This window comes from Mytilus trossulus, chromosome 1 (genome assembly GCF_036588685.1).
Source record: "Mytilus trossulus isolate FHL-02 chromosome 1, PNRI_Mtr1.1.1.hap1, whole genome shotgun sequence".
In the NCBI taxonomy this organism is placed as follows: domain Eukaryota; kingdom Metazoa; phylum Mollusca; class Bivalvia; order Mytilida; family Mytilidae; genus Mytilus; species Mytilus trossulus.
In genome coordinates, this window is record NC_086373.1 from 53,157,496 (window position 1) to 53,223,730 (window position 66,235).

General features: G+C 30.4%; 1 protein-coding gene across 2 annotated transcripts; it reads right to left on the bottom strand.

Annotated features, from left to right (window-relative positions):
- Positions 1-5,545: 5,545 nt before the first annotated feature.
- Positions 5,546-48,075, bottom strand: LOC134727219 (serine/threonine-protein kinase TBK1-like). 2 transcript variants are annotated; one of them, XM_063591607.1, is made up of 20 exons: positions 47,854-48,075; positions 37,795-37,862; positions 33,156-33,288; positions 32,740-32,880; positions 31,626-31,755; positions 30,114-30,204; positions 29,501-29,594; positions 28,555-28,718; positions 26,706-26,816; positions 25,251-25,430; positions 24,450-24,661; positions 21,700-21,850; positions 19,385-19,589; positions 18,311-18,435; positions 17,427-17,543; positions 12,100-12,198; positions 11,027-11,126; positions 9,616-9,773; positions 9,221-9,292; positions 5,546-8,177 (listed from the first exon to the last, which is right to left on the bottom strand). In XM_063591607.1, the coding sequence occupies exons 3-20, from the start codon at positions 33,246-33,248 to the stop codon at positions 8,090-8,092; spliced, it is 2,331 nt and encodes a 776-aa protein (XP_063447677.1). In that variant the 5' UTR covers positions 33,249-33,288; positions 37,795-37,862; positions 47,854-48,075; the 3' UTR covers positions 5,546-8,089. The 2 variants fall into 2 exon arrangements, with proteins under 2 accessions (XP_063447677.1, XP_063447672.1); XM_063591602.1 differs by having other exon boundaries at positions 37,787-37,862; positions 47,854-48,074.
- Between the last annotated feature and the right edge of the window lie 18,160 nt (positions 48,076-66,235).

A 66,235-nucleotide genomic window follows, 5' to 3' on the forward strand; every position in this document is an offset into this window, starting at 1 on the left:
AGAGATTGAGTGTATATATGTATATAATTTAAATATTGATTTTTGTCAAGAGAACTATTTAAGCTGCATGAATAATATTCAGAATCTTTCAGGCATATACATATTTTTAACATAAATGCAATTATCTTGGTATGTCAGAAAAATTATGAACTTCAACATTTAGTTTCAATATACTTCATAGTTTGATACAGGCAATGTGTTGAGAACCTCCATTTCATATTGGTATATATATATCCAGCTAACAGAAGATTCAGAAATATTATTTTTTTTGTCATGTTATTATTGTTATTGTCCAAATACTTGGAAAAATAGATCTGAAATCATTGGTTAGTGAGGTATTTTCTCTGCTATCAGTCTTTTTTCACATTGTGAACATGTACAATGTATTCCATTACCATAGCATATCATGTATATTTAATTGTCATTTTCATGAACCTGTGATTGTGAAGATAGGTTACACAACAATTGTGCCTAATGTCACTTCGTTAATTTCTCCAGAAAAGATTTTGATTATGAAAAAGGGGTTAAGTTGGCACCTAACACCTAAATTAATTTCAAAAAATTTCTAAAAATTTGAACCAAATATAGCTACAAAAACTCATTTTGATCATTGAGAAGCATAATATTCCCTTAACAAAACAATGTAATTAAGATGTTCTGATGATTTATATAAGAGTTCTCTCCCTGTAGTGTTAGGTACCACCTCAAATACCATAAAATCAGCTTTTTACAAATTGTCATTGTAACAACAGAAAACTTAACTTACTAGCTGCAGTTTACAAGATTCATAGGATATATTAAAAATTTTTGTTAATAAAATTGTTATAAATATAGGTTGGTTAATAAAATTGTTTTATATTTACTTATCTTGTCCGTTGTTTATATGAATATGTTTGCAGTTTTATTGAAAATTGTTTGTGGGAGTAAATCCTGTGTTGAAAGGGTTATGCTTGCAGCAGGCCTGAAATAAATAATTTAAATAAATTTGTATACACACTTATAAGGAAAATCATGTGTTTGCATCTGACTTGCCACAAACCTAATTTGCATGGTCAAATGTTCGCAGCAGGTTTGCAGCAATGTTCGCGGCAGGTTTGCAGCAATGTTCGCGGCAGGTTTGCAGCAATGTTCGCAGCAGGTCTGCAGCAATGTTTGCCGCAGGTTTGCAGGAAACATTCCAAATATGGCATATTTGGTGTTTGCGGCAGGTCTGCAGCAAACCTAATTTGCATGGTAAAATGTTCGCGGCAGGTCTGCTGCATATATGCCGCAGACCTGCCGCAAACTCAATATTTTTTTAAAGAATGTTCGCGGCAGGTTTGCAGCAATGTTCGCGGCAGGTTTGCAGCAATGTTCGCGGCAGGTCTGCAGCAATGTTCGCCGCAAGTTTGCAGGAAACATTCCTAATATGGCATATTTGGTGTTTGCGGCAGGTCTGCAGCGAACCTAATTTGCATGGTAAAATGTTTGCGGCAGGTCTGCTGCATATATGCCGCAGACCTGCCGCAAACTTATTATTTTTATAAAGAGTGTTTGCGGCAAGCTAGCTGCAAGTACGCTGCAAGCTTGCGGCAAATGTTTGCAGGAAGGTCTTTATTTCAGTAAGGGTACATACCAAAAGAAATGAACTTTTGAAAGCTCTACCGTCAAACAAACGAAAGGGCCATTGAATGTAGCCAGCATTCACCCCACGGGCGTAGATTTTTACTTTTCTGTTTACCAAAGACCCCTGTAAATATAGTCCTGTAAATATATATATTGTGAACTTTTAAACCGATTCTGAAAAGAAGTGCTCCTTTGAAAGAGGGAATTCCTTACACAGATACAGATACAGATATGGCGGACTAATATCTTGATGAGATCAACAAACGACAACCAGTGAACATCAGATTCCTGACTTAGGACAGGTGCAAACAAATGGGTCAATATCCCTTATGGATCATAATTGAGAAGAGGAACACAGATTTATGAATCATATTAAAATATTAGTACGCCATATAATTGTAGAAGCTGTGGTTTTACAAGTGTTTCTCTAAAATTTTGGAGGCTCTTTATGTATACATGTAGCTTGCTGTTCAGTATGAACCAAGACTACGTATTGAAGGTCGTACTTTGACCTATAATGGTTCACTTTTCAAATTCTGATTTGAATGGAGATTTGTCTCATTGGCACTCATACCACACCTTCGTATATATGTTATAAATCTAGTACAAACAACAGATATTGAATAATGAGAAAATTCACAAGAATCTACAACTTTGCAGGTTCAGTAAAACGTATCCCACTGTTTGAGGTACACAGTCCTTGCTTTAATTACATGTCACAAAGGTATTGTTTTTAAAGTTGAATCATTTTTTCTTAGAAACATCTTTTCCGTTCAAAAAATAATCCGCAGAGCCAGTTGGATTTACTTCGAGGTTATAGCTTAGGAACAATGTGAAGACCAAAAAAGCACTGGCGTCTGATGGCAATGTATTTGACAGCAAAACCTTGTGGTCTTTAAGTTGTGCTGTGTGGTGAAGTAGCTAGGAAGTTATTTGAAGGATTCGCTTGACAAAGGTGGTAATGCATCCTGTGTGAACAAGAAGAGTTCTACATGTTCCCTGGAACTTAACTCCACATGTACCTGGGACTAAACTCTACATGTACCTGGGACTCAACTATACATGTATCTGGGACTCAACTATACATGTACATGGGACTAGACTCTACATGTACCTGGAACTAAATTATACATGTACCTGGGATCAAACTATACATGTACCTGGGACTAAAGTCTACATGTACCTGGGATTAAACTCTACATGTACCTGGAACTAAATTATACATGTTCCTGGGATTAAACTCTACATGTACCTGGGACTAAACTCTACATGTTCCTGGAACTAAATTATACATGTACCTGGGATCAAACTATACATGTACCTGGGACTAAAGTCTACATGTACCTGGGACTAAACTCAACATGTATCTGGAACTAAATTCTACATGTACCTGGGACTAAACTCTACATGTACCTGTAACTAGATTCTACAAGTACCTGGGACTAAACTCTACATGTACCTGGGACTAAACTTTACATGTGGTGTAAAGTGCAGCTTCTCAATATACGTATATATGCCTTATTAATGTCAATATCACCCGAAAACACAACAAATCTAATTTAAATTAGCTCAGTTGCAACTAATCATATATAGTATAATTTCTCAAATTTTCATTTGAAGTTTGTCAAGGGTGCCTTTTTCAAAAAGCCCATAATTCTAGAGAGTTTGAAAGACAAATTAAAGTTGGAATTTGAAAGTAGGAGTTGAATACTAAGTACACAAATATGTGTCCTTCATTGAGAATGATTTTGTACACCATCAGACTGCAAAATATGTACTATACGGTTGAAGGTTGTTAGCAAGTGCAAACTTTAAGGTTATATATATAAACATTCAAGAAAGGTTGATACATTTTAAGGTCTTAACATCCAGTGGCAAATATTTCATGAATATTTAGAATATCAAATTTACAACAAACCCAATATACTGTACATACAGACAGCCCATGATTGTGGGTAACTTTGCTTAGTAATTTCGGAAGAGAAGTTTTTTGTAACAGTTAAGATCAGTTAAGGGGGAAACGGAAGCCAAATGACCAGAAAAGCTGAAATTCAACATTTCAGAAGCAATAACTTCAAAATTGGTAGTAAAAAAATATCAGAGTTGATAGATTTTGTCATGCTGATATTTTTTTCAGTTTAATCTGTAACCTTCCCTCCTGTAGTTACTTTTCAACAGGTAAACATGCATAAAATGTATATTTAAGAGGCAGTAACTCCAAATCAGGTCAACATATTTTACTTCAACTTTCAGGGTAGACAATAGACACATCTAGTGATGCTGAATCTTTTTGCAATTACACTTTAAACCTAGCTCCTATTGTTTTCACAACTGCTAAATATAGGGAATAAATAATATTTAAGAGACAATCCTAATCAAGGAGTAAGATTTTCTTTAATTTTCAGGGTGGATGCATCTTGTCAAGCTGATTATTGTTGGAATTTGCACTTTTCCCTTAGCTCCAATATAGTTTTTGAAACAACAGTAAGGAAAAGCAATGAAAAATGTTGATGATCAATACTTTAGGGGAAATATTAACTTCAGAAAATGAGGACAGAATTATCAGGGTATATACAACTTGATGTGCTGACTCTTATGTTCAATTTTTAGACACTGTACCCATGTTGGTTGATCAACCTAGTAGAAAATCACAACTTTTAAGTGTTGACATTTTATAGATGAGGCAGTTTCTGAGGAGAATATTTTTTAAGTTAAAGTATACGGACCACAATAAACAGGATAACTGTTTCTTTACTTGGAAGGAAGTACAGTATGAATTGGGAAATTAATTCAGGTTATCTGCATAACAATTTGGATAAACAAGCTACCTATAAAAGGGAAAATAAAGAAGTAATGCAAGAAATTTATCTAAGAATAATAACAATAAATTGTATTGCCAAGCACAGATGGATAGGACCGCAGAGGTCAAACTCTGAACAGTTGGGGCAAAAATGGACACAAGATTCAAGCTCGACACAGGTCTGAACTTGGATTGTAATTAAATATTTTGAATATATTGCATAATCATGGCTAAATTTAATATAACATAATCAGCATTTTTAACAGTAACTTCCCCAAATAAATTAACAGATAATCATCTCAAGATAACACAACATTTCTTAATACAATTTAAAAGCAGTGTAAAGGAGGTAATTCAAGCATAAAATTGTACTTAGGTAATTGTCCATTAACCAGGAAATGCTAGTTTTCAACCTTATTCCTAAACATTTTGAGCCATAACCCTCAAAGGCAATCCTAACCATCCCTTTGTGGTATAATTTCAGAGAGATCCATACACAGTTCTACAAGTTATTGTCTGGAAACTTAAAAAAAATGCTTATTTGGGCCACTTATTCATAAACTGTTGAGACCTATGATAACCCCCAAAATCAATCCCAACCTACCTTTTGTGGTTATACACCTTGTATTTATAGATTTCTATTTACTCATACTAAAGTTATTGTCTGAAAACCAAATGTCTTTGGATGACGCTGACTTGATACCAATATATGACCGCAAAATTGGTTGTATAAAAAAAGTATCTTCCATTTTCCCTTTTTCTTTGCAATTTACCACTTTCTGGAAACCCAGTAGTTATATGCCTGCCAGTTTACACTATTTTTGCAAGTTTTAGGCCTCTGAACTTCCTGTGTAAGACACAGATGGGAAGCCCACCCCTCAAGAAAACAGAGTTTCATCCAATTTCAATTTTCCAAGTCTGTATTTGAGCTTAAAATGCAATTTATGCATGAAACATGACAGTAGATATCCTCAAGTTGATGGAACATGCATAACTTTTGAAATAAGTATCATAAACTTAACTTCTAAATGTATGGAATGCCATTGGAGCCAAATAACGATGGTTTGGGTAAGCCCGTCATAAGAAGGTCACAGCATGGTAAGGGTTAAATGTATGTAAGGCTTTATGATAAAAAAAATTAAATCATTCATAATTTTATTAGAAAAATAATAACAATCTGATGAGAAATATATAACAAACACAATTTATCATTAACACTAACTTAACTAATGTCTAGTTTGTTTGACAACACATAATAAAATGCCACTGCATGATCTATGAGAAAGCTCTATGTAATTCTGTAATACAACATACTACATACAGGTATTGATAAATCATGTTAAATAAATCATGAAAATTTTGAGGTCACTCTGTTTTAAATTATGTCAAATTTTTTTTTATAAAAATATTTTGCAATATAACATATATACAATAAAACATTTAAAATTTAATAAAAGATACAATATACTGGTACACAAATACTTATTTTAAAATAACACTTATACAAGGAGCTGCATTCAATAGTGTGTAAAATATACTCTCTTTAATAGACATTGACAAAAAAATATGCTAAGTGAGTATAAAAAGTATCTCAAATTAGAAGTGACTGCTTGATGATCTTAAAATCACTTACACAGTACAAATCCTCATAACAAAATTTAGGATGTAATGTCCAATTATTCCTTAATACAGGATCTGAGAAATATGTGAAGAAATATCCCTTGCAAAACCCTAGCTCAGAAGATGTAATGAAAAATTGAAAGTCTTGCCAAACAGAAATAAACTACCTGGCAGATCCAAAAATCAATTACAGAATACAGATCATCATTATAAAGTTCCAAATCAAAATATAAAATCATTCCATATTACACTCTGGAAAATCGTGATAAAAATTCAATACTTATTAGGCATTATCAAAAATGTTATGCATTGTCAAACATTTGAGCTTGTAGTAAAATATAAACAGCATGGAACCATGATAAATGAAAATCGTCAAAAACATGGCAGTCATCCAATCACCTTTCCTAATCATCTCAAAAAAGTTTTATGAAAATCCTTCAACTGAAGAATATGTTTGAGTTAGAACATGAAATGTTTACAATTGTTTTAAAGTTGACAAAAAAACTAGATCCATGCAAAAAGAAAATATCTTATTATAGAGAAAATCATAAAAAGTACAGTTAATCTCTTATTCTTATCCACAAATTAAAGCAAATAAGCTATATACAAGATTTTTTAACAAAGTAAACAGTCTGAAGTATATAAATATATCTAACACATTGATATCATAATGGGTATAACAATATCAGCAAGAGTATGTGTTCATAGATAACACTCTAAAATGGCCATTTTTAGTGAAGCATGAAATCTGGATCAAAATCCGAATTTGTTACGTGATAGCAAACATGGTGCATTACGTTTGCACGCATTACCATTACATTTGCCCGCAAAAATTACTACGTTTGCGCACAGCTTTTGATTACATTTGCGTGCATTTTTTGACAGGTAAACTCAGGTAAAATACAGGTAATAATACTTATTTATTTATATATATTTGTTCAATTATTTACAAGAACCAGTACCCCTTCCTTTAGTATAAGTCTCAAAAGGCAGGGAAAAAAGAGATAAAGCTGTATATTTTTTTGTTGATTTTCAGATACAAATCAACAAGTCAAAGGTGTACATGTATGCAAAATTTTAAGAAAATCTTAGAAATAACAAATTTATTGTAACTTGACCTTAAGCTATAACTGAGTTTATACTTGGTTTAAGAATTCAATATGAACAATAAATAATTTGAATTAACAAAATATTTTTAAAATTGAAATTTTAAGTCATATCTGTTATGAAAATACAAAAAAAAATATACTCATTTATAATTTAATTTGATTTTTATTTATATTTTTACCTAAGATTACCTGTAAAATGAATGCGTGCAAATGTAATCAAAAGCTGCGCTCAAACGTAAAACATTTTAATCATCAAATGCGCACAAATGCAGTACGCCCAACAAACAAGTTGTAAGTCAATATGACCATTACATTATGGTAAACTGCATTAAAACATCAAATTAAGATTCAAATGGTTGATTAGCGTTGTTTCTTAGATAATGTAAAATGATATTAAAAATTTAAGAGTACTAAAAAAATACACAGAATCAGCAGTGTTATTCATTTAGCATAACATAAACTTTTTATTTTATTATATCTGTGACAAGTGGTTGCTTCATAATAACAATCAACTCTTTGACAATTTTTGATAGGAAAATAATTTATTTCATTGGTACATATATGAATGTAAAAGCTTATCACAGAATAAGGTCAAAAGTAAATTATTTTTCATATAAATAAAATTCCTACACCATGATATTCTATTCAAGTTAATGGTTTCAATCTTCGATGAATCCCGTACTTTCTATTTACCCATTAGAATACAACCATATTAAATAAAATGTAAGTGAACTCATAAATTATATCATATCTATATTTAAATTACTTTTTATATCCATCCTTACAACACAGTGATTCAACAATATCTCAATCATCCCCATTAATGAGTACCAACAGATTTTTTAAATGATCATGGAAATTTAAGCTGATGCAAAAATCAATGTCCCAAAAACATTATATAGGAAACTACTGGTGTAATGAACGATCTATAGGATTTTGATTACTGTCATCCACTTTATATTAACATATCCCTGCTGGTTGCTATGGTTCCTGATCCTAACCCTTTATCCATGTAGTTCAATTCTGACATCAGGTGTGTCTGCCTGAAATGGGAATACATGTTTTTTTTATTTCAAAGGAATCAATTGGACAGACTAGACATTTCTATTAATTATCATATAAATGGTTAAAGAATTTAGACAAAAAAATAACCTCTTTATAAAATTAACAAAGATATGTCTCAACTGTCGTCAGATGAATAAAATCTGATGGGACACCAACATTTTTAACCAATTCACAGTGACATAGAGGGGAGCACCCTTATTAAAATTATCATCAACCTAAGATATCCTGATAGTGATTTATCATTATTATAGATAATAGTTGATCATCTCAATGAGATTGATTTCCTCACTTGAGCCGGTACAGCACTTATTAAGTTGAAGAAATCACCTCGTGGGTACCAATTTTTGAGGAAAACATATATGTTTGTGAATATTTAATTTCTTGGTTTTGCCGAAGTTTGCAAACAAGCCTATATGAAATTTGTCATTCATTGAACATTTAATTTCATGGTTCACCTTTATCTCAAATTCATGAATAATAATGAATCTAGGTGTCATACCACCAATTACTCTCTCAAATTTAGAACGTATGTGAAAGTAGGCCTACTCGGACAAAAAATAGTGCATTTGATGTCATTGTTCACCTAAACTAACCAATAAATTTGCAGAAATGAAACTTTTGTTGAAAGAGAAATATATCAAGACCATTTTGAGCCAAATTTTATCTGTCTAGGAGTTTGCATTTTAAATTGAGGATTAATACACTCCATGGTATACTAATTTAAGATTTTCAGAAAACCAGGGGTTATTTTTAGTGGTACCTCCTTTCGGAAGCTCTCTTCTTTCTTATATGATTTAGAATGTATATTGAAAATTGGCATGCAGAAAGGTGACACCTGTACAATTCAGGATATACCTAGTTTCTATGAAGTTAAACTTAAGGTAAAATATTTAGAAAGTTGTGAAAATTGCAAAATTTGGTTGAACAGATAGGGACTTTTAATTGGTGGTATGACACCTCTACAGTATATGAAATGACCCCAGTAATTGTTGGTAATAGATGTGATACATAACCAACTCACTCAGTCAACAGTTTGTTGTTCTCAGAGAATGCTTTCTGTGTCTCTTCCATTAGCTTCTGAGATTCTTCAAATCTACAAAAATAGACAAAACAAATTATAAAATATAAGTTTCTAAATTAAAGCATGCTTTACATCTTTAATTTACTCTGACAATGGTTTGTAATGTTTCTCAGACATGCTGTTTTAATGTGCTTGCTACAAATTCTCAAACTATGGTCTTTAGTCTTCATTTATTAAAAAAATGATGCATCACATATATGACATACTAATTTTTTTTTAAAATATTTAAAAAAAATATCAGTTGTCTTAATAAAAGTAAAATTGAAAATGTTGAGTGCATGTGTTTTAAAATACGAATTTTATATTTTTTTAAATGTATGCATGGTAGATCATACCCATTATTAATCTGTAAAACAAATTCTTTTGGAGAAGACAGTGAGCACACTTTAGGTGACAGACTGTCATTTTTATCAATTACTCCATTAGATAATACTCCATGGTTTTTCAAGGCACATTTGATATCTGTAAGACTCTGTACAACTTCACTAGATGTCTGAAAAAAATACAATAAGTTAATGCTTGAATGTCAGATAATCCAAGTGCAACAAGTCTTAAATGGATTTTGACAATTTGAGTATTCTCTGTTGAATATGCATATAGACAAAAGTGAGCGACACAGGTACTTCAAAGCCTCTTGTTAACTCTTGATATCTTTACTTTACTTTTTAAAGTTGAGGTTTTATTCTCTCCAACTTCAACTCTTCTAACATGGTTTCATGCTAAGTTTTTTCTTAAATCAATTCACAATTCTTTTTGTAATTTTCTTCTAGGAACATTCAAATTAAAACATTGCTTTGGCTGTTTGGTAAGAAGACTAATCACCTCAGAAATTCACTGGTTTTCTTAAAAATTTTCTTAAAATTCTTCTTTTTTAAAAAAGTCCAATCAGATATACTTTACTTCCTCCATTTAAATGGTCAGCACTTTAGTCTTGGTCTTAAAAATCCTCTGATTTATCAAAGAAAAGAGAGCCTTTAGTTGGCCAATTCTATAGATATTTTATAGTTACCAGAACCAGTTTCCAATACTTACAAATCTATTCACTAATAATGGTTATGTACAATTAATATAATCTTTAATTTCACATTTTCCTATTTTTTAGCAAGATAAGAAGATTAATTTCAGACTAATAGAATACATCATTATTCTGGCTGTAGATTCAGAAGATCTGCCTTTTTTGATACCCAATACATAATTAACAATTTCTCAATAAATAAAAATACTGTCCTGTTATAAAGGGAGTTTAAAATAAAATTTTGGAATATGAATACCTATTAACATTCTCTAAAAAAAAATATGAATTCTTAAACTTGCTGCTAAGACATGGTTTTATCAGAATTCAGCTCAATCATTTTAACTTATACTGTAAATTTAAAACTGCAAGTAAATATAGCTAAAACAAAATTTTTGTCCTCTCAAAGGGAAGACAACCTGAACCAGGTTCTTTGCAATTATTTTTTTATAACCAAAAAGTCGAAAACAGTGAAAGACTTTAACCTCACTAACTTATATAAGACCTTTTTCTTAGTTCTAGGCCTTTAAAAATTATCTTTAGCCTGTCTTGTTTGTATTTAAGTGTTAAAAAAATTATTTCCTCAATTAAATATGTATGGTACAATAAAAAATGTCAAAATCAAGCATTGACAATCAGAGCTACACATATAAAACATTTCTTCCTGTTTTTATAAATAAACAAAACTTTTCTTCCTGTTCTCACAACTTTTTAATTTATTATTTTCTACAAACCTTCCTTAACTTTTCAACAAAAGGTTTCTGGTGTAATTGCTCTATCTGAAGTAGATCTTTCTCTATCTTGTTGGTAGAACATCTCATTTCAACTGCTGAGCTATAAAATAAAATAATTGACTCTAAGGTAGAATACATAACATCTTTATTGTTATTTTACAACAAAATATAATGATGTGATACATTGGTAAAAATAATAACTTCATATAAAAGTCTGATTTTTTTTTAAATAAACTTTTATATCAAATAAAACATCAAAGTTGCAATGTTGCACATGTTTTATCTATTCTAAGGTGCAAAGGCAATAATTACAAAAAACACTTTTTTGTGTCCATAAAACTTTTAATTAATATTTTAGAGAAACAAGGCTTCAGAGCAAATGTAATATGTTTTCCATTATAGTTAATACTTCCAAGGGGCATAACTTGTTTAAACTATTTGATTAGCACTTATTTTCAAAAGTGACTAAAACAATCCTAATTTAAATTTAGATATAAGTTTCATAAAATTCTGGCAACATTGTATAGACGAGAACACTGACAATGCAATTTTCCAGATAATCAATATTTCCAAAGGGCATAACTCTTTTACAAATAATTGATCTACACTGATTTTTGAACTAGTTAAAGACATTTGTGATATTAACTTATGGTATAAATTTCAAAAAAAATCTGACAAGAATCGTACACATAAGAGGATTCATGAGGCAATTTCCATACAAATATGATATTAAATTATGATATAAATTTCAAAAAAAATATAACAAGAATCGTACACATAAGAGGATTCATGAGGCAATTTCCATACAAATAATATTTCCAAGGGACATAACTCTTTTAGAATTTATTGATGGTCACTTATTTTCGCACTTGTTAAAGACATTGCTAATAGCTATAGACACCTACAATTTAAGTTTCATAAAATTCTGGCAAGAATTGTCTACACGAGAGTGCTATAAAATATTGACTTGGGTCCTCTTGAAAATATTTGGTTTCTGTTTTTGAAAATATTTGGCTTCTGTTTTCAAAATAATCAATTTTCCAAATGATTTCTTTGCAAGGTAAAGTACTTACTGATACCATTCATTGAATTTATCAAACTGTCGCTCAGCATTCTTGTGACATTTCTCTATAATAGATTGGGTTGTCACACATATCTCTTGGAGATTATTCCTATATAAAAAAATATATGTCATTTAAAATGTATTTTTTATAAACTATTATATTATTCAAGCCTTGGAACTAAAATAAAATTTCATTTTTCATCTGTAATAAATAAACAACTATTATTTTTTTTTATCTAAAGGATGCAAATACTCCACCATTTTCATCCTGATCAACATCAAATAACCTAAACAAAAATTAATTAATTGATCATGAGGGATTAACATGTGAGGGACCAAAGTTTCTAATGCATCAATGTTACAAATATCACATTCTACCAATTTTCAAACATTTTAGAAATCATACCTGCTTCATGTTCCTTAGATGCATTGAAGAATTACAATCATTCAATAAAAAATGCTATTAACTTTTTAAATATTGTTCTGATATGTTTCTGCAAATTATTATTTTTAGCTCACCTGACCTGAAAGGTCAAGTGAGCTTTTCTCATCACTTGGCGTCCGTAGTCCGTCGTCCGTCGTCCGTAAACTTTTACAAAAATCTTCTCCTCTGAAACTACTGGGCCAAATTTAACCAAACTTGGTCACAATCATCCTTGGGGTATCTAGTTTAAAAAATGTGTCCGGTGACCTGGTCATCCAACCAAGATGGCCGCCATGGCTAAAAATAGAACAAAGGGGTAAAATACAGTTTTTGGCTTAGAACTCAAAAACCAAAGCATTTAAAGCAATTTGACAAGGGGTAAAATTGTTGTTTAGGTCAAGATCTATCTGCAATGAAATTTTCAGATGAATCTGACAACTCGTTGTTGGGTTGCTGCCCCTGAATTGGTTATTTTAAGGAAATTTTGAAGTTTTAATTTATTATCTTGAATACTATTATAGATAGAGATAAACTGTAAACAGCAATAATGTTCAGTAAAGAAAGACCTACAAATAAGTCAACATGACCAAAATTATCAGTCAACCCCTTAAGGAGTTATTGCCCTTTATAGTCAATTTTTAACCACTTTTCGTAATTTTTTGTAACTTGTACTAAAATCTTCTCCTCTGAAACTACTGGGCCAAATTTAACCAAACTTGGTCACAATCATCCTTGGGGTATCTAGTTTAAAAAATGTGTCCGATAACCCCGCCTACCAAACAAAATGGCCGACATGGCTAAAATTAGAACATAGTGGTAAAATGCAGTTTTTGATTTATATCTTTGAAACTAAGACATTTAGGGTGAATCTTTCAAGATGTAAATGTCCAACAGAATAAGATCTATTCCCTCACAAATTTTCAGATGAATATGACAACTTGTTGTTGGGTTGCTGCCCTAAAATTGGTAATTTTAAGGAAATTTTGCAGTTTTTGGTTATTATCTTGAATACTATTATAGATAGAGATAAACTGTAAACAGCAATACTGTTCAGCAAAATAAGATCTACAAATAAGTCAGTGTGATCAAAATTGTTAGAGGACCCCTTAAGGAGTTATTGCCCTTTATAGTCAATATTGAACAACTTTTTGTCATTTTTGTAACTTGTACAAAAATTTCTTTTCTAAAACTATGGGCCATTTTTAACCAAACTTGGCCACAATCATAACTAGGGTATCTATAAAAAAAAGTGTCTAATGAACCAACCTACCAACCAAGATGACAGACATCAGTAAATAAAGTAACAGGTGAGCGACACAGGCTCTTGAGAGCCTCTAGTTTATTTTGTGACATATAAAAAAGAAGATGTGGTATGATACAGGGCTCACACTACTTCAGAATTATAGGGAGAAGTGACTTCTCTTTTTGAAACTGATAGGGACAAGTGGTGAGATTTGAAAGAGAAGTGCTCATTCGCGCGGTGCGCTACAATGTTTGGATTTTACTGTAGTATAAAAGGTTATTTGTAATAATGTTCTTTTTGTATTGTTCAATTCATATCTGAGTATTCATTTAAATTAACATTTCAAATTAAAAAATGTTTAAATTTTACTATGGTCCTTGTGAGAAACTACCAACTAAATGTGTAGCACTAAAAAAAATTTTTTTTTTTTAAAAAGGTAAAGAATTTATAATATATCAATTACAATTAAATTAAAAACTATCTTGTGTATGAAATCATCAGCGCTTCTCATCAAAAGATATATAAAGGTAAGCTGGGCCATAATATATTGATATTAGCAGAGACATATAATACATTATTGTATTATATGTCTCTGATATTAGTGTAATAGTCTAAGAGTTAAGCAACTTTACAACAATCCATATAAATTATAGGGAATTATATACACCAATCAATGATGAGTTTATTTAGATGTAGCCAAGTCTTTTAATGCGTGTGGAATGCGTGATTTTTCCTTTTGGGATCAATATTCTTCTGTCAGCTGTTCAGTTGTTCCATCCGTGCGTCCGTAGTAATTTTTGTAAAAATACGGATTTCGGTCATAGTTGGTCCGTTTCCGACCCGTATTTTAGAAATCGGACAATGACGGACAATTGCAAGAAAATTCACCAAAATAAACGATGTTTGTCAAGTTATTTGGAAAGGATCATGACGTTTTTAATGCAATAAATGGATTGAACATTATCTGGGGGCAACTTTTATCAAGTTTAAATGAAGTAATACACTTATTTTGCAGCCGAAAGTTAGGTTGATGTACGTTTTCGAGTAACAAGCACCGGAACTTTCGGAAGTGTACCAAGTGATAAAATGTTGTAATTTTATCAAATAGCTTGCTACACACTGCAAAATCGATGCTTCAACCTCATTTCATAAGATTATTAATCGTTTATGTCTAAATTTCTTTAATTATCAATAAAGAGTTGATGTTTCGTCAACTTGGTAAAAATTAAAAATGTCCGATGACAGAAGCGACTGAAAGCAAGTATCGTTAACAACAGGGCGACTTGTCTTCGCTTTTGGGAGTCGAGGAAAGCGAAGTGACGGTCGGGAAAGCGACTTCTTCGCCCAAGTTGCCTGGTAGCGTGAGCCCTGATAATTGCCAATGAGACAACTATCCACAAAAGACCAAAATGACACAAACATTAACAACTATAGGTCACCGTACAGCCTTCAACAATGAGCAAAGCCCATACCACATAGTCAGCTATAAAAGGCCCTGATAAGACAATGTAAAACAATTCAAACGAGAAAACTAACGACCTAATTTAGGTAATAAAGGGCTGCGCTTTAGCGCATGATACGCCTGTTGCTCTTTTATGCTTTAAATGAATTTATATGATCAACTAGAAATAGTGTGAGCCCTGTCAAATACCCCCCCTTCCCCCAAATAATAAATAAAAATGCACAAAACAATTGGCACTACAAAGTTTCATGGACATTTGTGAAAGCCTTTTTGAGTTATTGTCCGAAGTGTGGACGACGGACCCCCTTTTTTATGAATAAAGCCCCATAAATCCAAAACTTAAAATCTGAAATTGAAAAAAAAAACGAAAGGGAGCTTACGTCAATAGATATATACAATTCACTTAAGTTTCATGGAAATTGGTGAAAGTGTTTTTGAGTTATTGTCCGAAGTGTGGATGACGGACATTCAACGATATACCATAATACTTCCCATCTAAAAGACGACAGGCGTATAAAAAAATGAACGAAAAACAAATATGTAACACATAAACAAACAACAACCACTGAATTACAGGCTCCTGATTCATTAATAGGTAAAAACAGTACAACAAAAAAACAACACAATAAAGTGATGTTGTACAGATGCATCAAATATTATATCATCAGTGTATTCTATATACGATTTATTCTCCATGTTATAACAGGTAGAGACAAAGTAACAACAACTTTTTAACAATGATGATAATCAATTTAAGACTGATAATTAGGTTGAATTAACTCCCTTGCAATACTTATCTGAAAGAAATAATGAGAAGTTTATAAAATGTTGCATACCTTAAACAGTGAAGAAGTTTTTTCCTTTAATTTTGTCTATATTACTAAAGCATTTATAGACTGTTTTTTTGATAGTGACTTTGTTAGCAAAAATATCAAGCAATGGTAAGCTGATTGAGATGATGAATTATAAAGGGCCGTAGCTGAAGAACAATTAAAGTGATGATACCAAGATTTGAACATGATCTGAGTTTTGTGGTATTATATAAAGAAGTACTGTGTATAAATTTCATAACATTTTGTTGAGGCAAATCTCTAGAACAGTTTGAAAAAAGTGACACCACCAAAATTCAAACTTGATCTTTAATTTGTGGTAATAAGCATTGTGATTAAGTTTCGTAACATTTGATTGAGGCTAACTCAAGTAAGAGAACAGAAAAATTCAGCAATTTTTGTGTTATTGAAAAGGGACATAACTCTATAACTGTTAAAGGAACACCACCAAAATTCAAACCTAATTCGTGTCATGTTGTAATTAGCAAAATGTATGTGTTTCATAACATTTGGTTGAGGCAAACTAAAGTTAGAGAACAGTAACCAACTTTGGGAACTACATATGGACAGACAGACATACAGACGGGAAAGGGTGAAACTGAATACCCCTCCACTACATTGGGGGCATACAAATTAAGGTTTGTTGGTCAGGGCCAAAAAAGTATGCTATAAAACAGGTCATATACTAGAGAATTGATCCCAAAAGAGCTATTGGAATTTGTCCTTACTATATAGAGAGCCAGTCACTTTCATATGTGAAGAATCAGGATTAATATTATCATTCACAACTAGTTGTGGTTACAAATATACATTAACCACAGCTAAACAGAGACTCTCTTTATGCATAGTTGATAAGTGTTTGAGATTAAAAAAGATAAACCAACAAAAAACAGTAGCTCTATGTTTTAAGTTTTTAACATTAAAAAATAATTAAGCTTAAGTTCATTTTATTTTATTTTACATATGTGTTTAGCAATGAAGATTTAACAAGAACTGGTCCTATTATATAGCATTTCTGCAACTACCCATTTTTAAATAAGGTTTTAATTGAAACTAAAAAAACTCAATGAGAAAGATTTAATTAAGTTCCTACAGAGTGTTAACACTTGTTCTATAAAATTGACAAGAACTATATTAATTTTCTACGTTACAACCATTTATAAAAGTCCTACTATGAGAATTATGACGCTATTTGATGATCTGAACCACATAACACTTGTACAATCAGCCAGGGTTTTTGGCAAATTTGATTTCATTTGCTTTTACAGATTAGAAAAGGTTGAAAGGTGGGAGAGACACACATACTGGAAACATAATCCCTCTATATACTATTGTATGTGGGGTACACAAAAATCTTTCAATTTCATTGCACTCTTACTTTCTGAACATATGAAGCTGTTCTGTAATATGGTCCAATGAACGATTCTGTCGATTTTCTTTAAAGTTATGGACAATCTTCTTCAGTGTTTCAATCATCATTTCAACTTTCTGTGCACTAGAAAAATGTAAAATATTCCAGATAAATTTAAAGTACAAAGAAGAACAGAAAGATTATTTTTTAAATACATTTTCTGATGAGAGCTGTTCACAAGTACAATGTATAATGCATTCATTTAAAGACAATCACAAGTTAAATAAAAATTATATAATATTTATGGCTTAGCAATATGTAATAAGACAGTAGTATAATATAGGTTCAATATGAATGTTACTTTATATAATTTTTTGTTAAAAAACTGACAAGTTGATAAAGGTTATTAGATATGGTTTTACAAGGCTTGTTATTTTTACATAAATCAAACTGTGAGCTTTCTTGTTTGAATTGTTTTACAGTTGAGTGAGTTGAAAATTTGAAATTAAAGGCATTTTATAACTTGCTATGCTGTATGAATTTTGGTTATTTTTGAATTCCATACAGTGACCTATAGTTAAAACATCTGTGTCATGGTCTCTGATTGTGCATTGTCTCATTAGCAATCATACCATGTCTAATTGTTTCAAATAAGTAAAGTACATACCGTATAGCGGGTTATTTTCGCGAGGTGAAAATTTTCGCTTATTTTCGCGGACAGAACTTAATCGCCAAAATAAATTCTGCCAAATTAAATTCCGCCAAATTAAAAGTGTACATTCAAAGGTATTAATCGAAGTTTTTAATCCACCAAAATAATAACCGCCAAAATATTTCGTATACCTTGTTCAATGAAAATCGCGAAATTTTACACCCGCGAAAAAAACCCGCTATACGGTATTTGCATGTACCATCTATCCTTGTCATCAAAGCAGCCCAGCCTGTCCTCCCAAACATTCTCCAACATCCTGTTCTGTAATTCTTTCTTTTCTATATTACACAAATACAGTACTGTTCTATCTAAATAGTTCTTCAGCTGTTGGAAAGAAAACCATTGCATAAAACAATACTGTGGATTCATTCATTTTCATGGGTAACAATTTTTGTGAATTGAGGAGAATTTAATTTTGCATATTCGTGGTTATTCAATTTCTTGGATTTGGCAAAGTCTGCATACATTCCTTCCTTAGAAAATTTGTAATTCATTGAACATTTGGATTCGTGGTTTTCTTGTACCAACAAAATCCCAAAAAATTAGTATCCAATGAATATTAATGAATTCACAGTACTAAAATGATAATGGTTGACAATAACTAATAGCAATGTTGAGCAAAATTTTCACACAAAATTTGCTGTAGAGTATCCTTGTTAAATACATTAATGACAAATAACAAAAGTTTAACAGTGTTCACAACTGCCCTATTCAATTGCCATTAGTATTCAGTACAGATCTCTGCATTTCAGAGTACCTCATCTGGCCAGATAAGATTGTGCATTATTTCTTGATCAACAAATTAAAGCCTCTTAACATGAGTTTTTTATGAGCTTTTCTTAATTGACTTGTCTCATATTTTTCATGTTGGGGCCTTTTATAGCCAAATATATACAGTAAGAGATTTCCTCATTGTTGAATGCTCTATGGTCTATATTTGCATACATTCACTAAATTTGAACTTTGGTGGATAGTTGTCTCAGTGGCAATCATACCACTTCTCCTTATTTTAATATAAAAAACAAATTCTTTACCTGCAAAAGTTATATTTATAAAAGCCCTCACACTGGACAGGACATGACTGCATATCTAAGTTTTCAAGATTAAAATATAATCTAAAAATGTCGCTATAAAAGCTCTTTTATGTACCTTTGTCGTTCATTCACACAGTTAATTAATTCAATGTCCCCTATCAACTTTTGCAAATCAATGTATTCAATTACTACACTCACACAGATTATTATGTATAATATAACCCTGTACATATACCTACACTTTGCCAAGAGGTCTCTAGATCCCCATGCTGACTACCATAGATGACTTTAGTTTTGTTATCTATACCAAACATAGCACTCAGTGTCCTCACTTGCTCTAATTGTCCCTTTATTTGTCTATACCATAGCTCTGAGGTCTGATAATGTTGTGTCTGATGTTTATTATAGTCCAATAAATGTGTGCACTCATGGTGAAGTTCATGTCTAAAATATAGAGCAGATTGATGATGGAGCATAGCAATTAAAAACATGAAGCAAGCTGTACATATTTATCAGGTAAACATTTCATCAGTATGAATAAAATGATATTTTGGCTGTATTCTTTAAATGAGCTTGCCAACCAAAAACACAAAAGCCAACAAAAGAACCAAACCTAAAGAACTACACATACATAATACATTTTTGTTTGTTTTATTCAGTAAGAGTAAAACTAAAATGATTTTGCACCAGATACTACCAATTTAGTGGTGAAGTCAAGAATTGAGCCTCAAAGGTTAGAAACATCCAGCAGAGTTTAGTTGTTTTGCTATCAATATGATACATTATACAATAATATCAGATTATTACATGGCATTTTTCATATCGCATGTATTATCAGCCCTAGGTTCAATATCAGCCCAAGAGCCGCATGGCTCGAGGGCTGATATTGACCGAGGGCTGATAATACATGCGATATGAAAAATGACATGTTATGATCTTTTTATCATATGCTTCAACAATGGAGAAAAATCACAGATTCATATATTGATCATTTTACGTGGTTCCCAAATAGAAGTTCAAAGAGTGAAAAGTTCACGGACGTCGGACTCCAAATTTAGTACATTCGATATGAAATCTTTCTATCAGATGCCTCAACAGAAAAAAAAACATTTTAATATGGACGAAACGACAAAAGAAATTATTCAAAAATATACATAATGAACACTGTTTGAAAAAGTGAACTTTTTAACGTAACTTTCTAAATTATGTTTGAAACTTTTAAAAAACGCATTTATTTAATAATTTGATTTTTTTTTTTTTTTTTTTTTTTTTTATTATTTTACAAATATACTTTCTAGTATTCAAATAATTGTTTCGTTAATAAAATTGAGATTGTACACTACTTAGTAAGTTTTTTAGTGAAAATATAGCATTGAGGTATATTTTCTGGAATTTGCCGAGCATCACCGGAATTCCATGCGATAACGTTACGGAAAGGCATGTGATAACACTCGAAGCATGTGATAAACTTTTCATATCAGCCCGCTAAGCACCAATTCGAAAAATATGGAATTTACGTTGATTTAATGATATTATCATACAGTAAAAATCATATGTTATTTAGTCTAAGTATATGATAATAATTTGTACTGCATAACCCGACAGTATATATAACAAAATAATAGGAATAAAAACAGTATCTGAATAACAGATTACAAAACATGTTATATTAGACATTTCACACTTATAAAATTTGCTTATTTTGATGTAATAAACAGAAACATATATAAATGATTGTGTAGGAGTTTAATTAAAATAAAGTTTCAAGTTAGGTGCAAAATAATACCAATTTATAATGTCAACAAAACAATAAAAAATATGTGCCATGAGAACATGAAGTATTCTTAGATAACTACATTGTGTAATTAATTACTGTAAATTCAGAAATTATTGCGTGCATTTATTATTGCGATTTTGTCATTTTAAACCGAAATGCGATTTCAATTTTTACGATTTTGAGAAAAATCCTGTTTATTTCAAATAAAATATTTCAAAATGCGAGTTTAAATTATTGCGATGACAACTTTGTCGCATTTTTCGCAAAAATAAAAACCTCGCAATAATTTCTGAATTACAGTAATATTTGGATTGTATGAACAGTCTATATGTAATTTAGTAGAGGCTCATTGCAAAGTGTTCAAATGCTCAAATGGAAATTATCTTGATAAAGGGACATCCCCTTAGGTGATCAGATGTTTACTATTCTAAAAAGATTTTAATAGTTCTCTGTTTTAAAATCAAATAACTATTAAGAGTTAATCAAATTCATAAACTGTTGAGTATCCCTCATTTGACAGTTGGGATAAATTGTTTTGGTTTATAAGCTGTCTTTTAATGTTTTAATTTCCTTTCCAATCTTTTTTATGTACTGTGGATTCATTTATTTTGGTGGGTATAAATTTACGGGATATTTGATTTCATGGTTTTTTCCAATTGTTGCATTCAAAGTCTGCAGAAAATTTTTAATTTATGTAAATTCAAGATTCACTGAACCAGTCTGCACAATAACTGGTATCCAACAAATAATAATGAATTCACAGTACATAAAACTTACATATAACTGAGAACACAGTGCCTGAGTAGCTTCTCTTTTAAATGAAATCGTTTGACACACCAATAAATGTAGTGGACAACAGCATTACACACTTTGGATAGTTGGTAGTCGTTAGCAACATGGACTGTATTACCAAACCTTGGAAACTCAGCTGTAACAGACAGTAAGACATAAGGTACAATCTAACAAACATAAGCCACTCAGCAATAACCATATATTCTGCTAAAGGAGTAGGTCCAGTAAGACCCCTTTTTGGCCCCAAAATAAAGCAGTTTTACAAAATTGTTAAAATGTAAACTTTTAGTTATTTATTGGGAAGTAGAATGCTTCTGCTACATAAATATGGGCTGTGTTTGACAATACAATGCACATATATATATTGGATAGTAGCATCATTAAGTCATGCTAAATTACTGAAATCCCCACAATTCTAGCTTTTAAGTTAAATTTTAGATGGTTTCTGTGTAAAACGAAAGTTGAAATGAAATTACCCATGATGCATTAGATTCTGAAACGGCCAATTGCAATTTACATATAATTATTGGTTAACAGCTGAGTTTCCCAAAATTATAATATTATAATATTGTACCTTACATTTGAATAGCCGATTTTGGCCTCAAATTTCATGTTCATCTGACGAAAGATTTTGGCCACTTTTTAAACACTTAAGTGTCTATTTCATTTGATTCAAATAGTTTATGTGTAAGTTTTTTAACTGATTTAGTCATTAAAAACAATCCGATTCAAGCTCAAATATGAAAAATCTACCAAATATGCCAAAAATGTCACTTTTCAGATGTTTTTTGTCAAAAATGAAAGTGGCTGCATTCGTGTTCATCCTTGATATTGAAATGTAAGTTATATTTGATGATAATACATAACATATATACAGGTTGAGGATGAACACGGATGCAGCCACTTTCATTTTTGACAAAAAACATCTGAAAAGTGACATTTTTGGCATATTTGGTAGATTTTTCATATTTGAGCTTGAATCGGATCGTTTTTAATGACTAAATCAGTTAAAAATCTTTCACATAAACTATTTGAATCAAATGAAATAGACACTTTTAAAAGTGTTTAAAAAGTGGTCAAAATCTTTCGTCAGATGAACATGAAATTTGAGGCCAAAATCGGCTATTCAAATGTAAGGTACAATATTATAATATTATAATTTTGGGAAACTCAGCTGTAAACCAATAATTATATGTTAAGGTGGTACCTAACACTACAGGGAGATAACTCTGTAAAGTAACCTTAACGTTTTAATTATGTTGTGATGTTTAGGGAATATTAAGCTTCTCAATGATCAAAATTGTGTTTGTCAAACTGCTATATAACCAGTGTAATTTTTCTAAAAACGGTTGGTTCAAAAAAATTTAAATTTGTATATTTTTTTTTGTGTGTCAAAGTAAATACTTTGACAAAATTTTATGAAAATTAAACGAGCCAAATTAATTTTAGTGAAAGTGTTGGGTACCACCTTAATTGCAATTGTTATAGACCAGCTGGGAAGTTAAGTTATAAACTATTATCAGATGTAGCTCACAAATACAAAATGTACTTAAATTGTGACACTATGTTCAAAACAAAACAGCCTGTGAATCAACTTTAAATGTTACCCTAACATTGTTGTTAATGGTACATTATAGGTTTGTTGTATGTCAAATTTGACAATTGATAATTTCACAGCATTCTAGTATAAATTGTTATGTCAATGGCTCTTATAATATCTTTTTTCTTCCAATATGTGCAAGGTCTGAAAATATTGTCTGTGCACCACTCTGTGTATCTCATTAATAGGATTGATTATCATTTTTAACTTCTAAATCATTTACTGACATCAGTTAAAAGATGTCACATATAGTTTGTAAGACAGAAGAGAAAAAATAAACATGAATGGTCATTGACTTTTCTGTGAAAGATATCTATGGGCCACTATTTTTGCATATATTCATATTTTTTTTTAAACCACAGGCATTTGTCTGTACCAATTTTTCAATGTTGAGATCCTGCTGTGTCTATCAACTATCAAACTTTTTGCATTTATTTAAGACATGTAGATTGCACCACATAAAATATTTTTGATTATTCATTATGAATATAATTCATCAAAATTTTAAACTAAGTGCATGAAACAAACTGAAAGATATTTAAACTAAAATGTGAAATAAACTATTTAAGAACTGTGAAATAAACAAAATTTATTAAAAATATATGCAATATCCAAAGGATATTAAAAAGTTTGAGAGAAAACCAAACAAATACAGAGATGACATTTATAAACTGTGAAATAAACAAAGCTATCATCAAAAGCTTCCTTAAAAGTTCATAAAATGTCACAACGATATTAAAAGAAAAACTGTGAAATAAACATCATGAAACTATGAAACAAACAAAATAAATGAAAGTTTTGTGTCCTTTCTAAAATATATTTAAAAGTTAAAACGAAAATCTAACACGTATAGACGTCATTTAGTATGTATTCACAATGTAATTGTCAAAAGCTTACTAACAAAGTTCCTGAAGTGTCTAAAAGATATTAAAAGTGAAATAAACAATTCAGAAACTGTTATAAACAAAATATAATAAAAAAATCATGAAAATATCCAAAAAATATTTTAAGTTTAAATAAAAAAAAAAGTTTTAATAAAAATTTATTTGAAAGTCCAAAAGTTATTAAAGTTTAAAAAATAAAAAAGAAAATACAAACTTTATCTAGAATCTTTAAATCAAAATGCAATACATACGATAGATAGCAACTTGAAACTGCCTTGGTTCCATTACAATCTTAGAAAATACATAAACTGGAGTCTCCTCACTAATAGTTTTAGGATAATGCCTGACTGGTGATATTTCACTCTCAATTAATGTCAATAAGACTTCTCCTTCAAAGATTAATATCTGGTTCTCTGCAGATATCTCACTCTGTTCAGCTATCAGTTCTTGGAATCCACTGTATCTGAAGTTAGAAACACATTAAATTTGTTTACTTTTATACAGTCATAGGACAAAAGTGAGTTCTCATTAAAAAAATGTCCTATCATTTCAACTGAAATTGATATTTTTCAAAAAATTATTAACAAGTAAATCTATGAGGGATTTTTAATAGATACCATAAGATGTAGAATTGTCTTAAGTTTTTTGTTTATTTGAAAATAATTTTGGTGAGGTTCGGTTTCATTATCTAATGGGTTAAACACAAATGCAAATTTTTACAATTCTAATTTGGTTGGAATACATAGCAGACTTTTCAAGAAATATTTTTTTTCGTGTTCACCTCGTCAGAAATTTAATATAAGTATGGATAATAAAAAGGCCAAATAAAAAATGAAACTACAGACATTTCTGCATCTTATGGTATCTATTTTATAAAAATCAATCAAAGAGCTTTTGGGTGACAAGCTTGACAGGTTAATCACAAAATTAAATGTTTAATAAATCACATGTATGCAGACCTCGGCAAAACCATAAAATTAATTATCCATGAATATACAAGTTTTTTTCTGAAAACTGGCCAAAAATTCAACAAAACACAGTTTGTAACTTACGATGCTTCAGGCTTTATATAAATCCTCAAAAGTGACCATTTGTGAGGACAAAATACATGAATAATAATTTTCTCATCTATTTTCTCCACTTCATTAAACAATGTATTAAAATTCCATTTTTTCTTCTCATTACTCTCTAATAGTCCAGCCAGTATTGGTGTTAGATGCTGCTTTAAACCACTGAAATAAATTAAACAAATATACACACATACAACTTCTACATGGTACTTCAGAATGTATATTTCATAGCTTAAGACTTACTTATTCAGAAACTTCTTCATGATCTTATTTACTAGTTTTAAAATGAAATAATATTTAACCACAATCATCATGCAGACTCTCCCCTCAGCTTCTGTGGCTAAATGTTCAACAAGTCTGGCCAATATGTTTGGTGAAAAAAAGTTTTTCTATTAAAGTCTTCTCACATTGTTGTCTCTTTGACACATTCCAGATTTCCATTCTCAATTTTATTTTTGAATAAATCTATATAGTGCATCCACTTTTTTTCAAATTACAACTGTAAAATTGAAGAGGTGAAACAAACAGAAAACAACAAGCCTGAACACTTGACAGCTCCAAAAAACCTACAACTATATGTAAACTAAAAACACATTATAAGTTTATTTTTTTAATGTTTGTAAATTGTTTATTGTCTTATTTATTTCAATAAAGCAAAAAAAAAAAAACCCTGCTCATGTATATCTAAATTGTTTATTACATATGTAATTTCCACCTTTCTTAGATTTTTATATCAATTGTTCAAAATTTTTTTTTTTTTTTTTATCAATATTCTATACTAACATAAAAGTGTACATTGGATGTTGAGGATTATGTATATCACAAGGACCTAAATATTAATTGCTGCAAGTATGCCCATCTATAGGAGGTAGGGTATGATTAATTTTATCTTTTGAAAGAATAATTTTTCTTTCTCTGCTCATTTCAAGGTTTTTATAACCTTGTATAACCTTGACAGCTTCCTCATGATCATCACCTTTTAATTGTAAATAATTACATTAGATGTAATTAAGTTTCATTATAATACGATATTCTGATTGGCTAACTGCACATCACATGTTATTCCGTAAACAATTGCATCAGACAATAATATTTATCATGCATGATGACACGAGGTCCCACAATAAAGTGCACAGGTGAATTAAATAATAATAAAACACGTGTTTTCATGATCCTAGCTAAATAAATGTAATTATAAGTATTGAATGCTTCTTTTTGAAACTTTATAGGGTTGTAAAAGCGTTGACCGTGCGTACATTTTTAGAATGAAGCGCTTCCACACTTCATACAAAATGTACTTCGGTCAACGCTTTTACCACCCAATAAATTTACAAAAAGAAGCATTCAATTCTTAATGAAATGATTTTTTTTTAAAATCTTTTGTGGTAAAAGAATAGTATAATTACAGTGAAAGATTATTTAAAATATGATAATTACAGCGATTGACGACATGTGGCTGGTAGCTCTTTACTCCATTCAATCGGACCATTCTCAGTTTTCTGTACTCCAGATATAACTCCACCTTCTTTGTTTCTTGTTATTTCATACCTATTAAACAAAATAATTTCTTTAACATATTTACTTTAAATCTACTCTGTCAATCTTATGTTTAGTGCCAAGACTGACCAAGCATCTCTATTTGAAAATCAAATTATTTTAACTTTTGCAGGAAAATATTCAAAATCAAAAGTAAGACCCATACCACATTTTGTAAAAGCAAAAGAGTGATTAAAGGAATATTTTTTGTCAACCTATAAAGCTGCGTGATTAAAACAAATAATTCAACATACAAACTTATATATCAAACAGGAGATTCATATCATGAAATACAACAGTTTGTACAAAAGTTTTGACAATCCTCATAAAAAAAAAAGACTTATTAGACAGAATAGAAATATAAGCAGACTTTCTGACAATTCAAGAACAGGAACTCCTAAACAAAAAACAAAAATTCAAAAATACTTTTTAAGATATTTTAAAACTGAAGGTAATTTCTTCAGTAAATTTCAAACAACTAACTCAGGTGATATACACAGTCGAATAACTCAATAATATCTTACAACAAATGCCATACTTGCTTCTAATGAAAATTAATTAGTTATATTTAAATGACATGGATATATTAATATTTTAATATACAGTTCTCCCTTCAAATTGCAAACCAAAGCCATGTTCTAATTCTAATAAAACATGGGCTGCACATGATTGACGTTGAAATTGCAATGTTAGGTGTGCTTTGAACTACGCCAGGAATCAAAATGGACATTTGGTTTGATGTTGTTCACTCTGAAATCAAATAAAATCATTCCAAAAATAAGTTTACATGAAAAGTAAATGAAATATTTGTTCAATTGTTTTATAGTGAAACAGTTGATTTTCCATAATGTTTTTGCATCATCAAATCAAAATGGATACCTTTTGAAAGTGTATTATAGGTCTGCTATGAAGAACAAAAGTTTTAAATTTTCCTATAAGAATAGAAATAATTCTATCAAGTTATGCTCTATGCTTATTTGAACAGAGGTAGGCATTTTTTTGGTCAACATTTTACACCTCGCTAATGCTTGGTATAAAGATATTGACAAATGTTAAATGAGCAAAGAGTGTGGCATGAAAAAATCATTTCTTAATCAACACATTTGCTCTCTGAAGATAAAATGTTTATTACTTTATATCCCAGCAGAGAAATGAATTATGGACATTATACCTGCAAAATACTTGCATCAGTAAAAAAAAACAATTCTATGTTGCCCTTTAAATTGGTATATAAGCCTAAAAAATAGATATTTAGCCTTTAGAATTGAAAGGTCAGTTTACCCCATTCAAACAATAGTTGATAAATTTGGCTCTATGCCATTTACCTTGTCCAAAGTTCAGGTTACTCTATTGTTTTTGTGATATTGTTGCAAAAGTACAAAAGAACCCTATATTCTGACCAAAACTTAAACTTTAACCAAATTCAGGAGGTGTAAAACTTTAAACTTAGATGGGTAAAATCTTTCAAATCCCCATCTAATACCTATTAGTGTACTATGATTTCGCAATTTAGTGTTGATAAACCTTGCCCTTCCCCTCACTCAGTTTTGGAATGCAATAATAAAATGCTGTGTCCTATATTTTGAATACAGTAAATGGTAATACATTTCCACCAGCATGTGAGGAATTATTTCTTATTTTTGAAATAGGCTTCATCCAATTTCAATAAACAATAAGCGAAAGGCAAATATGAAAGACAGCTACCTATGACCACCATATAAAATGTATTTCATCAAATTATAAATCTTACATCTGACGTCTGTTTTTCCTTCCCCCATGAGGTCTGAATGGTAACTGGCCTGTAGCAGCATGGTAAAATGTAACCCCTAGACTCCAGAGGTCTACACTTGAGTCAAAGCCTTCATTTTCTGGGTTCCTGATTCTCATTACAGCTCTACCATACATATCTGGGTGCTGAAAACAAACAGCATCAATAATAGACTTTGATTTCAAACAAAGGGAAAAAAAGCAACAAAAAAATAAATAAACATTTTATACTTATAGGATAACATGCCAAACAGTCAGTCTGGTTTTTCATTTCTAGGCCTTTAAAATATGTGTTAAGAGCCTATGGGCGTCTTTCCCCCATCTTGAATTGTAAAAAAGCAGATACAAATTAGGTGTTATTTCAATTAAGGGGAGATAACTCTGAAAAAGATTAATTTAAAAAAAAATCTTCAGTAAAGGAAATTTTCCTTTTACATGTTAATACGTATAGCTTAAAACAAGAAAAAGTAAAGATTCTGAAATATTTTTTTTTAAATCAATCTTTTTCAGAGTTAACACACCTTAAACCACAATGATTAAAATTAAATTGAATTCAGTTAGAAATATGAGTAATTATGACTTGATATCAGATTAATTTGTTCATAAGGGAAAATGTATATTGACTACATTTTTTCTTTTTGGATATTCTGATATAATTTTGTAAGAGCTTTTTACTCATAATTTTTTTCAAAATTTCAATCAATTAGTTTTCCTTTTATACACATTATGATGCTTTATCTATGTATATACAGTACAAAATATGTTATTTATTCACAATCTGTAGAATGAAACAATTTCATTGCACAATATATACTACAGTTTGGCAAAGTATGATTTTTTTAATATTTTTTAGTCTATTCTCCAATACATGTACCACTTTCAGGTCAAATGTAGTAGGCGTAAGAAACTATTATATTCAGTGATCTTACCAGATATTCTTCAGTCCCATACAATGACATAAACTGCTCCTCATCATTTTCTAGCTGTTTAGCAGCCCCAAAGTCAGTCAATTTATAAACTGATCTGAACAAAAAAGAATAAAACGTAGGAATAGTTAGGTTTGTGATTCTCTGTACAGCTAAAACAATATGGAAAAACAAGATAATTATTTGTCTGATTGCAGCTATGTGTATGTTTCTATATGTAATTTGGTGTTTATGTCAATTTATTTCTATTATTACAGTTTACAAGAATTAATATATATTAAATTATTAAAGTGTTTACCAGAATATTTTCTTGTAAATTTATAATTGGTGGTGTCCTTGCAAAAAACTTCCAAACATTGAAGAGATCAAGTTTTCAGTGTTTGCAAGGGAGGTTATTTTTTTTGTCCCACGATTACCCACCAAAAACTGGGTTTTAATCATCATTTGTCTGTAAGAGTTCCTGTTCCAAGAAAGAAACAGCATTTCATATTCTTTATTATTTCCTGATCATTGCCTTTGAATTTGGACCATGGCCATAATGGCTGATCAAAATACAATGAGTTATGGTATATTTGCTTTTTTCTCAGAAAAAAATATACAAAATGAGACTAATTACTTTCCATCTTCCTTTTTGTACAGTAAAATATTTCCAGGTTTAATGTCTCTATGAACAATACCATTCTCACGTAAATGTTTCATCCCTGCAGCTGTCAAAAGTAAATATCAACTGTAAGCATAAGTCGTGGATGAAAAGTAAATATCAACTGTAAGCATAAGTCGTGGATGTACAAGATATTCTAATAAAATTTCTGGATCAAACATCTGAAAGCATGGGACAAGACAATTGGCAAAGGAGATTTCATCAAAATTTCAGATGTTAACCTTTTATCATGTAACTAACTTATTTTGTCTTTATACATTTAATTGACATTTTGTTCATTTTTTTAATTTTGTGTACTAATGAAATCAACAACAACATATTATTGACACAAACAAGTGCACATCTATTCTTAATTCATAACTTAGTTCATTCAACATATTGAAAAATAATTGGCAAATAGGAAGAAGGTGTCTGACAGATGATATTATTAAACTAAAGTGCTAACAATTTATTACTGTCAACATGCTAACCAAACATGATGTCAATTTGTTTAGTAGATTCTGAGAAAAGTGGGACTAAAATATTTTGTACGAAACAGACAGATGATAAGACTTACCAACAACATAATTGTAAGAAGTGAGGATATATAGATTCCTACACTGCAACAAGTGAATTACGATATTTCTCCACTCGAGACAGTTAAATTTTATTATTTAAAGCGTGAGGCTTGCTGAGCACTTTAAATAACTAAAATTTAACTGTCGAGAGTGGAGAAATATCGTAATACACTTGTTGCAGTGTAGGAATCTGTTTCTCTAATGATTTTTATCTTTCTTTTTCAAACATTTTCAGAAACTTGTGTTCTTTATATGCGACGTCATCATGCATTGTCTCCTTTTTCATGACGTCACAATAGGAAAATTCGGAAGAAAACAAAACATTAAGACGTCATAATTAAATTTCGGCTTATCATTTGCCGGGAAAAAACTTTTCACTAGTGAGGAGAAATATTTTTCTCACACCGGTCAGGAAATGTAAAAACAGCACAAAAATTAGAGAAATAATAATCAACATAATCAAAGAGGTATGAGAGAATCTTAAATGAAAGAGAAATCTAACTCTCCAATCTGACATAAGAAAATTAACATGATATAATTCATTGGCATTAAACAATGATATAATCCTACACAATCAACACTTAATGTTCCTGCTAAAAATTACAACAGAGATAACACAATATCTGAGGGAGGAAGGACCTTTATCTGGACTTCAGGGTCAGGGTTTTTAAGCTCAGGATTTCGGGATTGACCCTTTCGGGATCAGGGAATTCTTTTTTCAAATTTCGGATTTAAAAATTTTTAAATTCCGGAACCTCAGGATTTTGTGTTTTTAAGCCTGGGATTTTAGGATCAGGACCCCTCCTACCCCCTCATATCTATATACAGAATGGTACAACATATATATCTTCATATCTAATATATGTAACCATATATATCTAAAACTCAATCTAAAAGACCTGTTACTTACTGACATGAGAGAGTACCAGTAGAAATTCATCTTCATCTAAACCAAATGCATTAGAGCTGTCATCTAGTAATGTGTACAGACTTCCACAGTTAGATAACTCCATTACAATAGCTCTGTCATGAGTGCTTTGCTGAAAACATAAACAGGAGCAGTGACATTTTCTTTGATATAGAAAGATGCAAATAAAAATTCAATGATATAATAACTCATGAACACAAGAAAAACATAAAAGAAATCTTAAGGTCAACAGTCAACTTGATCTAAATTGCAATGGCAGTTGAAACTGTGTCTAAATTGTCTTCAGACGCCTGTAGTTCAGTTGTTGCATTTGTTAATTGATGTATGTCTTATTTGTTTTTTAATTGCTTACATCCATTTCATTTGAACTTTAGTGGATAGTTGTCTCAATGGCAGTCAAACCACATCTCTATTTTTTTATAATGAGTTCAGACAAGTTGTCAATTGTTTAGTAGTACAAGAGAAACAAAAACGCTTTCCATCAACATACATGTTTTATAAGTTACACATGTTCACTTACCTTACATAAAAATAGATAAACAAGAATGTGTCCATAGATATAGGAAGATGTGGTGTGAGTGCCAATGAGACAACTCTCCATCCAAATAACAATTTAAAAAGTAAACCATTATAGGTTAAAGTACGGCCTTCAACACGGAGCCTTGGCTCACACCGAACAACAAGCTATAAAGGGCCCCAAAATTAATAGTGTAAAACCATTCAAACGGGAAAACCAACGGTCTAATCTATATAAACAAAACGAGAAATGAGAAACATGTATATATTACATAAACAAACGACAACTACTGTAAATAGTACACATATGCCCCACTAAAACTGTCTTTTTATTTGTTCAGGGGACAGTGAAATTGGGGTCAAAACTCTTAATTTGGCATTGAAATTATAAAAAGATCATATCATAGAAAACATGTGTTAGTTTCTAGTTGATTAGACTCTGACTTAATCAAAAACTACCTAGACCAAAACTTTAACCAAAAACTTTAACCTGAAGAGGGACAGACCAATGGACGAACAGACAGATGGAAGAATGCACTGACTGAAAAACAATATCAGGTTACATATATGATGTCAATACCTCCTCTTCAATAGCTAGTAGTTTGACTATATTTTCATGATTTAACATGTCCATCACTTTGTATTCTCTAATTTGAACATCAAATGGTCTCATCTGTCCTGCATGAGTGAACACTTTTACAGCTACATCTTCACCATTCATCTGAAATTAGAAACCCATTCTAAATTTACTACAGTGAATGTAATATAAATGGAAATGCAGGTTTAAAATACATAATCAAATAGTGAATCAGAATGGAGTTTACATATACACTATAACATACAATATACAAATATAAACTTTTTCTGTAAAATCCTAGGACATGTAGGATGAGAAAAGAAAATCTATAACAGTGTTAACCAAATTTTTTTTAGGACTGAATAGGACACTTTAGAGTGATCATTTCTTATGCAGTAAAAGTACATAGTGGTTCCTACCCTGCTGAATCCTTTAAATACTTTACTGGTAGCCCCTTGGCCCAGAGGAAGTGTTGTGTCCCAGGCATAGTTCTGTGACAGGCGATAGCTCATAATATTACATCAAAGTCCACTAAGGGTATACATGTTGATCCTACAATTAAACAATAACAATGTTAATAAACAACTACACATGTCAGATTCAAATTATTGTCTAAAAATAATAATACCAATATCAATTCAGGTAAAGGCAATATATGCAATACAAATTAAATTTGGAAACAGACTGTAAATAAAATCTTTTAAGATACAGTTATGGATGTAAATACAGTTATATTAAATGCTTTTACCTTAGGATTACTAATGAAATTAGAAAGCTAATTACAAATGGGCCAGGTTGGCAGAGAGTTACATCGGCAGATATGCTCATCAGCAGACTGAGAATTACAGGTCAGATTGAATGGAGTAAAGAACTTCGAACCACATGTCATCCATCTTCACTTTAATTAATTTTATTTCTTTGGTGTTTTTTTTTGTCTAGAACTTTTTTTTTATAATTCACGTTAGTATATCTTGAAATAAACATAACATTCTAGTTTAAAATTCCAATAAAAAATAAGGTAAAAGTTTCCACACTTTTAACTATTGGAACAAATAATTCATAGGCACTTGTTTTAGTACTAATTATATATATAAGAATCAGTGAGAGTTCTTCAAACCATTCTTTAAGCATTCTCAACATTTATTATAAAAAAAAGAAAAAGCTCAGATCACACTAGTCATTTCGCAGTCATTGCTTTTTGGGTTTGTTTACTTCTGTGACTCAAGATTTTTATTACACTTTTGCCAATTGGGTTTGTTAACTATTTTTTATTCAAGATTTTTTGACATTTCTGCAGACATTGCTATTTGGGTTTGTTTACTTCTTTTTATTCCAGATTTTTTGACATTTCTGCAGACATTGCTATTTGGGTTTGTTTACTTCTTTTTATTCAAGATTTTTTGACATTTTTGCAGACATAGCTATTTGCATTTGTTTATTGTATTTTTTTTCAAGATTTTGTGACAATTGGCATAACTTATGTCAAACAACAATCACTTTTGTTCTGAGGTGTCAGACTTTTTCTATGGCAAACGTCTGGTGACATTTAAATTTTACAGAACATCTTTGATATCCAGTAATGGTGGACATTCTCATTCTGACATATAAAGTGTATGTAAATTAGTTTAAGGTCTACTATATCTTATAGTGTCTTGGTTGATAAAGTGTATGTAAATTGGTTTAAGGTCTACTATATCTTATAGTGTCTTGGTTGATAAAGTGTATGTAAATTGGTTTAAGGTCTACTATATCTTATAGTGTCTTGGTTGATAAAGTGTATGTAAATTAGTTTAAGGTCTACTATATCTTATAGTGTCTTGGTTGATAAAGTGTATGTAAATTGGTTTAAGGTCTACTATATCTTATAGTGTCTTGGTTGATAAAGTGTATGTTAATTAGTTTAAGGTCTACTATATCTTATAGTGTCTTGGTTGATAAAGTGTATGTAAATTGGTTGAAGGTCTACTATATCTTATAGTGTCTTGGTTGATAAAGTGTATGTAAATTGGTTGAAGGTCTACTATATCTTATAGTGTCTTGGTTGATAAAGTGTATGTAAATTGGTTTAAGGTCTTCTATACATTGTATCTTATAGTGTCTTGGTTGATAAAGTGTATGTAAATTGGTTTAAGGTCTACTATATCTTATAGTGTCTTGGTTGATAAAGTGTATGTAAATTGGTTTAAGGTCTACTATATCTTATAGTGTCTTGGTTGATAAAGTGTATGTAAATTGGTTGAAGGTCTACTATATCTTATAGTGTCATGGTTGATAAAGTGTATGTAAATTGGTTGAAGGTCTACTATATCTTATAGTGTCTTGGTTGATAAAGTGTATGTAAATTGGTTTAAGGTCTTCTATACATTGTATCTTATAGTGTCTTGGTTGATAAAGTGTATGTAAATTGGTTTAAGGTCTACTATATCTTATAGTGTCTTGGTTGATAGAGTGTATGTAAATTGGTTTAAGGTCTACTATATCTTATAGTGTCTTGGTTGATAAAGTGTTTGTAAATTGGTTTAAGGTCTACTATACATTGTATCTTATAGTGTCTTGGTTGATAAAGTGTATGTAAATTGGTTTAAGGTCTACTATATCTTATAGTGTCTTGGTTGATAAAGTGTATGTAAATTGGTTGAAGGTCTACTATATCTTATAGTGTCTTGGTTGATAAAGTGTATGTAAATTGGTTGAAGGTCTACTATATCTTATAGTGTCTTGGTTGATAAAGTGTATGTAAATTGGTTTAAGGTCTACTATATCTTATAGTGTCTTGGTTGATAAAGTGTATGTAAATTGGTTTAAGGTCTACTATATCTTATAGTGTCTTGGTTGATAAAGTGTATGTAAATTGGTTGAAGGTCTACTATATCTTATAGTGTCTTGGTTGATAAAGTGTAAGTAAATTGGTTTAAGGTCTACTATATCTTATAGTGTCTTGGTTGATAAAGTGTATATAAATTGGTTGAAGGTCTACTATATCTTATAGTGTCTTGGTTGATAAAGTGTATGTAAATTGGTTTAAGGTCTACTATACATTGTATCTTATAGTGTCTTGGTTGATAAAGTGTATGTAAATTGGTTTAAGGTCTACTATATCTTATAGTGTCTTGGTTGATAAAGTGTATGTAAATTGGTTGAAGGTCTACTATATCTTATAGTGTCTTGGTTGATAAAGTGTAAGTAAATTGGTTTAAGGTCTACTATATCTTATAGTGTCTTGGTTGATAAAGTGTATATAAATTGGTTGAAGGTCTACTATATCTTATAGTGTCTTGGTTGATAAAGTGTATGTAAATTGGTTTAAGGTCTACTATACATTGTATCTTATAGTGTCTTGGTTGATAAAGTGTATGTAAATTGGTTTAAGGTCTACTATATCTTATAGTGTCTTGGTTGATAAAGTGTATGTAAATTGGTTTAAGGTCTACTATATCTTATAGTGTCTTGGTTGATAAAGTGTATGTAAATTGGTTTAAGGTCTACTATACATTGTATCTTATAGTGTCTTGGTTGATAAAGTGTATGTAAATTGGTTTAAGGTCTACTATATCTTATAGTGTCTTGGTTGATAAAGTGTATGTAAATTGGTTGAAGGTCTACTATATCTTATAGTGTCTTGGTTGAAAAAGTGTATGTAAATTGGTTGAAGGTCTACTATATCTTATAGTGTCTTGGTTGATAAAGTGTATGTAAATTGGTTTAAGGTCTACTATATCTTATAGTGTCTTGGTTGATAAAGTGTATGTAAATTGGTTTAAGGTCTACTATATCTTATAGTGTCTTGGTTGATAAAGTGTATGTAAATTGGTTTAAGGTCTACTATATCTTATAGTGTCTTGGTTGATAAAGTGTATGTAAATTGGTTGAAGGTCTACTATATCTTATAGTGTCTTGGTTGATAAAGTGTATGTAAATTGGTTTAAGGTCTACTATATCTTATAGTGTCTTGGTTGATAAAGTGTATGTAAATTGGTTGAAGGTCTTCTATATCTTATAGTGTCTTGGTTGATAAAGTGTATGTAAATTGGTTTAAGGTCTACTATATCTTATAGTGTCTTGGTTGATAAAGTGTATGTAAATTGGTTTAAGGTCTACTATATCTTATAGTGTCTTGGTTGATAAAGTGTATGTAAATTGGTTTAAGGTCTACTATATCTTATAGTGTCTTGGTTGATAAAGTGTATGTAAATTGGTTTAAGGTCTACTATATCTTATAGTGTCTTGGTTGATAAAGTGTATGTAAATTGGTTGAAGGTCTACTATATCTTATAGTGTCTTGGTTGATAAAGTGTATGTAAATTGGTTTAAGGTCTACTATATCTTATAGTGTCTTGGTTGATAAAGTATATGTAAATTGGTTGAAGGTCTACTATATCTTATAGTGTCGTGGTTGATAAAGTATATGTAAATTGGTTGAAGGTCTACTATATCTTATAGTGTCTTGGTTGATAAAGTGTATGTAAATTGGTTTAAGGTCTACTATACATTGTATCTTATAGTGTCTTGGTTGATAAAGTGTATGTAAATTGGTTGAAGGTCTACTATATCTTATAGTGTCTTGGTTGATAAAGTGTATGTAAATTGGTTGAAGGTCTACTATATCTTATAGTGTCTTGGTTGATAAAGTGTATGTTAAGTAGTTTTAGGTCTTCTATATCTTTTTGGGTCTCAGTGTAGGAGTGGTCTAAGTTATTCATCTAATGTGTCACTAGCCTGTAAACACTAGTCTTGGGTTGTGAGTTTAAACCCTGCATTCATGTATATATGACAGGTGAATTCAAATCTTATCTTAACGGACTAAGATTCACTTATTGTCAATTTTCTTAATAAAATAATGGTTCTTTCTGGGCACTGGGTTTCTCCACCAATAAGAACAGACCTCCACAATACAGCTTTTTTCTTTTACAGTGTACTGGTGTTAAGATCTTTAAACTTTTTTTTCTCCTTTATTGATTGCTTGAATCTAAACATTATACTTACCTGTATTTTTATTATTAAAAAGAAAAGAGAAGCTAGCATCAAGATATTTTTTGAAAGAATAACTGACCTGTTGACCTTTTCCATATAATAGAAATGTTGACACACTGTTAAAACATTTATCTTCTGTTTATATGTACTAGTACCTGTGAAAAATAAACGACACAAATTTTTAATAGTTTGCTAATTTAATAACAATAAACAGCTGCCCCATGAGCGCATGATACGCCCGTCGTCTTGTGTGAAAGTTTAATGCAATAATCATAAATAATTTCTGAGAAAGTTTAAAGTAATAACCATATATTGTTTTTGAGATACGGAGGGACATATGCCCCCCTCTTTTTAAAAAAAACAACTAAATATCACTAAAATAAAATTTTGAATCAAAACCAAAAAGTATACAGATCTTGAGATTAATGTAACAAAGAAGTGTGTAAAGTTTTAAGCAATAATCACAAATTGATTTTGCGATACTGTGTTACATGTGTTACATGTAAACATTCCCTCTCCCTTTTTTACAAAATACTAAATAACTGAAAAATGAAATTTTAAATCATCACCAAAAAGTATACAGATCTTAAGATTAATATAACAAAGAAGTGTGTAAAGTTTTAAGCAAAAATCATTAATCGTTTTTAAGATACAGCGCGACATGTTAAAATACCCTCCCCCTTTTTTACAAAATACTAAATAACTGAAAAATGAAATTTTAAATCATCACCAAAAAGTATACAAATCTTAAGATTAATATAACAAAGAAGTGCATAAAGTTTTAAGCAATAATCATAAATTGTTTTTGAGATACGGCGCGACATGTAGAAACCCCCTCCCCCTTTTTTTACAAAATACTCAATAACTCAAAAATGAAATTTGAATCATCACCAAAAAGTATAAAGATCTTAAAATTAATATAACTAAAAAGTGTGTAAAGTTTTAAGCAATAATGAAAAATAGTTTTTGATATACAGTGCGACATGTGAAAAAAAACCCACCCTGTTTTAGTTACAAAGTGCCGTAACTCAAAAATTTTTAATCTTATTTTCACCAAAAAGTATACAGATCATTTGACCATCATAAGAAACAACTATAATAAGTTTGATGAAATTTGGATAAGTTGTTCTCAAGTTACGGTGCGACATGTTTAACCCGGACAGACAGCAGAGTTGGGGTAATTGTAATTGTAATCGTTAATCAGCTGTAATTGATTACAATTCTTCAAGTAATCATTGTAATCATCAATCAGCCAAAAATCTGATTACATGTAATTTAATTTAATCAATTACTTTTCAAAATACCCTGTAATTCTGATTACTTTATGATTACATTCTGATTACAATGAAAAATCTTAAACTGTGGTCAATATAGGAAACTTTTTGTTATTCTTATTCAATTTATATTACACATGTTAAGATAGTTTGGTTTACTTTATTTTTTTTATAAAACATGACAATTGGTTTGTATACTTCAGTAAAAATTAACTGTTACAGTATTGAAAAGTCATCAATAGCCTTAGAAGAGACATATAATACAATTATATGTTTCTGGCCTTAGTAAAAGATATTGTACATATATTCACAATTTAAAGATGTACATATATATATGTCGTGTACATTTTATTATTTTGTACAGGTTATTACTTGTACAAAAACTTTGTACGAGTAATTACTTGTATGATGCCATAATACAAGTTATTACCTGTATAAATATAATTGTACCAGTAATTACTTGTACAATTTCTGATGAGAAAAAAATAATAACTTGTACAACACAATATATTTGAGTTGTTTGTTCTTCTTCATTGATCTATTAGGTTTAATCTTTAATTCCAATATATGATATAACATATTTGTAACATTTTATCATGATTTAATTTTGAAAATAAATTGTAGAAGGGTTTATTTTATTTTTGCTTATAACGACTTTGTACCAGTGGTCAGTATTTCAGCGGCAGCAAGCTGTCAAGCTTAACTTGCTCAATGTCTCATGCTACATGTATGTGGTGTTGTTACTCCCGTGTTCTTGTGTGTCTAAATTCTTTTAACATTTCAAAAATAATACTAATGTAAAAAAAGTAGATGTGATATAAGTGCAAATTAACAACGGTCTAAAAGAATCCAAATGGCACAGAAATTAAAACTATAGATCACCACACGGCCTTCAATAATGAGCGGGATATACGTGTCAATTAACAACTCTCCACAAGAATCCAAATGACACAGAAATTAAAAGAATTGATCACCACGTGGCTTTCAATAATGATTGGGATATAAGTGCCAATTAACAACTCTCCACAAGAATACAAATGGCACAGAAATTAAAATTATAGATCACCACACGGTGTTCAATAATGAGCGGGATATAAGTGCCAATTAAAAACTCTCCACAAGAATCCAAATGACACAGAAATTAAAACAATAGATCACCACACGGCCTTCAATAATGAGCGGGATATAAGTGACAATTTACAACTCTCCGCAAGAATTCAAATGACGTAGAAATTAAAAACTATAGATTACCACACGGCCTTCAATAATGGTCAAAACCCATACCACATAGCTAACTTTAAAAGCCTAAAAATGGTAAATATTGCAAGAAGCTACTTTCCTAGTTTGGTAAAAATCAAGGATAGTTTAAGAAAGTAATTAAAATCTTTAAATATTTAACCACAGAGTAAATGTAATGGTTCCCGGCAGAAAAACGAAGTCCATTTACAAGTCAAATACTGAAAAAAGGATTTTTTTATTTTTTTACAAAATTTACTTCTGGATACTATCTTATGATCATGACCAAGTTTCTGTCCAAGTTTGGTAGAATTCCAGCATAGTTTAAGAAAGTTATTAAAAATTTCAAAAAAACAACAACAACATTATTGAAGGCCGTGTGGTAATCTATAGTTTTAATTTCTGTGCCATTTGTATTCTTGTGGAGAGTTGTTAATTGGCACTTATATCCCAATCATTATTGAAGGCCACGTGGTGATCAATTTCTTTTAATTTCTGTGTCATTTAGATTCTTGTGGAGAGTTGTTAATTGACACGTATATCCCGCTCATTATTGAAGGCCGTGTGGTGATCTATAGTTTTAATTTCTGTGCCATTTGGATTCTTTTAGACCGTTGTTAATTTGCACTTATATCACATCTACTTTTTTTACATTAGTATTATTTTTGAAATGTTAAAAGAATTTAGACACACGAAGAACACGGGAGTAACAACACCACATACATGTAGCATGAGACATTGAGCAAGTTAAGCTTGACAGCTTGCTGCCGCTGAAATACTGACCACTGGTACAAAGTCGTTATAAGCAAAAATAAAATAAACCCTTCTACAATTTATTTTCAAAATTAAATCATGATAAAATGTTACAAATATGTTATATCATATATTGGAATTAAAGATTAAACCTAATAGATCAATGTAGAAGAACAAACAACTCAAATATATTGTGTTGTACAAGTTATTATTTTTTTCTCATCAGAAATTGTACAAGTAATTACTGGTACAATTATATTTGTACAGGTAATAACTTGTAATAACCTGTACAAAATAATAAAATGTACACGACATATATATATGTACATCTTTAAATTGTGAATATATGTACAATAGCTTTTACTAAGGCCAGAAACATATAATTGTATTATATGTCTCTTCTAAGGCTATTGATGACTTTTCAATACTGTAACAGTTAATTTTTACTGAAGTATACAAACCAATTGTCATGTTTTATAAAAAAATTAAAGTAAACCAAACTATCTTAACATGTGTAATATAAATTGAATAAGAATAACAAAAAGTTTCCTATATTGACCACAGTTTAAGATTTTTTTTCATTGTAATCAGAATGAAATCATAAAGTAATCAGAATTACAGGGTATTTTGAAAAGTAATTGATTAAATAAATTACATGTAATCAGATTTTTGGCTGATTGATGATTACAATGATTACTTGAAGAATTGTAATCAATTACAGCTGATTAACGATTACAATTACAATTACCCCAACTCTGATACTGTCTCCGTATTTTGTGGATTCACATTCCCGAACATGATACTGTATTCATAATTGGAATTGCTAATCTTTTCTGAGCACATATTTCGTCCTAGTTGTCATCTTATTTTTAAGGATCTGGGTATGTATTTGTCTCTTTGTTTTTCTCAATTTGACTGATGCTACATTTAACCCTTGCAGAAATAAATCCTGACATTTTTTTTAATCAGGATATCTCAAGATTATCCTGGGATATCCTGAAAATATCCTGTAAAGCATTTAGCCCTTTTTCTAGGGAAAAAAATCATGGGAGAATTTCAGGAAATGTCAGGACTTTCAAATCAAGCAGCTTTAAACTAGGGGAATTCTCAGGATATCTCAAGACTTTAAAAAATAAATATAATATAGACCAGGATATGTCAGGACTTTTCCTTCAACATTCATCCAACTTTCAGATACTTTACAAATTCTTTCTGAATGCAAAAAAAAATTAAAGTCCTGGATGATTCCTGGTATTGAGACTTAAGAAATAATATAATCTATATCACAAATTCAACTAAATAAGAAAGAAAATCTTTGGGATTAAAATTATCTGTTGTTTGTTAAAAAAAGTAAATATTCACATGAAAATAGTGTTTTAGCCAGGATTTGTGTTGGGTTAGAGAATAGTCATTAGTGGGAAGAAACTAAAACTATTTTGTCAAACATTTTTGAAATACACAAGTTATTAATGGCATAGTGCAAAGATTATTGGTGTTAATTAAAGATATTAAACACATTTTGACAGTTAACTTATTTACACAGTTACTGCTATTCTTCCTGTTCATGGAAGCATAACGAGGACAGTATTCCAAAGTAATAGATTTTTGCAATAAAAACAGCAGGGTGTCCGAGAAACTCCAAAGCTTGTCTATCATAACAGCCAATTTACTTCAGAGTAATCATTGGTCTATTAGCCTAAGCAGGTTAAGATTATAATACACCTTATCGCTATCACCGCTTGACCCGAGAATCTGTTCCGCTTGAACTATTGGCGTCATACAACAATCACTTTTCCATTGTGGCGTCAGACATTTTGAATTATGACGTCAAAATTTTACGGGACCCTGTGTGATGTCCAGTAATGGCGGACAAATAGCGATAAGGTGTATTTAAATGACACATCAATAATAAATCACATTCCGAACTATTTTGGAAGTGTTGAAAAACACATAATTTAGTCATTGCCGTATATATGCAAAGTGTTTGGTTTTATTTACAATACCGGTGGTACATTTTATTGTTTTAAAACTGGTAACACTGCGTGTGGGACTGTCACTGCCGTTACTGGTTTGCTGCAAGAAGTTTATTTTTACTCTTCCTTTCCCTAAAGATGTAAATTCTGATTTCCTCCAAGTTCACATATGTGCCTTTCTATTAATTGTCGTCCGGCATATAAATAACTTAGAAAAATATCAGATCAATGATAGATAGGCCCAACGACAGACGTTTCTCAACGTACAGTATGTACAATGTAAACAAACCTTGACCTCGTGGTTTTAATCGTACTGAACAGTTCGGCCCTAAAAATATCTTCCAAGTAATTCCACTTGTTTATTCACATGCACCATGTGCCGTTTAAACTAAAGATTATTTTTTTATTATACTTAATAAAACTGCATATTAATAATTATTTGTTTGCGACACCCTTGATTTATTTTCATACTTCCGTTACGGCACAGATAAACTTCTGGCCAATATTATCTGTGGCGAGATTGTCACAGTCTCAACGTCAGCGTAAGTGCACTCTTGGGTAATACGTCACCAAAATGGAGATTACGCTGATGGAAACACGGAAAAGACATTTCCAGGCAGAAAGATTTCAGATAAGTGCATTACAAATTTAATTTAACATGACAGACATGTGTATATTATTATAAAATATAATTTGTTGAGGAACTATGATTTTTTTTATGGTTTCTTTGAGCAAAGCAACATCAGAAAGTCTGAAAGCATATTTGAAAATTTATTTTTAATTATATAAACAAAATGAATAATTGTTTCCACATATGATTATTGGTAGTTACCTAAAATTTATAGTTTTTGAATTGTTTGAATTGTTTTGTGAAAATAATAAGTAGCCAGTTTTTTTAATCTTCAGGGGATAAAAAGGGGGAGGGTTTTGAAATGAATTTGATTCCTTAACAGCTTCCGATGTAGTGTATAAACAGGCAACAACATTTCAATTGAATTTTATTGCTTTAAAACATCTAGAACAATTGATTCTTTGTGGAATTTTTTTATACTTTTAGGGGATAGAATGATTAAATATCAAAATGGAGCTGCCAGTTTTGATAGTAAAACAGATTCCGTGGAGATTTCAGTTACATTTATTCAGCGATTCTACTTGGAAGAACAGAGACAACAAAATAGTACAGAAAGAAGCAGAAACTTTACATGTATCCTTTTATATTATTATATCTGACGCATAGTTACTTTAGTTTTAATATTGGGTAGGTACAGGTGCAGATCCAGCCATTTTAAAAAAGGGGTGGGGTTCAAACTATGTACTATAAACCCTTTTATATGCATTGATCTTGCTAAAAAAGGGTGGGTTCCAACCCCCCCAGAATCCTCTCCTTGATCCTCCACTGGCGTACCATTTTTATGCCCCACCTACGATAGTAGAGGGGCATTATGTTTTCTGGTCTGTGGCTCCGTTCGTTCGTCCGTCTGTGTGTCCGTTCGTTCAGGTTAAAGTTTTTGATCAAGGTAGTTTTTGATGAAGCTGAAGTCCAATCAACTTGAAACTTAGTACACATGTTACTTATTATATGATCTTTCTAAGACTTTTGACATCAATTTCACGGTCAACTGAACATAGAAAATGAAAGTGGAAGTTTCAGGTTAAAGTTTTGGGTCAAGGTAGTTTTTGATGAAATTAAATTCCAATCAACTTGAAACTTAGTAAATATGTTCCCTATAGTATAATCTTTCTAATTTTAATGCCAAATTAGATTATTACCCAATTTCACGGTCCATGGAACATGCAAAAGGATAGCGCGAGTGGGGCATCCGTGTACTTTGGACACATTCTTGTTATTGGTAATTTAAGATAACAATATGGGCATTAAGCAATTAAATATGACCAACAAGTTTGCTTATTAGTACTAGAATTTTTATAGTTAAATAATCATTAAATACAAGGCATTTTTTTAATCTGAACTTCAACAGCCTTTGAGCATGTTCAGATAAGCTATTTAACATGGCCAATACAAATACTCATTTGTACTTATTTTTCATACAACTACAATTCTTGCTTTAAATAAATAAATTGATATTTACTACATGTAACGTAATTCAAACAGTCAATTGGGGTTGATATCTTGCATTAAATAGGATAGTGACCGCCATTGACAGTAAAACCTCGTTCGACTCACTAAACAAGCCCCTGTGTACCAAGGCAAACATCTATCTTATCAGTGGCATAATCAGGGGAGGATTCTAATTTTTTTTTGATAATCAATGCATTTGGATAGGGACATATAGCTGTATCCCCTTTATCATGGGTTTTGAACCCCCCTTTTTGAAATGGCTGGATCTGTCCTTGATTAGAATAAGTAAATATGGATTTAAAATAATTTAAGAAAATATTTGCAATAGAAAAAAATGTGCATTTAAAAATGATATTAGGGCAAACACCTACCTTATCAGTTGTGTATTCAGCGGAGGGTTCTGGTTTTTTTTTGTGGACAATCTATACATTTGAAAAGGGACATATAGTTGAACCCCCTTTTATTATCCAGGGTTGGGAACACCCCTTTTTGAAATGGCTGGATCTGCCCTTGTTTAAAATAAGGAATATGGATTCAAACTAATTTAAGAAAATATTTGCAATAGAAGAAAAATGTGCATAAAAAAGGATTTTACTCAAATTTTGTAATTTCTTATAAATAGAATTCATGCAAGACATTTATTGTGCCTGAAGTAAGGACATTCTAAGGATATTCACAGGATATTCTCAGGATATACCAGGACCAACTAAATGCAAGCAAATCTAATCCTGACAAACTAAGGACATTGTCAGGATATTCACAGGATATACCAGGATTATCCCAGGGCTTACTCAATGCAAGCAAATCTGTAAATCCTGACATCAGGATAATTTCCTGAGACCAGGACCTGAGGAATCCTGAGCACAGGATTATCACAGGATTTTCTACTAGGATATTTATGGTCTGGACTGTCTCTGGATATCCCTGGAATATCCTTGTTCCAATACCGTCCCATGTTTAACCCTATCTCAGGATCAGGATATCTCAAGATTGCCCTGTGATTTTTCTCAAGATTATCCTGAGATATCCTGGGGATATCTTGTGATATCCTGCACCATTTTCGCAAGGGTAGTCCCTTAGTTCTGCGACAAAATTAATTAAAAAAAAACTCAGATGAGTGATACAAGGGTTAGAAAGTGTTTCGACCAAAGAGGACGGGAAGTGTTATCCAACTCCAATATATTTCTTTATGTAGTTAATTAGTGATGAAAACTCACTCCCCTGATACGCCAAAGAGGTAACCGACGATCTTGTGAAAGAAGGTAGATCAAGACACACACAAAATAAACAGTGAACTATAACATCACAGACTGACAGTGGACACACAAATGATAAAATGTAAAGAAAAATAAAATACACATAAAACGAAAGAGGGAAACGGAGCAGTTGCAATAAGCATATGTATCAACTCCAATATACTGAGACTTATATTCCGCATGGAAAGAATAATTGGGATCAAAACATACAACCACAGATATTACAGAAAACCGAGTTGGTCTTTTTTTAGAGAAAATTTACCCATACACATAAGAAAAATGCATTGTCGGAATAATGGGTTGTCGGAGCAATGGGATGTCGGAATAGTGGGCTGTCGAAATATTGGGCTGTCAGAATAGTGGGCTGTCAGAGTAATGGGCTGTCGGAATAATGGTTGTCGGACTAATGGGATGTCACCAAAAATCCACTGATTTCGACAAATCATGTTAGCTTTTTTTCCCAAAATGTGGTTACTACCCTATCATATATCTTATACTGCACATCTTTTTAGTTCAGGAAGACAGGAGAAACTTGGGCAGCTAGGCAATATTCCCCAATCGGGAGACAGTCTCCAGATCTGGAGATGTCTCCAAATTGGGAGACATGGAATTATGTTATTTGTCTCCTGATTGGGAGATTGTCACCCAATCAGGAGACCTAATATGTATCAATTTGTCTCCAAATCTAGAGATTGTCTCTATATATGGAGACTGTCTCCCGATTGGGGAATATTGCCTAGCTGTTGGGTTGTTTCTATCTATAATTTTGATAACTACATGTACATGATGTACAATCCATTTACATAATATATAAAAGCTTCTATTATGCCTGTATATAGAAAGTCGCCCTCCCAATGGTTAGAATTATGAAACAGAAATAGACCGACTAGAGATGGTCCAGAGACGTGCAGCACGTTATGTGATGAATAAACACCAAAATCACTCAAGTGTAAGCAAGATGCTAAACCACCTAGAATGGAGATCACTAGAACAAAGACGAAAAGATGCAAGACTAACCATGCTCTTTAAAATAGTAAACGAGAAAGTTGCTGTGACAAAGGAAGACCGTTTGATTCCACCTAAACGATTGTCAAGAAATATGCATGATAGAAGCTTCCAAATTCCAGCAGCATCAAATGATTACCGGAAATTTTCATTCTTTCCACGAACCATCAAAGATTGAAACAGTCTCCCTCCTGGGGTAGTGTCAGCGCCGTCAGTCGAGGCTTTTAAAGCCTCGGTGACAAAGCTGAACTAAATTCAAAAAATATGGGGGGAGGGGGGAGGGTCCGTATGCGCACCGAAGACATGGCAAAATATTCAGTTTGTTGATTGTGGCCATTATCCGGTAGAAGTAGAAGTAGAAGTAGAAGAACAAGTGTGTGTTGCTGTAACCGTGTAAGGGCAGAGACATGTAAATTATGTGTAGATAAGGAGAAGCACCGACAAAACACATAAATTTGATTTAAAAAGTCATCACCTTTGCAAGAACCACCTCTGGATTTTACCTTAATGTAATATATTTTATCCTTGTTTCTTCCCCCTTTTTAAATATTTTGATATTTTAATATTACCCGTTAAGGGGTGTTCCTTATAATAGGAAGCTCATACGAAGAAAAGAAAGAACACCGGTTTTCAATCTTTCTAGCTAGAATATCAATGTATATGCCTCATAATTTGTTACACAGATATTTTAAAAATGCCAACAACATGTTTTGTGATAAACTTCTTTTTAAAGATGTAAACATAGTTGTCGTAATTCTCACTGTATTGTTCACTGTAAGATTCATCAAAACTATCACTAATAACCTAAAAACATTTTTTTAAACAAAACACAGCAAAGTATTAGTTTGAGATAATTTATAAATTTCCTAAGAGCTTTTCTGTAGTTACATTCACCTGGACGAGAATAGTCAAATATTCGAAAGCCAATGCTGTAAATGATCGAAACAGTAAACGCTAAATGAGGGGGGGGGGGGGGGGGGGGAATATTCTCAGTGGGTTGAGTCAAAAACATATTTGACGGAAACTTTGTCTTCTGGAAGGCCTGTTCCAAGAATATAAGTAGGTAGCACAAGCCCGGGGCCGTGCTTTGTGTATTTTTTCTCTGACGTTTTTTCTTATTTCCTGTCAAAAGAACTTGATCCTTAGTAACTCAAAAAAATATTTTTTTAAAACAGTAACAACACATTATTTACAAAGAGGGATCTATTATATGTCCTTCTCTTGAACACTGCTTTAACTTTAGTTTTATGTAAGGCCTTATTGAAATGTCAATTGAGTCGCTAAACTTTCATATGGAGATAGTTCATGCTTTCAGCTTGAACAATTCAATTACTCATTTATTGTCATATTTCATTCATTAATGTGTAATATTAGCCTTAAAATTTTGATTTATTAGCCTGAAAGTACAAATTTTGCGGGAGTAAGAGGTATAAATGGACCCGAAGGAATTTTGTTATGAAACAAAATGTTACATTAGTGGTGTTCATCATCTCAGAACCAATTTGTATGCAGATTCTAGGATGAGTATTTAATTATTTATTGGAGAATTTATTAGTCTTCACCAGATATTCTTTCATGATGTGGCATGATTTGTATTTTTGGACAAAATTTTGCAGAATTCGCTGTAGATTTCTGTTTAATTTATACTTAGTTTCTCTCAAACTATTTAGCTGATTAAAACAAAACTTGGCAGGAATGCTTGGTAATTAAGTGATGAAAGTGAGTGAAATACATGTATAACGACTGAACTATTTGGATTATGAAGCACCTATCATGCCTATGCAGCTGTCTACATCACCAAATTATTGTGATGTCTTACTTAACTGTATATGAATGATGCTAAAATATATTTCGATTTGACTGTTGCAATGTTGTTCTTGACTCTTGAAGTATGTGAAATGCTTATTTTCATGTGTAAAAAATATTGATCACCCCACTTTGAATTTATAAAAAAAAACTGAACACCCCTTTTCCATTCACAGAAAAAAACTTGACCCCCCCTGCATTTTGACCAGTCCCCCTCCCAGATAAATAATGATTTATGAAATATAATTCTGTCAAAATAAGCGAAGAAACATCGATGATGAATAATTCAATTGCAAGTGTATAATTCGAATTCATTGAATCCGTATTTGTGTGTCAGTAACCATCAATTTAACCCGGCATTACTGAGCTAGAGATGGATTACGCACGAAAGAGGCGTATTCAGTTATTATTTATGTCGGTTTATATGACAGTCGGCAGTCTTCGGCCTCACCTCGATTGTAAATTGTTCATTTAGACTTTATATAATTTGGATATACGTTTAAGTATGCTATAATCACAATGCTCTTCAAACTTAGTACTTTATTTAGGCCTTTTAAACTTTTTTGGATTCGAGCGTTACTGACGAGTTTTTTTGTAGACGAAACGCGCGTCTTGCGTATATACAAAATTTAGTCCAGGTATCTATGATGAGTTTATTTACTACCACTGGGTCGATGCCACTGCAGGTGGAGATTTATTTCCCCGAGGGTATCACCAGCCCAGTAGTCAGCACTCAGTTAGTGCTGACATGAATTATCATTGATATGTTTATATTTATAAATTAACTGTTTACAAAGTTTTGAATTTTTGAAATACTAAGGCTTTTCTACCTCAGGCATAGATTACCTTAGCGGTATTAGGCAAAACTGTTTAGGAATTTTGGTCCTCATTGCTCTTCAACTTCGTACTTTATTTTGGCCTTTAAATTTTTTTTTGGATTCGAGCGTCACTGATGAGTCTTTTGTAGAAGAAACGCGCGTCTGGCGTATATACAAAATTTTAGTCCTGGTATATATGATGAGTTTATTCACAAATGAGAATTTGAGTCAAATCGGTTAATTTGAAGTTGGCAGCTAATGCCCCTTAAATTAAACAATATATTTGATTTTGATTTTAATTACGTTATGGGTAAATTGACAATCATGGTTACGCTGACTTGTTTGTAGATCGTACTTTGCTCAAAATTATTGCTGTTTCCAGTATATCTCTATCAGTAATGATATTCAAGATAATAACAAAAAATCTGCAAAATTTCCTTATAATTACTTATTAAGTGGCAGCATCTAACAAACTGATGAACAATTTTACCCCCGTATCAAATTTAGTTTCAGCTATAGAAGCCAAAAACTGCATTTTACCCATATGTTATATTTTAAGTCATGGCGGCCGGCAATGTTGGTTGGCAAGCGGGCTTGTTGAACACATTGTTTAAACTAGTCTACTCTAATTATGATTGATTAAATTTTGCGTAAAGTTCACCTGGCATATCAAGCCAGGTGAGCTAAAAATACCAAAATAATCCATCGATAAACTACAAAGTTTAAAGCATTTCAATTTAGTTACTAGGCAAATCTAAATAAACGGAACAGACAAGCATGTACAACAGTCAAATTAAAAAAAAAACAACATTAAAAATCTTTCAACGGATAATGGAAAGACATAACTTTTTATTATGTTTTACTGTTTTGTTCAAAGTAATAAAAATTTGAAATATACATGCAGAGACATTGTATATCTATTAATATCAAAAGTCCGTGTAATCAGTACAGTTTGCGTGAAAACATATATAGTTGTGGAAACAGTTTTTTTTGGGTAGAAACAGTATCACGCGAAGATTTATAAATGTGGTCTTAACACTACAAAAATTGGTTACTGAAAATGGCTTAAGATTTTTAAAACGTAGATTTTTTTGAATTTTTGAATTTTGTTATAGATCAGTATGCATAAAAAAGTAACATGCTTTTATTTTTAACTATTTCAGTGTGCAATTATCTCGAACAATAACGAAAATATAACACTGTATATATTTGTATGTATATTTCAAATAGCATTGTTTACCAGATGTAAAAGACAATATGACTGTGGTTTTAGAAAAAAAACTCTTAACCAGTATGGAAAACTATTGCCATTGTCAACTCCTTCATTCGAAGAGTGACTTTTTTATTGTTCTTCCCACATTCGCATAGAGACAGGATTTGGATATTGTTTTCTCTCATTGTTTGTACTGAGAATTAAATTTTCTATTTTTATACCATAACACTATTATGCTTATTTTTCCATTTTTAGGATGCATTTATCACTTCTGATTCACTCCCTTATTTCAATATTCTTACTAAACTTAATGGAAAGTAAAATGAAAAAGATTGCATAAAAACTGATATATTCAAACAAAACATGGGAAAACAATCACAGTAATGTTAACTTTAAGTATATGGTATAAAATTAGAAAATTGAAAATTAGTATAATTCAGTTTTAATGGGAAGGGACTATCAAAATTTTGTCTACAGCCTCATGTGGATTTTTCAACTGACTGTAAAAGAAAATTCCATTGACATGTTATCTTTTGTTTCTAAATATATATTGAGATGACTATATAAAGTCACCTTTTAACTATTTCTAAAAATAATTATTAGTATGATGATAATGATAATAACAAATCGCAAGAAGATGCTGTTTTTGTATGTGAAATAGTTTCAACAGCTTGAAATTTTTTCTAAGAACCCCATTTTACATTTCTATATTGTATTTGCTTGATGAAAAGTGATAATATCATCAAGAAAATAAAAAAAAATAATTAAACAGTTTAAAACACTAAACTTAAAAAGTAGTATAATCACAAAAATATCAAACTGGAAATCCCCTAATCAAATGGCAAAATTAAAGACTCATACACACCAAACGAATGGATAACAACTGTTATATATACATATGTTCCAGACCATACGAGTATTTGGACCGTACGTGTACGGTCCGGACCGTAAACGTATACTCGTACGGTCCGACCATACGCGTACGGTCCGACCATACGCGTACGGTCCAGCTGACCATACATGTTTTGGTATCATATGGGTTAAATAAAAAAAATAAAAATAAAAAAAAACAATTACCAAAAATGTGTAGCTTTAGTTCTCCAAGATGCTTATTTTACATTAGATGGATAGGCGAATAAGCGTATCATCGAAATTAAATGTTTGTTTAATTCTATATCTGAATCCCATTTTTGTACTCTCGCTCAAGTTGACACTAACTACCACAAGGAATGTTATTTTTTCATGTTTGCGGTCCATACATGTTCCTTGCATATGCTTTTTTTTTTAAAAATTTCACAAATATAAAACAATTGTCCTTGAGTGTTTTGTTAACATCTGTTAACCTCAATTTCATTGAGCATACTGGCCTTTAATTAATGTATTACTGACATGCTAATTACAGGAGATTAACAGATTAAACTAGCGTGACCTTTTTAAAAAGTTAGAATATTAAGTTTTCATTTCAATATCAATTGAACTTTTTATATTAACTTGAGATATTAGATTTGTTGATCTGTTATTTACATTTGTATCTGATAAACTTGACTATCTTCGTATTATTAGTCGGACCGTTGGAACATATATATATATATATATATATATAACCGATAAATGGCTTGTTGGGGTAATTCGGAACAAAAGCGTATGAATGGTACGTTGTGGCTAAATAATTAACCAGGCTGAATATAATGTTAACTTTGATAAATTATCAAAAACTAAATAATTGCTGATGACTAATGAATTTTTATCATGTAAATGTGACTTTTTTTTTTTTTAAGTATGTACTCAATTAAACGCTAGTTTATATATACATGTTTTATTGCACCAAAGTGAATTACACCAAAGTTTCCAATCATATATAACAAGGTTTTACTATTTTTTGGAGTGTTGGGTTAATTGACGGGTGAATTGCAATATTGACCTGAAAACTATTTTTAAATTAACCTGTATCTTTTTATAGATAAACTATCAAAACAAATCTGAATTATTGTCTGTGTTCATATTTTGATCATTACGTTATGAATAATTGATTATTAATTACTATATTTACTGTTAACATTATTTTGTTTATGCATCATTTGTCTTAGAACAGTAAACAAGATCAAATATCAATATCTCAAGCCGTGAAGGATAGAAATCGACTTTATACAATTTGACGTCAAACAGAGTAATTTTAGATTTCAGATAAAGTTTACATGGTCTTCACTTTTTAATAGTTGCGTACGTTTTATTGAATAAGTTTTTATATCTTTCTCCATTTAGTATCACATTTTTAGTCTTGAACTTTTTTATAGTCTTCCTGCTATATTACTGCATTTTTTATCTGATTAAAATAGGATTGAGGCTGACATGTATATCATTTAAAATAAAACCAAGATGAGATTAAAATACAGGGGGTGGGATGGGGTGGGTCAAAGTTCTGATAAAAGTTTAATTACAAAATGCCCAGAAGCGTTCACAAAAACCGCATTATCCCTTATATTCAATGTAATTTCCCCTGCATCTTGTTCTTTTTTAATTATTTCTTTCTCAATGTGAAGAATCATTATTCGCTTACAATAATGCATTGTTTTCATTCAGTATAAATACGTGTTTTCATTTTTATTACACGTTCTATATATTGAACCATAGTTGTATTTTGTAGTTTTTGGGTTATTTTTACATCATACTTTAAACAAAGTGAAAGTACAATCTATTATTGTAAAATATATTTTTAATATTGTTTTGGTTACTTTACATCCGTCAAGAAATAATTGTGTAGTTATGTTGAATCAAAGCAACAATTAATTGGTATCAAAAACACTTTTCATGGTTAATAAAGAAATTTGGCCATTGTAAAACATTAATTACCTCAACCATGGAGCAAAGGTTATGTTTTTGCTTTTTAGTTTATTTTTTTTATTCTGTTTAACCATTTTATAAACTTAAGCTCTAACTATCTAAAGTATTTCATTGTTCATTTGCATTTGAAAGAATCAAAACAGAACAAATATTACAAACATGGTAATTAATGGCATGAAAATACGGGTATTGTTATTTTGAAATATTCTGTTATAAAATTTTAGAAGTTATTCAAATTAAGGAATTTATCTCCCTCATGCAAAGCTCTGATTCCTTGTGCTGATTTTGGCTGTACTTTTGGTCCTTTTTTATTTGATTTGCTCTTCAACATTTATATATGTGTTTTGGTTTTCAAATATTTCGGTCTCAAACAGCATTGAAAAGGCTTTGTTTGTCGAAATGTGCATCTGGTGCAATAAGTAAGGTACCGTTTATGCTTTTAAAACATCAAATATGAAAGCCTTAACTTATAACAGTTCTTTCTTGGAAAGGTGATGTCGAGTTTTCCTTTATTAACAAACCATGCATGTCTTTCTACACTGATCGGATATGCCCATTTATTCAAATCAAACATTTTTGTGTGAATAGCTTAAAAACAAACTATGCTTCAATCTCTCTCTGAAAAAGTGGAAAATACCCTCATTTTGTTTTTCGTTTTTATCTGTATTCTAGTGCGTTCATAAGCGATTAATTATCTATATACTAAACTATTATTTTTGTAAAATGCTTATCATTAATGACAAACATATGTTTTGTATTAAAGAAGGTTAAAGTTCGTGCAACTAATCCTAATTTTGTCTTTGTCTTAATGTTTTATATTTTTTGGATAAATTATACAGACCTATAAAAAAGTAAATATGGGACCTTTAGGCGATTTAAAAAATAAATAAAAAATAGTTACTTCATCGGAGTTATTTCTTTTTATTTGACTATTTGTATTGTATCAATAAAGGACAATAATTGTTTCTTCATTTTAAGTTTATTATTTGAGGTAACTTTGTTTCTTTATTTTTTTACACCACCATCATGTCATCTTTCTTCTAAAAAGGGTAAGGCGTACGGCAAATGTATTGATTCGTTGTTCCGTTCTTTAGATGATGCTGGGTTGGGGTTTTTTTTGGGGGGGGGGGGTTCCGAAATCTCAACAGTAGTCTCATGCTGAGGTTTTAAAATATTGAGAGATTTAATAAAGAAAACATAACTTATCACAGTTATTTCTTGAAATGGTGATGTTGAGTTTTCCTTTATTAGCAAATTATGCATGTCTTTCATTATAGATAGGATACGCCATTTTATTCAAATTAAACATTTTTATGTAAATGAACAATCTATGCTTCAATATGAAAATATATTCTAGTGCGTATAAATAGTTATCAAAGGTACAAGGATTATAATTTAGTACGCCAGACGCACGTTTCGTCTTCATAAGACTCATCAGTGACGCTCGTAAAAGCAATAAATTATATATATACTACACTCCTATATTAGTAAAATGGTTTTCATTAATGACAGCATTATGTTTTATATTAAAGAAGGTTGAAGTTCATGCAACTAAAATTGATAAACATAAGTTGGTCTTTGCTTTAAAATTGATAATTTTTTGATAAATAAAAGGGACCTTTGGGTGAATAAAATAAGTAAATATAAGACCTTTGGGCGAATTCAAAAATAAAAAAATGGTTTCTTCATCGGCATTATTTCTTTCCGATATTCTATTCAAATATTAATATTGTATAAAAAAAGGACAATGATATGTTCTTCATTTGTCACTTGTTATTTAAGGTAAATTTGTGTCTTTATTTTTCGAACACCACCTTCATATGACCTTTCTTCTTAAAAGAGTAAGGCGTGAGGCAAATGTCTTGATACATTGTTCCGCTTTCAAGAATGTGAGTTTTCTTTTATTAGCAAACTCTGCATGTCTTTCATTTCTGATTGGATATGCCTTTTTATTTTAATTAAACATTTTTGTGTGAATAACCTAAGAACAATCTATGCTTCAATATGAAAATGTTTTCTAGTGCGTATAAGCAATTAATTATCTATATACGTTTTTTGATTGAGTTAAGTCTGCCAATTGATATTTTATCGTATGTTTTTCTATGTTTTGATGTTATGATATTGTTTCAGAAAAAGGGAGAAGGTTTGGATCCATTAAAACGTTAAACCCGCTGCAAATGTTTGCACCTGTCCTAAGTCAGGAATCTGATGTACAGTAGTTGTAATCTGTTTATGTAATATATACGTGCTTCTCGTTTCTCGGTTTGTTTATATAGATTAGACTGTTGGTTTTCCCGTTTGAATGGTAATTTTGGGGCCCTTTATAGCTTGTTGTTCGGTGTGAGCCAAGGCTCCGTGTTGAAGGCCGTACTTTAACCTATAATGGTTTACTTTTTAAATTGTTATTTGGATGGAGAGTTGTCTCATTGGCACTCACACCACATCTTCCTATATCTATACACTGTTATATAAGTATAATGCTTATCATTGAAGGCAGCATTATGTTTTATATTAAAGAAGGTTAAAGTTCATGCAACTAAAATTGATGAACATAAGTTGGTCTTTGCCTTGGATGATAATTTTTTGATAGATAAAAGGGACCTTTGGGTGAATAAAAATGGTAAATATGGGACCTTTGGGCGAATTCAAAAATAAAAAAAATAGTTTCTTCATCGGAATTATTTCTTTCCAATATTCTATTTAATTATTAGTATTGTATCAAAAAAGGACAATAATATGTTCTTCATTTGTCACTTGTTATTTAAGGTAACTTTATGTCTTTATTTTTCGAACACCACCTTGATATGACCTTTCTTCTTAAAAGGGTAAGGCGTGAGGCAAATGTCTTGATTCATTGTTCCGCTTTCAAGATGGTGAGTTTTCCTTTATAAGCAAACTCTCCATGTTTTCCATTTTTAATCGGATATGCCTTTGTATTTAAATAAAACATTTTTGTGTAAATAACTTAAGAACAATATATGCTTTAATATGAAAATATTTTCTAGTGCCTATAGGCAATTAATTATCTATATACTATACTACTATAATAATAAAATGCTTATCTTTAATGGCAGCATTATGCTTTATATGAAAGAAGGTTAAAATTCATGCAACTAAAATTGATAAACATAAGTTGGTCTTTGCCTTAGGGTTGATAATTGTTTGATAAATAAAAGGGACCTTTGGGTAAATAAAATAAGTTAATATGGGACCTTTTGGCGAATTCAAAAATAAAAAAAAAAGTTTCTTCATCGGAGTTATTTCTTTCCATTATTCTATTCAATTATTAGTATTGTATCAATAAAGGACAATAATGTGTTCTTCATTTGTCACTTGTTATTTAAGGTAACGTTGTGTCTTTCTTTTACGCACACAAACTTTATATGACCTTTCTTCTTAAAAGGGTAAGGCGTAAGGCAATTTTCTTGATTTATTTTTCCGCTTCCAAGATGGTGAGTTTTCCTTTATATGCAAAATCTCCATGTTTTCCATTTCTGATCGGATATGCCTTTGTCATTAAATACAACATTTTTGTTTAAATAACTAAAGAACAATCTATGCTTCAATATGAAAATATTTTCTAGTGCGTATAAGCAATTAATTATCTATATACTACACTATTATATTAGTAAAATGCTTATCATTAATGGCAGCATTATGATTTATATAAAAGAAGGTTAAAATCCATGCAACTAAAATTGATAAACATAAGTTGGTCTTTGACTTAAGGTTGATAATTGTTTGATAAATAAAATGGACCTTTGGGTGAATAAAATAGGTATATATGGGACGTTTGGGCGAATTCAAAAATAAAAAAAATAGTTTCTTCATCGGAGTTATTTCTTTCCAACATTCTATTCAATAAGAAGTATTGTATCAAGAAAGAACAATACTATGTTCTTCATTTGTCACTTGTTATTAAAGGTAACGTTGTGTCTTTTTTTTACCGCACACAAACTTTATATGACCTTTCTTCTTAAAAGGGTAAGGCGTAAGGCAAATATCTTGATTCATTGTTCCGCTTTCAAGACGGTGAGTTTTCCCTTATTAGCAAACTCTGCATGTCTTTCATTACTGATTGGATATGCCTTCTTATTTAAATAAAACATTTTTGTGTAAAAAAACTAAAGAACAATCTATGCTTCAATATAAAAATATTTTCTAGTGCGTATTAGCAATTAATTATCTATATACTACACTGTTATATTAGTAAAATGCTTATCATTGAAGGCAGCATTATGTTTTATATTAAAGAAGGTTAAAGTTCATGCAACTAAAATTGATAAACATAAGTTGGTATTTGCCTTAAGGTTGATATTTTTTTTATCAATAAAAGGGACCTTTGGGTGAATAAAATAAGTAAATATGGGACCTTTGGGCGAATTTAAAAATAAAAAATAGTTTCTTCATCGGAATTATTTCTTTTCAATATTCTATTTAATTATTAGTATTGTATAAAAAAAGGACAATAATATGTTCTTTAATTGTCACTTGTTATTTAAGGTAACTTTGTGTCTTTATTTTCCGAACACCACTTTCATATCAAATTTCTTCTTCAAAGGGTACGGCGTAAGGCAAATATCTTGATTCATTTTTCTGCTTTCAAGATTGTGAGTTTTCCTTTATTAGCAAACTCTGCACGTCTTTCATTACTGATTGGATATGCCTTGTTATTTAAATATAACATTTTTGTGAAAATAACTAAAGAACAATCTATGATTCAATATGAAAATATTTTCTTGTGCGTATAAGCAGTTAATTATCTATATACTACACTGTTATATTAGTAAAATGCTTATCATTGAAGGCAGCATTATGTTTTATATCACAGAAGGTTCATGCAACTAAAATTGATAAACATAAGTTGGTATTTACCTTAAGGTTGATAATTTTTTGTACAATTAAAGGGACCGTTGGGTGAATAAAATAAGTAAATATGGGACCTTTGGGCGAATTCAAAAATAAAAAAAAAGTTTCTTCATCGGAATTATTTCTTTCCAATATTCTATTTAATTATTAGTATTGTATCAAAAAAGGACAATAATATATTCTTTATTTGTCACTTGTTATTTAAGGTAACTTTGTGTCTTTATTTTTTCGAACACCACCTTCATATGACCCTTCTTCTTGATAGGGTATGGCGTGAGGCAAATATTTTGATTCATTGTTCCGCTTTCAAGATGGTCAGTTTTCCTTAATTATTCATGTGTACTGTTGTTTTTCTGTTTGTCTTTTTCATTTTAAGCCATGGCGTTGTCAGTTTGTTTTAGATTTATGAGTTTGACTGTCCCTTTGGTATCTTTCGTCCCTATTTTATCATTAATGGCAGCATTAAGTTTTATATTAAAGAAGGTTATAGTTCATCCAACTAAAATTGATAAACATAAGTTGGTCTTTGCTTTAAGGATGATAATTTTTTGATAAATAAAAGGGACCTTTGGGTGAATAAAATAGGTAAATATGGGACCTTTGGGCGAATTCAAAAATAAAAAATTGTTTCTTCATCGGAATTTTTTTTTCCAATATTCTATTTAATATAAGTATTTTATCAAAAAAGGACAGTAATATGTTCTTCATTTGTCACTTGTTATTTAAGGTAACGTTGTGTCTTTATTTTTCGAACACCACTTTCATATCAACTTTCTTCTTAAAAGGGTACTGCGTAAGGCAAATATCTTGATTCATTGTTCCGCTTTCAAGAGAGTGAGTTTTCCTTTATTAGCAAACTCTGCATGTCTTTCATTACTGATTGGATATGCCTTCTTATTTAAATAAAACATTTTTGTGTAAATAACTAAAGAACAATCTATGCTTCAATATGAAAATATTTTCTAGTGCGTATAAGCAATTAACTATCTATATACTACACTGTTATATTAGTAAAATGCTTATCATTGAAGGCAGCATTATGTTTTATATTAAAGAAGGTTAAAGTTCATGCAACTAAAATTGATAAACATAAGTTGGTCTTTGCCTTAAGGTTGATATTTTTTTATCAATAAAAGGGACCTTTGGGTGAATAAAATAAGTAAATATGGGACCTTTGGGCGAATTCAAAAATAAAAAATAGTTTCTTCATCTGAATTATTTCTTTCCAATATTCTATTTAATTATTAGTATTGTATCAAAAAAAAAAATAATATGTTCTTCAGTAGTCACTTGTTATTTAAGGTAACTTTGTGTCTTTATTTTTCGAACACCACCTTCATATGACCCTTCTTCTTAAAAGGGTATGGCGTGAGGCAAATATTTTGATTCATTGTTCTGCTTTCAAGATGGTCAGTTTTCCTTAATTAGCAAACTCTTCATGTTTTCTATTTCTAATCGGATATGATTTAGTATTAAAATACAACATTTTTGTGTAAATAACTTAAGAACAATCTATGCTTCAATATGAAAACATATTCTAGTGCGTATTAGCAATTAATTATCTGTTTACAACACAATTATATTAGTTAAATGCTTATCATTAATGGCAGCATTATGTTTAATATTAAAGAAGGTTAAAGTTCATGCAACTAAAATTGATAAACATAAGTTGGTCTTTGCCTTAAGGATGATAATTTTTTGATAAATAAAATGGACCTTTGGGTGAATAAAATAGGTAAATATGGGACCTTTGGGCGAATTCAAAAATAAAAAAATAGTTTCTTCAACGGAATTATATCTTTCCAATATTCTATTTAATTTTTAGTATTGTATCAAAAAAGGACAATAATATGTTCTTCATTTGTAACTTGTTATTTAAGGTAACTTTGTGTCTTTATTTTCCAAACACCACTTTCATATCAAATTTCTTCTTATAAGGGTACGGCGTAAGGCAAATATCTTGATTCATTTTTCCGCTTTCAAGATGGTGAGTTTTCCTTTATTAGCAAACTCTGCATGTCTTTCATTACTGATTGGGTATGCCTTCTTATTTAAATAAAACATTTTTGTGTAAATAAATAAAAACAATCTATGGTTCAATATGAAAATATATTCTAATGCGTATAAGCTAGTAATTATCTGTGTACTTCACTATTATATTCGTAAAATTCTTATCATTAATGACAGCATTATGCTTTATATTAAAGAAGGTTAAATGTCATGCTACAAAAATTCATAAACGTAAGTTGGTTATTACCTTAAGGTTTGCAGTTTTTATTATAAATTAAAGGGACCTTTGGGTGAATAAGATAAGTAAATATGGGACCTTTGGGAAAATAAAATAAGTAAATATGTGACCTTTGGGCGAATTCAGAAATAAAAAATAGTTTCTTCATCGGAGTTATTTCTTTCCGATATTCTGTTTAATTTTTAGTATTGTATCAAAAAAGGACAATAATATGTCCTTCATTTGTCACTTGTTATTTAAGGTAACTTTGTGTCTTTATTTTTCGAACACCACCTTCATATGACCTTTCTTCTTAAAGGGGTAAGGCGTGAGGCAAATGTCTTGATTCATTTTTCCGCTTTCAAGATGGTGAGTTTTCCTTTATAAGCAAACTCTCCATGTTTTCCATTTCTAATCGGATATGCCTTTGTATTTAAATACAACATTTTTGTGTAAATAACTTAAGAACAATATATGCTTCAATATGAAAATATATTCTAGTGCGTATTAGCAATTAATTATCTGTTTACAACACAATTATATTAGTTAAATGCTTATCATTAATGGCAGCATTATGTTTAATATTAAAGAAGGTTAAAGTTCATGCAACTAAAATTGATAAACATAAGTTGGTCTTTGCCTTAAGGATGATAATTTTTTGATAAATAAAATGGACCTTTGGGTGAATAAAATAGGTAAATATGGGACCTTTGGGCGAATTCAAAAATAAAAAAATAGTTTCTTCAACGGAATTATTTCTTTCCAATATTCTATTTAATTTTTAGTATTGTATCAAAAAAGGACAATAATATGTTCTTCATTTGTAACTTGTTATTTAAGGTAACTTTGTGTCTTTATTTTCCAAACACCACTTTCATATAAAATTTCTTCTTATAAGGGTACGGCGTAAGGCAAATATCTTGATTCATTTTTCCGCTTTCAAGATGGTGAGTTTTCCTTTATTAGCAAACTCTGCATGTCTTTCATTACTGATTGGGTATGCCTTCTTATTTAAATAAAACATTTTTGTGTAAATAAATAAAAACAATCTATGGTTCAATATGAAAATATATTCTAATGCGTATAAGCTAGTAATTATCTGTGTACTTCACTATTATATTCGTAAAATTCTTATCATTAATGACAGCATTATGCTTTATATTAAAGAAGGTTAAATGTCATGCTACAAAAATTCATAAACGTAAGTTGGTTATTACCTTAAGGTTTGCAGTTTTTATTATAAATTAAAGGGACCTTTGGGTGAATAAGATAAGTAAATATGGGACCTTTGGGAAAATAAAATAAGTAAATATGTGACCTTTGGGCGAATTCAGAAATAAAAAATAGTTTCTTCATCGGAGTTATTTCTTTCCGATATTCTGTTTAATTTTTAGTATTGTATCAAAAAAGGACAATAATATGTCCTTCATTTGTCACTTGTTATTTAAGGTAACTTTGTGTCTTTATTTTTCGAACACCACCTTCATATGACCTTTCTTCTTAAAGGGGTAAGGCGTGAGGCAAATGTCTTGATTCATTTTTCCGCTTTCAAGATGGTGAGTTTTCCTTTATAAGCAAACTCTCCATGTTTTCCATTTCTAATCGGATATGCCTTTGTATTTAAATACAACATTTTTGTGTAAATAACTTAAGAACAATATATGCTTCAATATGAAAATATATTCTAGTGCGTATTAGCAATTAATTATCTGTTTACAACACAATTATATTAGTTAAATGCTTATCATTAATGGCAGCATTATGTTTAATATTAAAGAAGGTTAAAGTTCATGCAACTAAAATTGATAAACATAAGTTGGTCTTTGCCTTAAGGATGATAATTTTTTGATAAATAAAATGGACCTTTGGGTGAATAAAATAGGTAAATATGGGACCTTTGGGCGAATTCAAAAATAAAAAAATAGTTTCTTCAACGGAATTATATCTTTCCAATATTCTATTTAATTTTTAGTATTGTATCAAAAAAGGACAATAATATGTTCTTCATTTGTAACTTGTTATTTAAGGTAACTTTGTGTCTTTATTTTTCAAACACCACTTTCATATCAAATTTCTTCTTATAAGGGTACGGCGTAAGGCAAATATCTTGATTCATTTTTCCGCTTTCAAGATGGTGAGTTTTCCTTTATTAGCAAACTCTGCATGTCTTTCATTACTGATTGGGTATGCCTTCTTATTTAAATAAAACATTTTTGTGTAAATAAATAAAAACAATCTATGGTTCAATATGAAAATATATTCTAATGCGTATAAGCAAGTAATTATCTATGTACTTCACTATTATATTCGTAAAATTCTTATCATTAATGACAGCATTATGCTTTATATTAAAGAAGGTTAAATGTCATGCTACAAAAATTCATAAACGTAAGTTGGTTATTACCTTAAGGTTTGCAGTTTTTATTATAAATTAAAGGGACCTTTGGGTGAATAAGATAAGTAAATATGGGACCTTTGGGTAAATAAAATAAGTAAATATGTGACCTTTGGGCGAATTCAGAAATAAAAAATAGTTTCTTCATCGGAGTTATTTCTTTCCGATATTCTGTTTAATTTTTAGTATTGTATCAAAAAAGGACAATAATATGTCCTTCATTTGTCACTTGTTATTTAAGGTAATTTGTGTCTTTATTTTTCGAACACCACCTGCATATGACCTTTCTTCTTAAAAGGGTAAGGCGTCAGGCAAATGTCTTGATTCATTGTTCCGCTTTCAAGAATGGGAGTTTTCCTTCATTAGCAAACTCTGCATGTCTTTTTTTACTGATTGGATATGCCTTGTTATTCGGATAAAACATTTTTGTTTAAATAACTAAAGAACAATTTATGCTTCAATATGAAAATATTTTCTAGTGCGTATAAATAATTCATTATCTATATACTACACTGTTATATTAGTTAAAAGCTTTCAGCATTATGTTTTATATTAAAGAAGGTTAAAGTTCATGCAACTAAAATTGATAAACAGAAGTTGGTATTTGCCTTAAAGTTGATAATTTTTTGTACAATAAAAGGGACCGTTGGGTGAATAAAATAAGTAAATATGGGACCTTTGGGCGAATTCAAAAATAAAAAAATGTTTCTTCATCGGAATTATTTCTTTCCAATATTCTATTTAATTATTAGTATTGTATCAAAAAAGGACAATAATATGTTCTTTATTCGTCACTTGTTATTTAAGGTAACTTTGTGTCTCTATTTTTCGAACACCACCTTCATATGACCCTTCTTCTTGAAAGTGTATGGCGTGAGGCAAATATTTTGATTCATTGTTCGGCTTTCAAGATGGTCAGTTTTCCTTAATTAGCAAACTCTCCATGTTTTATATTTCTAATCGGATATGACTTTGTATTTAAATACAACATTTTTGTGTAAATAACTTAAGAACAATCTATGCTTCAATATGAAAATATATTCTAGTGCGTATAGGCAATTAATTATCTATATACTACACTACTATATTAGTAAAATGCTTATCATAAATGTCAGCATTATGCTTTATATTAAATAAAGTTAAATGTCATGCTACAGAAATTCATAAACATAAGTTGGTCTTTACCTTAAGGTTTGAATTTTTTTTTATAAATAAAAGGTATCTTTGGGTGAATATAATAAGTAAATGTGGGACCTTTTGGCGAATTCAAAAATAAAAAATAGTTTCTTCATCGGAATTATTTCTTTCCAATATTCTATTTAATTATAAGTATTGTATCAAAAAAGGACAACAATATGTTCTTCATTTGTCACTTGTTATTTAAGGTAACTTTGTGTCTTTATTTTTCGAACACCACCTTCATATGACCTTTCTTCTTAAAGGGGTAAGGCGTGAGGCAAATGTCTTGATTCATTTTTCCGCTTTCAAGATGGTGAGTTTTCCTTTATAAGCAAACTCTCCATGTTTTCCATTTCTAATCGGATATGCCTTTGTCATTAAATACAACATTTTTGTGTAAATAACTTAAGAACAATATATGCTTCAATATGAAAATATATTCTAGTGCGTATAGGCAATTAATTATCTATATACTACACTACTATATTAGTAAAATGCTTATCTTTATGTCAGCATTATGCTTTATATGAAAGAAGGTTAAAATTCATGCAACTAAAATTGATAAACATAAGTTGGTCTTTGCCTTAAGGTTGATAATTGTTTGATAAATAAAAGGGACCTTTGGGTGAATAAAATAAGTAAATATGGGACCTTTTCGCGAATTCAAAAATAAAAAAAATATTTTCTTCATCGGAGTTATTTCTTTCCAATATTCTATTCAATTATTAGTATTGTATCAAGAAAGGACAATAATATGTTCTTCATTTGTCACTTGTTATTTAAGGTAACGTTGTGTCCTTCTTTTTCGCACACAAACTTTATATGACCTTTGTTCTTAAAGGGTAAGGCGTAAGGCAATTTTCTTGATTTATTTTTCCGCTTTCAAGATGGTGAGTTTTCCTTTATATGCAAAATCTCCATGTTTTCCATTTCTGATCGGATATGCCTTTGTCATTAAATACAACATTTTTGTTTAAATAACTTAAGGATGTACACCTCTGAGGAGCCAAAAATTTCTAGAATTAAACTTTTTTTCTTAACCTGATTTTTAGGTTTATAAGACTGTAACACAACAATTGGTGAAGAAAAAATCATATGGTGGTGTGCTTCTTTTTTTGCTACGGCCCTTTGAAAATGCCCAATTTTGATGATTTTCTCACTTTTCATAGATTTTTACCTATTTTTGGGCTATTATCGTGAAAAAAATCACAGTTCCACAATTAAACTTTTTTTCATACTTTCCATAAAGATGAAGTGGACCAATCTGAATAAATTTAACTTACAAAAACTATAGGTAGGTGTTAATATAAGAAAGTTTTATCATATTATGATGCTTTTTTGTGTAAAATTTACCATACTGCCAATTTTGTATTTTTATGATTTTTCTCATTTTAAAGAACAAAATGCGTATTAATTCAACTTTTTTGTTATAAATGATTGAAAAAATACATATCTAAGAAATTTGAAAAGACCAAAATGAGATGGGATGTATATTATTCTTGTAAAATCATTTTTTGTATCCCTCACCCATTTTCTCAAAATTTTGACTAAAAATACTGACTTGAATGGTCGTAAAATTTGAAAACTGGATTATTCAAAAACC

Coding starts and splice junctions, on each gene's coding strand:
- LOC134727219 (XM_063591607.1), bottom strand. CDS start 33,248: ATGAGCTATCGCCTGTCACAGAACTATGCCTGGGACACAACACTTCCT. Junction 24,662..25,250: donor TATATAAAGCCTGAAGCATC/GTAAGTTACAAA, acceptor TTCTAACTTCAG/ATACAGTGGATTCCAAGAAC. Junction 9,293..9,615: donor GTTTTACAGATTAATAATGG/GTATGATCTACC, acceptor CTATTTTTGTAG/ATTTGAAGAATCTCAGAAGC.